This window comes from Ixodes scapularis, unplaced genomic scaffold (assembly GCF_016920785.2).
Source record: "Ixodes scapularis isolate PalLabHiFi unplaced genomic scaffold, ASM1692078v2 PGA_scaffold3__209_contigs__length_174095766, whole genome shotgun sequence".
Classification (NCBI taxonomy): domain Eukaryota; kingdom Metazoa; phylum Arthropoda; class Arachnida; order Ixodida; family Ixodidae; genus Ixodes; species Ixodes scapularis.
The window spans coordinates 43,045,855-43,117,943 of record NW_024609868.1 but is presented as its reverse complement, the minus strand read 5'-3'; the positions used below and the strand labels follow the sequence as shown (position 1 = coordinate 43,117,943).

The 72,089-nt window shown below is 45.7% G+C and overlaps 1 protein-coding gene across 2 annotated transcripts; it reads right to left on the bottom strand.

Annotated features, from left to right (window-relative positions):
- Nucleotides 1-19,056: 19,056 nt before the first annotated feature.
- On the bottom strand, nt 19,057-50,891 carry LOC115323444. Of its 2 annotated transcripts, XM_040222961.1 has the most exons (5): nt 50,855-50,891; nt 25,685-25,751; nt 25,569-25,598; nt 23,734-23,853; nt 19,057-19,489 (listed from the first exon to the last, which is right to left on the bottom strand). In XM_040222961.1, the coding sequence occupies exons 2-5, from the start codon at nt 25,722-25,724 to the stop codon at nt 19,368-19,370; spliced, it is 312 nt and encodes a 103-aa protein (XP_040078895.1). In that variant the 5' UTR covers nt 25,725-25,751; nt 50,855-50,891; the 3' UTR covers nt 19,057-19,367. The 2 variants fall into 2 exon arrangements, with proteins under 2 accessions (XP_040078895.1, XP_040078896.1); XM_040222962.1 differs by lacking the exon at nt 25,569-25,598.
- Nucleotides 50,892-72,089: the final 21,198 nt, after the last annotated feature.

The following is a 72,089-nucleotide window of genomic DNA, read 5'->3' as shown; positions in this document are numbered from 1 at the left end:
ACGTCGGTTTATTAGGGAGTTTTAGCGAGTCGTTTTCAAGCACACGGTTCCGAAATCACGAACGGTACAGCTGGTCCCTTCCGTGAAGCCGTACGTAAATTTGACATACTTTAGCGAATCGTGAAAGTGGCGCGACCGTGTAAACGATGACGATGATCGTGCTTAACGGTGGCGCCATCTTCTAGTAAACATGTGAAACATTCCGCAACGTGGCGGACACCGCGGTGGCGGACACCGTGGTGGCGGCTCGTGTTTCCGGCGAACGACTGATGTAAACATGACGGCCGACGTAACATTTGCCGGTCGGAATTTCAAGGACTGCGAAGCTAAATAGAGTAAAAAGTATCTGAACGACCGTAAAGGTATGTGGTGTGTCCCCGTCATCTTGAACTTGAACGATCCTTCACGTTGTGTGCCGTCGAACCAAATCATTTCGTCTGCTCGCGGTCGCCCCGGCAGCTAGTCTGCCCGCGGATCGCAAACATTTATTAGCATGCGCAGTTTACAGCATTCAAAATCGCTTACCATTGTGAGCAGTCCTCGAAATGATTTGGTTCAACCTCTCAAATGAAGCAGACTAACAGGACGGCAAATCGCCTTCTGCTGCTCTAAGCCTAACGCTCGGCTGGGTCGGCGAAGGCAGTCGCCGAACCGACCGCAATCGTTTTTTTCATCCGAGTCGTGAACGGTGCTGGCTGCGTTACGGTAACGACTCCAGCGGCCGGAATGGGAGAAACGAACGAGAAGAGCTTCCCGACGCCCCGAACGACTCGCGCGCGCATGCGCAGTGGCGTCGCGGATGCGTTCGAGGCGAACCGTTCGTGTGGACACGGCCTACTAAAACTCCCTAATAAAAAGAAAAAAGCCGGCAGAAAAACCAACGGCGTGGGTGACAGATACTTCAAACGACGGAAAAAATGGGCTAAGTGCAGTAGCGACTTGCTCCTCCTCCGCCATTTTGGTCTCTTGCATTACCAAGAAATCAGGATTTTTCCTTGAGCAGCAATCGCTGTAATTGATATATCGCTTTTTACGAGCGTTTAAACCGCAAACATTTAAAGATGCGACCGCAGTGCTTGGGAGGAGCGTACAAATCATGCGTGTTGCCTTCAACCTTTCGCACTTGTCTTGGAAGTCTTGGGAGCCCTTGGAAACCAGACGTCAGGCGCCTTATTTGCTGTCTCGCCGTTCCCTGCCGTCTGGAGGGGTGAGGGGCAAGATCTTGTAGCTCCCCTTTTTGTTCTCCATCCAGGGGATGGGAGCGGGCGTCATGCCCTTCATTGGTGGGGGGTTCTCGTCATCGAGGTTCTCTTCGAGGCCACGCTTTACGGACTCCGTGGTCTCGTCCATGCTCTCGAGTTGTCCGGGGGGGTGTCTTCTCGGCCTCCGGGCGGGAGGCGTCACGTGGTGCTCCTGGACGCTTAACCTGTGTCGCCGCGAGAGGGGTCGCCACGCCGCTGACGTTGCAGGAGCCGCCAGCCTTCTCCTCCTGTCCCTTTGCGATCGAGACCGCAGAGGGGCTGTTGGATTCCGCAGAGTGACAATTCGGTTCACCTGTGAGAGGAGGCTTGGCAGGCGGGCCCTGAGCGGCGTTCTCGGCTTCCTCGACGTCGATGATGTGCTGGGACAGCTCCTCCAGCGCAGCTCCGCCGGTCACGCCGGCGTAGGTCTTGACGCACGTCTTTTTCTCGTGGCCAAAGCGAGAGCACACCGAGCACTTCGGCACGCGACGGTCGCGCCTAATGTGCCCGGTGCGCTTGCATCGAAGGCAGACCGGTGCTCACCCCGGGATGACGATCAAGACGTTTGTCCCCTGAAGTCTCTGTTGGTGCGGGACGTCATCTGGCGTGAGGCCGGTCTTGAGCGTCACGCGAGCGCTCGGCTGACTTGGGGACATGGGGACAACAAATAAAATGGCTCAGCGCTCGGCTGACTTAACCGAACGCGGCGTCAGCGTTCGGCTGGAGTTCGTGTTCTCCGGTGAGGGGGAGGAGGGGTTCTTTGGTTACCATTCCGGCCTGCATGAACAATGCAGCATGCACGGGGTCCAGCTCAGCACAAAAGCCCAAGTGAGTCAAGTTCGCATCCTCTGACGACTGCATTCGGGGGAGATACGGCACTTAACGTCACTTCACTAATTGTTGCTATTTTTTCATTTCACTTTGCCCCGTGCTTTATTAAAAAAGATGACACAAACATGCCCACAAGGCCTGCTTGCATGTGCACAGGCCCTGAGTTGGGTAAACAACGAGGTGTGGGGGTGACAAACGGGTCAGAGCGCTTCGCCAATAGTGACATCGCTGAATATCACATCCTCCGGCGCACCTTAGACGCATCCATATTTGCTATACACGAACTTGGGACACGGATCTGAGTGAATGGATAACAAAGAAAACCCACATAATAGCAACGGCAGTGGTCGCACCTTCTTCAAGTAGGTGACGTGACGAGGGCCACGCATGCGACAAGAGCGAAGACAGAACTCGTAGAACATTGTTGGAATACGGGTCAGAGTTTCGACTTTGAGAATGTGTCCACTCTGGTGCTTGAACAAACGTGGGGCCCACGCAGGTTCGTGGAATCATGGTTCATCCGAAATGACTCATCGGCTTGCAACTCCAACCGCGGCCCCCTCCTCGATGTGTACACGGACTTGCTTAAATAGGAATTTGAAGTTTTTTCGCTCATTCCTGCTTATTTATTTATTTATTTAGTATACACTCAGGGCCAAAGGCTTGAAGGTTTCACGGATGATGTTTCCCGTATGGGAGACGAAACGCTTGATTAAATTGTTAATCTTGTTAAGTAAAGTCGTTGCAGCTTTTTCTTTGACATTATGATTCCCGGCTTTTGGAATATTTTTGCAAGTAGGTTGCGTTCAAAAAAGCACTCAAAGTTGAGGGACACTTTGTTGGCATTTGGAGAGGTCATCCAGCTCCTTGTTCGTTTCCTGAACTGTTTTCTGCTTATTAGTGTTCGCTTACAGTGTTCGCGAGAGCAATACGTGCCGGACTGGAACACCAAGAAAGAAAATAGCAAAAAAGAAAAAGAAAAAATCTCGACGTTTTGCTTGAGCACGGTCAAATATACAAAAAGCTAAACAAAAATGTGTACTTTTTTGTGTGTCCACTTTTCATTTTCTTCTATTTGTTATTTTCTTGACACTCAAGCCTGCATTGTTCTCGTGGGTCGTTTCCCGGTCTGCTTGCGCCTCAGGGTGGCATCTTTACTTCCGTAAAACCACACCTTTGGTTTGAGGATTTTTTGAGCAATAAATCTATAAAAACAAAAGGCGCCTTTGGGAAGGCGAGGGGCGAACCTTCATTGTACGAACTTTGGGCTGAAGTCATAGTCGGCAAAAAAGCGACATTTTCACGAGCTCAGTTAAAGTCACTGTAGCTAATCGGATCCGGAGCTAGCAACAGGATTCGGTAGCTCGAAAGAATGTTCACGTTTGCTGGTGCCACGCCCACACCACTTCATACCGAAAAGCTCGGAAAATGGCGGAATGTCAAAAATGTATTTAAGATAGTGAGTACAAGATACTCGGAATTGTAATTAAGATAGAATATTAAATACTCTCCATCAACGGTATTTGCAAGATACCAAGATACTCCAAAAGTATTTGAGATACAGTAACCTGAGTAGAGCATTTGAGATAGGCACAAGTCTGCAAGAGACACACCGCATATGCTCTGACACCAAATATACCGGACCTACATTACAAGTGCTCATGGTGGCCGGCTCATCTATGAGAGCGTCCGGTCATCGATTCATTATATGATGGGTAACTGCCCACTGTGACATGCCCGGTAACTAGAAATCCTCCAAGCTAGCGTGCACACACCTCCTATCCGGGCTGGCCAAAAAAACCTCCTCTTCCTCATCTCTAGTCAAACCCTCCCAGGAAATTGCCAACCCTTGGCACAACATGTGCTCTATCAAAGCCAAGCGCACCGCCTACCACTCCATGACCGCTAACCGGGCTATCCGTCCCTGAAATTTCCTTCCAACATTTCTCTCGTAAGGAAGCCGTCCTGACTCACAAAATTCAGACGAGGACCCTACTGACACCGCAACATTTACAGCAGTTTCGAAGAAAACGACGAGCCGGGATCATCTGCAGCGCCTGGAATCTGGAAGAATAGCAACTCTAAGGGAGACCTGCTCCATCTAATATGGTCTTGCTTCTTGTATGATGTTATAAGAAAACAGGCCTTCCACCTTATCCCAAGCACCCCAGTAGCCGTATCTCTGAACGCCTGACAATGCCCAGACACCGTCAAATCCCCGAGCATGATTTGGAGCTCCAGGGGCATTACTCAACTTCATAAAGGACCCAACGGCGCCTCCAGTGGGGGACCGACTCCCTCCGGCTACACCGAAGAGGACACGGCCTCCCTCTCCCTCATCGGTGACGGTCCCGATGCCAATGTCATATTAAGCACCTCACGGTCCGGGATGCGTGTGGGGAGAAAAAGAAGAAGACGAGTTGTGAGCAGCAGCGAGGGATAAATCCGCCGATGTTCTAGTTCCTCTTGTCTTGGCTCTTCTTTACATAGCACTCGTTAACACGACATTGTGGCAGCGGTGGGATTCGGCAAGCGGTAAATATCGTCTCCGAGGAAGCTAGAAGCCCCACAGTAGGAGGATGAGACCTTACTAAAACAGCAAAATCGTCCACCTGGCCGGCTCCATGAACGGGAACAGTGACGGCTCCGGTACTTCTGCCTCCCAGGCGAGCAGCTCCCAAACGAGCAGCGGTCCTTCTTTCTTCAACCCCTTCGCGGTCGAGCTCCCTCAAAAGTTGGATTTCAGGGATCCCCACGACTGGAAAAGATGGAGCACCCGCTGGGAAAGATACCGGATCATTTCCGGACTCCATCGACGGGACGCGGCGACACAGGTAAACACATGCCTGTACGCCATAGAGAGAGGAGCGGAAGATATTTTCATGTCACTCCATCTGTCAGAGGTAGAGCTAAATGACTACGGCGTAGTGAAGAGCAAGTTTGAACTCCACTTCATTCCGCGCGTAAACGTTATCTTTGAAAGAGCGAAATTTAACATGAGGAAGCAGGAACCAAACGAGACAATGGAGGCCTTCATCACGGCCTTGCATAGGTTAGCGGACTCCTGCGACTATGGACTACTTCGCGAGGAGCTGATCCGTGATCGCATCGTCGTAGGTCTCCAGGAGAGGAAGCTGAGCGAACAGCTGCAGCTCGACGCCAAGCTCACGCTTCAATGTGCGACAGCGTTAGCACGATCTTTCGAGACAGCGAAACGACAGCAAGCGGAGCTTCACAGCGATAAGACGGAGTCCAATGAAATCGAGGAGCTCCGAAGCAGATACCCAAAAGATAACGGCAAGAAAAAAGATGCACGCGCTCGGGGTACAGCTAATCGTCAAGGAGATTCTAACAGTGCGGCATGGAAATGCCGATGGTGTGGCAGTTTGTGCAAACATGAAAAAACACAATGCGCCGCAAGAGTCAAGAACTGCAACGCTTGCAAGAAGGTAGGACACTTTGACAGCGTATGCTTCTCCAAGCTTGTATCAGGGTCTCACAGGGCACAAGTGCCAAACCAGGTCTCAACGAAGTGTTCCTGGGTGCACTAGGGTACAGGCCGATAGCGGAGATCCGGTACATCAAGGCGAAAGTCAACGACCAGGAGATCACATTCAAGGTGGACACTGGGGCGGACGTTACCGCCATTCCTCATACCGAGTACAAGGTCGGAGAGATGGCGAAGCTAGAGCTAGCCGGAGAAGATCTTCGGGGGGCAGGAGACTCACCATTGACAACACTCGGGAAGTTCCAGGTGACGATAACTTGGAACGGCAGAACAAGGAGGGAAACTGTCTACGTATCGGAAAGACTCCGGTATCCTTTACTCGGTCCCCCGCTAATTCAAGCTCTGCAAGTGCTGCCAGCCTGAGCGAAATCAAGGCTGACAACCATCGGGACCATGATCGCATACTTACCAAGTACCCGTCTCTATTTCAGGGACTGGGGAAGATTAAGGTACAGTGCGCGACACTGTTAGCGCGAACAAGCGATAGCCAGTTTTTCCAGTTTTATTCTTTGAAACCAAGGGATGTCATCCAAGTTATTATTGCCACGTAAAAAGCTGATTTAGTTCTATAATGTAAGCGATAAAATTTCGCGCTCCCTAATGCCATCTAGAAGTAAAATACGAAAATGCGCCGATGTTGTGTTCGCGCTAACAGTGTCGCGATGTGTACTTTATATAACCTCCTTTCACCCAGATGCGAAGTCTTTCGCCATCGCGTACCCACGACGAGTGCCCATCGCACTTCTGCCCAGTGTAGAGCTGGAATTGAAAAGAATGCAAGAGATGGACGTCATCGAGAAAGTGGAACATGCCACAGTCTGGTGCTCACTCACGGTGGTGGCGAAGAAGCAAGATGGAGCTCTCCGGATCTGTGTGGAGTATACGCAGTTAAACCAACAGATTGTACGGGAACGAATCGTTATGCCGACGGTGGAGGAAAACCTAGCGTTCTTCAACCCAAACGCGCACCGGACACTATCAGCTGATGCTTCATCATATGGACTTGGAGCGGTGCTACTCCAGGAGGATGAGGACGGCATCAGGCGTCCAGTAGCGTACGCTTCGAGAGCACTCACTCTGACGGAGCAGAAGTACGCGCAAGTCGAAAAAGAAGCCTTGGCGATCGTTTGGGCTTGCGAACATCTCCGCACCTACTTGGTAGGTCAGGGGTGTCATGTCGAGACGGACCACAAGCCATTGGGACCGTTGTTGTCAACAAAACGTCTAGACGAGATGACGCCAAGATTACAGCGGTTGCAAATGCGCATTTCTTAATGCGACTTTACGATATCACGCGTCCCGGGCAAGCATATGTACACAGCAGATGTGCTGTCCAGGAAACCTCTACGAATGATGGAACACCCGTTAGACTCTGCGCAAGCGCTAGTCCGAGAGTATGAAATGCTCACGGTCGACCTACTCCCGGCGTCTGTTGCATTTTTGGACAGATTGAGGTCCGAACTAAAGAAAGACCCATGCACGGCCAAGGTAATGACGTACTGCGAAAAAGAGTGGCCGGGGAGAGAAACGCTTCCTACGGATATGAAGGGATTTGCTAGCCTTTCTGCAGAGCTGAGCACTACACAAGGACTACTATTGCGAAATGATAGCCTTGTTATTCCACGTAGCCTCTAAAAAGAAGTACTGGAGCGACTTCACTGTAGACATCAGGGGGTCGTTCGGCGCAGAGCACGAGCAAAAGATTCTGCGTGGTGGCCCGGAATCAGCAAACACATACAGGACTACGTCAGCCGGTGTAAAATATGCATTCAGCATCGACGACCAGCCACAGAGCCTCTGCTTCAGACTCCTTTACCCGGTCGCCCGTGGCAGGAACTCGGAACAGACATTTTCGAGCTCAGTGGAAAGAAGTGCATAGTAGTCATCGACTACCACTCGAAGTGCATAGAGCTGGAAGAACTTTCACGAACAAACACAGAACACATAACAAAAGTGTTCAGCCAGATATTCGCGAGACATGGATGCCCAGAAGCACTACACTCAAATAATGGCCCTCCGTTTCGATCGAACCACTTTCGGCGGTTTGCGAACAAATGGGAAGTCAAATTGGTGACTTCATGCCCTTACTACGCTCAAAGTAATGGAGAGGCTGAGCGAACTCTACAAACAGCCAAAAATCTTCTGAGCAAATCACCCAATGTAGCACAGGCTCTTCTAGAACAACTCCAGACCCAGAAGGTCTCTCTCCAGCGGAACTCCTCATGGGGAGGAAGTTACGTTCAACTGTTCCAACTGCGCCAAATATACTGACGCCTCAGTGGCACCATGTACGCAAGTATAGTCGACAGTATGGCAAACGAAAAACAAGAAAAGCCTCGCACTACAATCGACGCAATCGTACAAGAGATCGCAGTACGAGATCTTCTCACTCAGAGGCGTGGATACGCGCGAGCGCATCTTCTCAAGGAAGGATACACCACTAGTTGGGAATGCGGCGGTCATACGTAGTGGAAACAAGTCAAGGTACAGTGAGACGCACAAGCCGTCATCTGTAGCCCGTGACTGTGGAAGTGGACAACCAGACGGTCGGGCAACAGCAGCCTGCGACTTCGGATGTACGCAACCAGGCTGCCGGGCAGCAAAACACCGAAACCTCCGCAACAGTAACAAGGAGCGGCAGGGTATCACGCCCACCAGACCGCTACGGACAATAATGCTCCGAAAGGGGGAGCCAGGAAGTGTTGCCCTCCTCCTCCCCTCTTCTTTCGCCCCCGCTCCCTAATCCTTTATTCTTCCTCTAACTGAGCTCCGCAGCGCGCTCCACGCAATATAAAGTAAATTAACGTATTTTCAATTAGTCGCCTTTGGCGAACTGTCCACGGGCATGCACGCTCAATCGAGTTGGCTGTTGAAACACCCAGAAGGACTATCGGCCGTACGCACACCAACGCAGAAACATGTGAAGAACAGACCGCGAGCAGACAACATGGCTTGCGTTAAGAACGGCGGGCAGTGTTGTTTACCTCCACACGCTTTTCTACGCACGCACGCTTGAGCTCCCTCAGGTGACGCTTTCACATCTTCGCAAGCTCTAGCAAAACGCTGAGCATTTCGATACAGTATATGCTTATGCGCTGCATTTTATGTGCGCATAAGCATATACTGTACTCTCCACGTGATTTCAGGACGTCACGTGTCAAAACATAATGCACCAACAAATAGTGCAGCGGGCGTATAAGGACTTGACTACGTCGAACAACCAATGGACGGCGTAGCTGGCGCAATAAACCACCTCCTCACGGCAATATTGCATACTGACATCAGACCCAGCAGCGAGAAACATCTCTCGCATCAAGCGAAGCATCCATGTATCAACCCCCGCGCACTAGCAGTTGATTTGTAAATTTGTTATATAAGAGCATTAATCAAATGACAATGCTGTATTCAGGAGTTCCAATTATATTCAAGGGTGATTTCAATTACGCCAATAGTGTTGTACGTTACGTTCCATTTTTTTAAACTGTAACGGGAACGAGTTCCTTTCTCACAGATCGTACTTGTAACGGGAACGCGTTCCAAAAATCAAAAGGAACGAGGAACGAGCTTTCGTTCCTTTTTCTGAAGAACGTGTACAACACTGATCTGAAGCTAAGGAGTTTATTGAACTCATCTGATTTCAACTTTTCTCGACTTGTCTTCGAGCACACTAGGGTTACAAATCTTCCATCAAATATACTCGACCTCGTATTCACGCATCCGAGAGTCATATTATCGCTAACACACCTGCTATGTCTCAATGACCATGCAGTTTTTTTGTTTCTTTTTTTCCTTTTTATTAAATAGTTTATTCATAGCGCCTAAAATTCACATAAAAGATATCCGTGACTAAAGCAGAGATGACTTCACGTCAATTAACTCGAAGATGTCTGAGTTTCTTAATGATTACTTACCGGAGTTTTCAGAATGCGCTGTAGAACCTATTGGAATGCTGTTTAAAAACGTTGTTTCAGTATTGTCACGAATGACCAGGTGACGAAATAAAGAATAGCTGTGGAAACTGAAACGTTTAATGGGGCGAACTTGTACCCAAAACAAAAAGGAAACAAGAGAACAACAGAGCGTCGTGGGCGTCCAAGTCGGCGTAACAGCAGGATCGAACGCTGGGGCGAGACAGACTCCGGACCGCCACGCGGAGCACATTTTGTACCCGCGTGGGTTTCTGGAACTATCGGCGTAGAGCATTCGACGCGTAGAGCATTCGTAACTCAATCATACTAGATGGTTCTCGAACGCACGAGAATGTCGAGTTGAAAGAATTGTTAAAAAGGAGTCCGCTCACTAGAATCGAACCCGGAGCCTCCGCGTGATAGCCAAGCGCGGTAACAAATCGGCCACGCGCTATTTTTTGTTATTGAATGTGCATCTCTGGTGGCATACGTAGTTATCAAGATAGACTAAAAAGGTAAAACCACTAGGCTTCCTGGCTAATGTCAGCGCTAAAAATCTTTGATAGAGGACAAGTCCTCTAGAAGTGGCAGCCACTCAGGTTGAGGCTGTGCGCCCTGTACAGCTCTTTAAGGAAGCACATGTGTTCTACAAAATTCTTATACACCGGCCGCACATTGATATCAGCATGACGTACCGCCATACCGCATCGCCATAACTGTGCAGTCCAATGAGCATTATCATATAATAAGGTAGAGTACCTTCTTCTATAGAAGGAAGGCCTTTTTTATGGTGTTTTCAAGAACGTCCCCCCCTCCAAAAAAAAAACCCAAAAAAACTTTGCGTCCCAGCAGTCCAGGAACACATGTTCAACGGTCTCTGGATTTTCGCACAATAAGCAGTTTTCTGACCAAGCTACTGGTATGCCCTTTTCAACTAACCAAGCTTTTACAGGAAGCGATCCGCTGTGTAACTCGAAGAAAAATGGTTTCGTGCACTCTGGAATTACCAGTATCTTCACTCGTTTTAGAACATCCAGTGCCTGCGCTACAAACAGCGATGGATACAAGGGTGTGGGAAAAAGCAACTCGACCAGGTATTTTGACAACCGCTTGCGTGAAATACCAGACAAATACTTTAATGAAAACCGTGTTGACAAAAACCGATAGGCCCCACTACCTTCCTTCAAATGACCCTGGACACCAAAGCTCATTTCATCGCTCGTCGCTTCTATAAACTCGGGCAGCAGATTGCGCAGTCTTACCTGAATTACAGTACGTAAAAAAGGGTCTCTCTGGTCTCAAAGACAAAGAAACCTGTTGGCCAGGTGTCTAATAAACAAATGCGAAAGTCCCAGATCGCTGGACTTGATCCGACGAAAGAGATTTGATTGACTTGCTCCTTCCCACGCCGAACTCGAAATAAAAACAGCAAGTACTCGATGCATGCGCTGAATATTCATTCGTGAATAATGCAAAACTTCCAAGGCATACCACAGCTTGGCAGCGAAAAAAAACGTTGCACACAGTTGCACGCGAAAATATGGACAAGCACTTTCCTGCATTCCAGAGTATTTGCACGAAGAGATTCAGTTTCATCGTGCAAGTACTGGTCGCTGGTGCGGTAATAGAGACCTTTAGCAAACCGTTCCCGTGCTCCGCGTACTGCACTACCGGAGCCTTTGAAGCATGCTTTTAAGCGCGCGCTTGGGTGGTACCATGACCGCGGGGCGCGCGCTTAAAGGCATGCTTCAGAAGCTCTGGTAGTGCGGTGCGCCGAACACGGCAACGGTTTGCTAAAGGTCCCTAATGTTCGAAAGGCACTCCAAGATAACGCATCCGCCGGGAGGACCATACAATAGCGTCAAACAAAGTTGGCACGGAGGGCAAATCACCGTGCCAAGAACCGGTAACCTTATGCCAGTTTACCGCGCTACAGGTGTGCTCACAAAACCTTTTGGTTACCTTAACTGCTCTTCGAACACTTTCTTCGTCAACACAAAAAATAGTGACGTCATCTTCGTAAGACAAAATACGAACTTCGGTAGCTTGCAGGCTAAACCCACGCAGATGACTGTCACTGATAAGGCTTATAGCAAAAAGGTTCAAAAAATACAAAAAGTAACGGCGAAAGTGGACAATCCTGTCTTACTGACGAAAAAAGCATAATACGCTCACAGACACGCTTGTTAACAACAAGGCTGGTGGCACAGTCTCGATACGCCATCCGCACACCATCGCATAAAACGGAGCCCAGATTCACAAGCTTTAAGTCAGAGAAAAGAATATCTTGAGATACGCGGTCAAAATCTTTCTCCAGATTGACCTGCAACAGTGCCACCGTCAAAGTTATTGGACGACAAGAGCAAAAGAGACGGAGTTTTTCGCGATCATCACTTTTTGAAATACAAATCGTGTGCGTATACAAAAAAGATGGAGGCGAACTATTCAAATAATACGCCTTCCTGAACACTCATACAAGAAAGGTGCAATTTGGTTTTTGAAAGCCTTGTAGAGCTCTCCTCTTAAAGCATCAGGACCGGGCGATTTTCTGATTTCTAGATTTTCGATCGCCTTTTCAATTTCTCCCAACATTATTGGCTGTTCTAACCTTTCGCTCAAGTGGTCCTCTAGTTTTGGCATTAACGGCGATAATTGCGTCTAGAACCCGTCTTTATTGGGGCACGGAAACAAGGAAGCTCCTTATAGCAGTCTACGAACGCGCATTCGATTATTTCTTTATTGCTGGTTACAGTTCCGTGGTATAAAGTTTCCCTGATCTCATTCTTACTGGTGTACGTCTTTTCTACTCCGATTGCTCGTTTTGTTGAACTCTCACCAAGTGATAACCGTTTTAATCGCGCGCGTACCATGGCCCTTTTGTACCATTCCGTGTCGAGAGCCTGAAGTTTCTTTTTTAAACTGAGTATGTCATCAGCGAAAATGCCGGGCGTACGGCATTCTTCCTGCAGCAACTTTTGTAGCAGTTGGCTCTACTCTCTTGTTTCGTTTTCTTTTTTTGTGTGTTTCAATATACTGGACCGTTCAAGTGCTCTCATTTTTAAGTCTTGTTTAAAGAATTCCCATTTTTCTTTGAAGCCTCTCACTCTTCTGCTAGCCAAATCGTCGAGGCTTTCAAGAACCCCCTTTAAAAAAGGATCATCTCTTAGAAGGTTTGTATTAAATTTCCCTGAATCTTAATTAAACTTTTTAGTAGATTCTCAGGTGAACTGAGCATAAAAAAAACAAGGCAGCTGGTCACTGAAAGGAACATGATCTACAGAATAAAACTTAAAGGCGCTGATGATTTCTAGAGAGACGTATGCTCTGTCCAAGTGCGCTTGACTCACTCCTTGGAAGTGAGTGAACTGTAAGCAGCTCGCACTTGAAGCACAGTGGGCGACGTCTTCTAATTCGCCTAGCTGGACCAATTCGCTTAAGAAGGCTGCGCTAGCATCCCCGTACCATGCGCTGTTTGATCGGTCACCTGGAGCGCAAACGCGATTGAAATCACACAGATAAACGAAAAGACGGTCCGTCGTAACATACTGGCTAATGTTAAAAAAAAAAAATACTAATCTATCTTCTACTTTATTCGGAGCGTAACTTCACCATACGTTAAAATTGTAACTTGAAAACAAGAAATCACACACTAAAGACCTATTGCTTTATTACCCAAGCATCAAGGAGAATGCAGAAATATGTGCTCCACGCGCCACACGCTCACGCCTTCACTGTATCAAAAACTCGAAGTAAATAGCCAAAATAAAGCATTGACGAACACGCAAGCAAGATGCCATTTGTTTTAGGTATTTGCTTTGGAAAGTTACTACTGGTAGCGCCAGCGCGTGGGGCGCGTGGAACACTAATCCCAGCATTCTCCATGATGCTTGAGTAATATAGAAATAAGTCCATTACTTGTTCTAGAGTTCCGATGGATTTTCGGAGAAGCAAAAGGCAGCCCCCCGAAGTTCCAACAGCGTGACTGACACACAGGTCGTACCTCGACTTGAATAGGTGGACCCCACTCTCTACTGGGTGAAATAAGGAGACGGTAGGCTCTTTACATCGACCGGAAAATTCGGTTTCTTAACCTATCGCGCTACGACCTTGTGCAGCGTTGCCCACAGATGGTGGATTTTTTTTTTAAATTTGCAAAGAGCGAACTTACCTGAGGAAAAAGTAAAGAAAGAAAAAGGCTTAGCTCCTATGGAAACTCAGCGACGCCACTGGTCTTCAAACAACACGGCGCCGTTTCGCACTGGGCACAAGAGATGGCGCAACGAACGAGCATACGGGGCATACGGCGCCGAGAGCCAGCGTCTTTAGCAGACAATCTTTTCGACTCAAAAGCGACGCGCGTTCCGCAGGCGGCGACAGTCGCAGAAACAAAAACAGGCGCGGTAACAACGAGGAACTGCAGTTCCTTGTCTGCTAAATACGCCGGCTCTCGGCGCCGTATGCTCGTTCGTTGGCGGCGTTCGTTGCGCCATCTCTTGTGTCCCGTGCGAAACGGCGCCGTGTTGTTTGAAGACCGGTGGCGTCGCTGAGTTTCCATAGGAGCTAAGCCTTTTTCTTTCTTTACTTCTTCCTCAGATAAGTTCGCTCTTTGCAAATTTTACAAAAAAAAAATGCACCATCTGTGGGCAACGCTGCACAAAGTCGTAGCGCGATAGGTTAAGAAACCGAATTTTCCGGTCGATTTAAAGAGCCTACCGTCTCCTTGTTTCACCCTGTAGTTTTGACTCTTGCACCGGATCAATATCGAAATCTTTTTCAACGAAAAGGCGGTTCAGCTGACAATGCTTGCGCCTTGCGTTTAAACCTTGTACGCTCAGAGTGCCGACACGCAAGGACCTTTCGAGGATCATAAGAAATTAGAGGGAGGCCAGACGAAAGCTACCGGGCTTCCTCACTTCTCACTTCCTCGGCTCGTGTTTCCGAGTTGGAGGCACAAACTGAGGCTTGTGCCGTCCTATTTTCTCTTTTTCACCGTGCCATTCCCGTTCGAAGCGCATCGGCAGAGACAGTGTCGTCCAGGCGACGCTTTTTCCCCGTAGTGTCGACTTTCATGCTCTTGGGGACCTTTTCTTGCTTGGAGACTGCAGGATCTCGGCGCTTATCCGTTCCCTCGGGGTCCCTTGGAGTGCCCCTTAGTGTCGTGGGATCTTGGATCCGCTCGGGAGTAGCCTTTGGGGACGGTTGTGCAGGAGACGCTTCCGGCAGCGCCTTGCTTAAAATCCCGTTGTCGATAGCTGCCTGGCTGGGCTCTAGCCGCACTGGCGGTGTCACCGGTGCTCCGGCTCGGTTCATCTCGTCTTCGTCTAATATCAACTCGGACATTTCCGGCCCGGTGTCGCTGCCAGTGACGCGAGCGTACATCTTGACACAGTCCCTTTTTTCGTGCCCGAAACCTTGGCACTCAGAGCATTAGGGCACCCTACAGTCGCTCCGAAAGTGACCCGTGCGCCGCAACGGAGGCAGATGGGCGAGCGCCCGGGGACCACCACCGGAACTGAGCCGCCAGAGAAACGGAGCTGGTGAAGCAACTTTTCCAGCCATTGGCGGAGGGTCAAGGCGACAGTCAGCGTCGTAGATTCAACGCCGACGAGCCCGTCAAGCTTTCGAACCTCCCGGACGACGTCCCTCAACCCGTCGAACGGCTCGAAGGCGCGACAGACGGTGTAAGGGTACGTCGAAGGTAACCCAGGGAAGTTTCACCTTGATATCCCGCCGGTATATGGGCCGATCACTAGGCGGCTCCGACTTTTGACCGGAAGTTCACTCGAATGAAGCAGCTTCCTCTTGACCTCCGAAATATTCATCTTGGCGAGCCAGACATGACCCATCTGATACACCCCCAGACCGGTCAAGTCTTGCAGCACCCCACCTGGGTTAAAGGAGTCACGAAATCTTTTGCCTTGTAAGGCCGTGCACCGGTGTCACAATGCAGCACCTACGCTGTTCTTCATTATTTCCCCTGTTGAAAGCGTCGCCAAAACAAAAGAGTCATCCCGGGCGGCATTGCCCTTATCCGAATTACCCCGGCCAAGGCCGGTTGTTATCGCCGCTCCTGACGAGCGATCCATCGCACGCCCGCTCTGCTTGGCAGCCGGAAGTGGACCCCATCGGCCACGCGCTCGCTGGGCAACACGCGCGGCAATATTAATTGAAAAATACATTCCATCAAGGAAGAAACGATGCAACAGAAACTCACGCTAACGCTAATCTGAGGCGTCTGCTAACTAAAAAAAAGTAATTTTCGCAGCTGCCAAACGATCATCCACTCATGCACGATGGACAGCGTACCAAACTGCAGATCTGAAATACACAGGAGGTCTTACGGAAACTAAGTCACATTTTATAATCATGCACTAAATAGCATGTTAGCAACTAATCGTAAAAAATTGTGGAATGTCGTTAATTTCAAAGATCAGTCTAACATTGGTCTTCAGTCATCTCATGGCATAGATATTCCAGCAACTGAAAGTGCAATTGTATTATATTATGTTTTTATTATGTCGTGTACAACCCCTAATGTTAACCAAGTACCGGTATTGTCGTTTCCTGCTTTTTTGTCTATGAGCTCAGTAGCAGTTGCCGTGATTGGTGTGGCTGGCATTATTAAAAAATATCAAGCTTTCATCATGCGCTCGAATAGATGGGATGCATAGTAAGTTTTTTTTAAAAATTGTAGTATGCATTGTTCAATAATTCTCTCAAAACTCTATATGTAGTCTTTTATTTATTGCGCAGTCCTAAGTGATTGGGTGGTTTGGAAGGGGGCCCTTTACACAAATCTGGAAAAAAACAAAACCCATCTAAATATCGACCAACATCTTTAACAAGTCTGCCATGTAAAATATTAGTACACGTCATTTATTCGCAGTTTTGTAAATTATCTTGAACCTAACGACTCCACAAGTCCACAACGAGGCTTTAAAACCATTTAATGTGAGACGCAGTTACCCCTTCACGCATGATCTCCACCATTTTCTTGCTAATAATTATGAAACTGATCTTGTATGTTACGATTTTTCAAAAGCCTTTTACGAAGTTTTCCATAAGTTCCTTCTTCATAAATGACAATCACGTAGCATTGATTTCTGTATTATAAATTGGATTCATGCCTTTTTAACTAACCAACTACATTTCGTTACTGCTAAGAATATGAATTATTGTACTGTTCCAGTCACCTCACGTGCCCCACAGGGCTCAGCGCTTGGACGCTCTTCTTTCATATTTACATGAATGACTTGGTGCAGAACTTTTTTTTTTATGTTAGCCTCTCCGCTGACGATTGCGTAATATACCGGAATACGAAAGACATATCTGAGACTATTCTGCTACAATCTGACCTTAATAATATATCACTGTGGAGTAACCAGTGGTTAACAAAACCAAACACTGACAAATGTAAATTGCTGAAAGTGTCACGCGCTCAAACGGTGTATCATACTATCATCTTGTCAGTAATCCTCTCGCTTCAAAGTCTGTTTACAAATATCTTGGTGTTCATTTAACGTGTAACCTTTCTTGGAAGGTGCATATTAAATACATATCTAACAGTGCCAACCGTATGCTAGGACATTTAAAAATAAATTTCCTTCTGCTTCTATCTTCCGTTAAAGTTTACAAAACCATAATCAGTCCAAAATTAGAATATGCTGCTGCTGTGTGGGACCCCTCACACTCTTCACTAATTGTTCTTATTGAATTCATTATAAACCCCTCAGCTTGTTTCATATCGACTATTATTGCACTGCCAGCGTTTCTGCCATGAAAAAACACTTTAGGTTTGCCGTTACTAATTCACCGCAGAAAAATCACTCGTTTGTGTCTTTTTCATAAAATATATAATCAAAATATCACCGTTCGTTATAAACTAATTACTCCACCACTCTACATACCGGCTAACATAGATCATGTCCATGAGGTTGGTATTCCAAATTGTAGGACTTCACAATTTCAAGAGTATTTCGTGCCTCAAACATCGATAGACTGGAACTACCTTCCCACCTTCATGCCAACATCACTGATATTGTTTTGTTTAAACGTGCTATTATTAATATATGCACTTTAAGGTTAATATTTTACAGCTCTCTCCCATCTTTGATGTAATTACCTTGAGGGTATTTGAAACAAATAAATAAATAAAAATAATATAAATAAACACAGCGTAACAAATCATAACGCACACAAAATGCACCCACGGCACAGCTTATAGTGGTCCCCCGGTCATAGTGGTCCAATGGTTTATCAGATTAATAAAGAATGGGCCTGTTTTGTTTTTTTACTTTGAACGGTATTATTAGACTTTATTGCTGGATTCGACGCCAGTTGTTGACAAATTTGAAGCAAAATGGCAGGCACCTAATACCAAACTACGATCAAAAGCCCATAGAAAAAAGGATGCCTCCTCTTTTTGCTTTAGGGCACAGTATATCAGGCTTTTACATCATTAAACGATATATCTTTCAATGACAGAAATAGAAAAATAACTAATGTAGCAGCAGCACATATATGCACCAAGAGTTTGTTCCGCGATTTTCGTTATAACAATTTTACAGTGCTGATCTTCGCTGCGTTACTATCGAGGATATGGCGATTTTAGCCAGGAAGGAGCTGCGAATTTGTTTTTCTGAACTTGGGTATGTCACTTTTACTTGAGACAGTAAAAAATGACATACAGGGCGAATCTCATTCTTTAACAATGACTATAATTATCACGCGTACCACAAGTAAAACATACTGCTCGCCACAACAAAGATTCTGATGGTGTTTGTTGATGACGCTCAAGGCCGCTGGTGTTAGCACTGTGACAAAATTTACAGGCAAAACAAACATTTGTGTAGCAGGGACCCAGGTGTAAAAATTCTCCGTAGATCGGAGGAACTCAAATAGCAATTTTTTAAGATAAGCTCTTAAAGTTTTAGAATGAACTTTCAGCTTCTGAACTAGAACAATCTTCGGATTTTCCGAATGTTTGCCACTTGAACTTTGATGGTATAGGAAACCGTCGAACACGAACTTTCTAAAACTTCGAAGCTGCCTGCTTCGCGTATTTGTACGTCTGAGGGATTCGAAAGTTAAAACATTTCGAACTGGAACCTTTTCTTTTTGGTGACAATTCCAGATATTTTCAGGTTCTGTCGTACTGGGTACGGGCTTCCAGCACGAAAGTTCCAAGATAAACGCAATGCCACGTGACGGGAGTATAGCAACCGGCGCAGCAGTGACAACCAATTCCGACATATGGCCTTAACTTGCAACCAACGAACAACTGAGTGGCCAGATGCTCTCATCACACTGGTGTAAGCATGGGGTGGAGAGCGGGTAACCGCCCAAAAAGTGCCAAAACATGGCGTGAAACGGCCCAGTTCTTCAACGAGTAGTGGAGCCTCCTGGTTATTACTGGACGCCCATAGACAGTTCCACTAAAGAGCTTCTAGGAGGCGCCAATTTGGGAGATCGTGAGTAGGGCGCGTGTCTTGCATCGTGTGCATATTCTAAATATTTAACCACCTTGAAACGAAGAATAATCGCAAGAAACTGATTTCGTGAAGAATTGTACGTTTTATTCATTTTCTTTTTCATTACAGGCCACGCCTGCATGAAGACTTTGAGGGGCTACATGCAATAATGGTACGAAGTTGACTCGAGCCGGTTTTTATATTTTGGACCCCGCAGGTACAGATTGTAGTTGCGCAACTTTATTTTTGTCGACGTAATGTTTTAGGTAATCCCTCCCGTCAAGCTGAATAAAATGATAAACTTCGACCAGCACTGCAGGAAAAGATGGGGTCCCCTCCTGTATGGGGAAAGCACTCTTGCAGTTGTACTAATATTGCACATTGCCCGTCAATTGTTGATGAGATATCACTATTCAAAGCATCTACAGAATTGGTTCTTGTAGCCGCCGCATCTGTAGCGTTTGCTAACTTCGTTTTTGGAGCACACATATTGGCATCCCTGGGGATTATTCGGGCAACCCACATGGATACCTAGAAAGTGAGAGATCAGCATCAGTACTTACATCTTGTATACCTTCTTACAGATAAATCATGACACTTTCCAATTTCAGAATATGAGTGCATTGAAAAGGCAGTAACCGGCTAACACTTCAGGACCATTAAAAAAACCGAAATAAGCCTTTTCAGAAATTATTTTTGAAGACTTCTACTCAGCTTAAAGAAAACAAAATGCGGCGAGTCCCGATCGCCTGATTGTTGTTTCCCGTTTAACGAAATTGCGTATTTCCTGCGAAGCATCAAGCGGCGACATAAGAAGACACGCCCTGTGTTTCTTAATTAAAGACTAGAAAATCTATATATGGTTTGCCATAATTAAACTCACACGGAACAGAAGCGTTAAATATACACTTCACATTACACTCTGAAATAAAATAGATTGTGAGTTTACTTTTATGCAAAACACAAGGAAGGCCCATCACGGCAAATATTAAAGGATATATGAGTGAATGACGGACGCCGAGAAGGTTATTGGCATACAAAGAACGCATGTCCGCAGGGACCATGGGCAGATCGAACGCCGTGTCCATCGCCCCTGCACAAATTGCCTTCTCTCTGTAAACTAATAGCATTCCGAGTAACGCCGTACGCTCGAAGGCCTGTATCGTTCTACGTCATTGGCGGTCTCCGTGTTCTGCACGAGAGTAAACTCAAAGACGGCATTTCGCATATTGCTATAGGCACTGAGAGGTTAAGACACGCCGGATGTCGTTGATTATGTTGACGCTCAGTGCTTCCTGTTTTGTTTTCTGACGTGATTATCGGCCAGTGCCGTAGTTTGATTGGCTGTGAAGAGATGATAAGATGGTGGGAACTCCCCAAGCCCGGCGTTTCTGAAGCGTCAGTGGCTGGAGTATAGAATTCAGTTTCCAACGAGAAATCCATTTTGGAAAATAAACGTCCCTAACAAATCGGTGCCTTCAATTCTGTCTCGGTCTGTCCCTCAAATATGAAAGCTTGATCGCAGAAAGAGTGAGGGAGAGGAGGAGACGGGAGTGCGAGGGGACATCAGAATGCAGAGCTCTGATTGGAACGATTAGTGGGTAGACCTGAAGCTAGCTGCCTCTGTCTCCAGTGCACTCGTCGAATGCGTTAGGAGGCGGAACGCCGGCGTCCGTCGTTTGGATCTCGCTTTCGAACTCGTTCGACGAGTGCATTGGAGACAAAGGCAGCTTGTGTTAGGCCTACCTATTAATGATTCCAACCAGAGCTCGGCGTGCTGACGTCCCCACACGCTCTCGTCGCCTCCTCTCCCTCAGATTCGCGGAGCATTGATTCCATAGCTTTTGAAGTGAAACGAGAGCGTGAATAGGCAGATTTAACTGCTTTATTGTCTCTCTTCCAAGCGCGAAACCTTAAAAAAAAAAAAAATTAATGCATGCATAATGTCGAAAACTAAGTTATGTGCATGGGTCTGCTGTATAAACCACCAAATTATCCACTCGGTAAAGAAAAAAAACTTTAAACCTTAACGCCCTCTGAAAAACTTTATGCCAAGAATTACTACGGTTTGCGCGTATAAAAAAAAAATGGAGCACCTTCAACGTGCATGGTTTACGGTAGAAATACAAACAAAAATTATAATTAGATTTACGTCGCTCCTACACACGCGGAACCTACGTGCTTCCTTGATTAACAGCCAAGGTATATAGCTGTACGGTGCCTGTTCCTTGAGCATTCAACGACCATAGGGTGTCCTCGAACAGTGTTTTCACTTTTAAACACCGCACCTAGCACAACGTGGTCAACTCTACGTTTGTCGAATCTGCCAAAAGCCTCCCAGTCGCCTTCAAGTCTAGATTATCTACACACGTGGACTGAGCTTCCGCAGAGCGACGATGACCCTAGAGACTAAAGCCTAGAAGACATATGCCATCGAATCTTGAGGGGCATCACCAAGGGCCGATTTGTAATAATTTATTTCCTTTTAAACATTGCCTGTTTTGCGTTTAGAGTGCCACAATTGGGGTGCATGGTGAGCGAAGACCTTCGCGGCAGGATTAAAAGGGGTGTGTAACAATTTTCGAACTTCTGGTTGATAGGTGTGGGACTTAGTCCCTACCACCTGTCAAATATTTTAAAAAAAGATAGTTTTTTGATGCCTGCTATAGTTTGTTTTTATTTCAAAATAACAGTAGATTGAATAATGTGGCCGAGGCAGCCCACTCCGACCAGTTTTAACTTGTACACCGCCTTCCAGGTAATGTGGCTGTCAGGCGGTTGTGAAGTCCAATGAAGAGGAAAGTTTCCGGTCACGCTGAGAGCTTCTCCGGTTTCGCTGCAGGGAGTCTAAACTCTCTTCCCTTCCTTCTTTTTCATCCTCCAATGACCAAGATGGCGTATTGAAGTGATGGGTTGAGCGAGATCGAGCGTGAGACACACGTTTATAGCGAGTTCCCTGGACTCGTTCCCTACTCGGGCAACCCGACGAAACGGGAGCGAGGCGACAATGAGCGGGACAACTCCTTGAGAGGCAACCGAAACTATGAAACCACCTCGAGTCTCAAACGGACATCTTTCAATATCTTCCAAGCATCGCGAAGCACACTTCTTGCGCGAAAGTAGCTGAGATTGCCTTCGAAATAATCTGAGCATGACGCAGAGCACTACTATAGTCGGTTGCAAGCTAAGAAAAAACCGGAAATGCCTCTCAGAGGAAAATGTAATCCTACGCCGAGAAACGCCAGCCAACTGTTTTCATGACGTCACGATTCTGTGGACCAATCGCGATCCTTTTGAAAAAAAAAAGCTCAACATGGCTGCTGGCCTTAGCAACGCGATGCTATAGTTTCTCGTGACAATTATTCTGCTTTTTTGCACCGTGTTTTACGTGCCCGAGGTTACGCCACGAAATCTTGATGGTATCGGCTTGCGTTTGCAGCAGTTTTTGCGCGACAACGTGAGAATCCAGCGACGCTATCGCCAACCAAAATTTCGAAGCGGGCGCGAGGCTTAGCACTGCTGAGAGGTATGTTAGACGGTATGTTAGACAGTATCTTGGACAGAAAATAAATTGGGAAGACGGTACATTAGACATGAATTTCTTTCTTTCTTTACTAAACAGCTATTTCGTTGACAAAAACGTATTCTAACTTATTTAAATGTCCTGAATGAATTAAATAAATATTGTAGTAGTTTAAGACAGGTTTCCTGGAGGAAGAAAAAGCAACGTTGCTAGCGAACTACTTTCTCGACGGCGGAGGCACTTCAGATGGGCGCAATGCGCTTGTGGGTGGAGCTAAAAGATTGTCCTTAGGTTGCATCCGACTATAGTCCGGTGTCCATTGTTCCGATCCCCACTCCGCTCAGATCGGAGAAGTTGATCACGGAGTGCAATGTGATACCCGTTGATTCTTCCCCGATCCTGTAGGTGAAGGCTGCCCGAAGAACGTTTCGGACACAAAGCAACAACGTGCACCCGCTAGGCCTATATTGGCGACGTGCACTGCGGTGGAACGCAGTCAATCTAAAGACTAGAAAACGAAAGCAACAGAAGTGCAGGCATCTCCTTTGCTTGTTTCACACGCCAGGCACAGCCGCGGAGCAGAGATGGTTTTTTTGACCTGCGATGGATGACGCCTCACAAACTACGGGTAGTAAAATTGTGTGGATGATACGACACTTTCGACACATTTGTTTATGTCGACATGACAAGATTACTAACAATTAGTCTGATGTTAAGAAGGTGATTGCACAACTTGACATTGTATTACACGATACCCATTTGACTTCACGCCAACGTCACGCCAAAGTCACGCCGGTCGCTCCCTCTAGGTTCGATGACCGTGTGACTGCAGGCCGGAAAAACACAGTTTTAATATTTTCAAGTAGTTAGTGGAATAGCCATATTTCGGGGGAAGTAAAGTGTTTTATTTAACCTTGGAATACAGGTTAAAAATTATAGGCCCCGAATTCTTGATACGTTAATACCGTTGCATGGTCCCTTTAACTTCGGTTTTGATTTCCCATCCGGTCGATTTTCTACGTGAACGCTCGCTGTAATGGCTTGCACTGGTGTAATCGTTACTTCGTGAGGTGCGCCTGTATCCCACTGACACAGAGATTGCTCCGCGGCTTTTGTGGGTGCACGTTGACTTTTATGGCACACATTTTAAACTCACACACTATACATGCCCACTGTAATCTCTCTAATTAGTTATCTAGCAAAGAATCTGTAGGAATATTTGTTTTTGCGAGTAATTGAAATTTGTATTTACATGTGCATGTGTCATCGTCGCAAACGCCTTTATCGCTCGAATTGCCAACTTGAAGGCAGGACAGATGACAAGTAAGAGGATCTCCCGGGCAACCGGCAACCCCAAGCTGTTTGCTCCGCCCTGCAGAAGATCAATTTCAGTGATTGTCTTTAAAGGCGAAAGCCTTATATGCCACAGTACGCGAAAAAGTGTCGGTGTTGTGCCCAAAAGATGGGCATAAAAGTATGTCATAGAGCACGCGCCGCTCAAGGTCTAAACGGACGCGCCTCAGAAATAAAACACAAAGAAAAGCACAGCAACGCGGTTGCTTCGTCACGGAAGCTGTGAAGACGGCGGGGGCGGCGCGCCTGCGTGGTGGCGGAGCTTGATGTCGCCTACCGAAACATAAAATAAAGCGAAAACATTTCACCCGCGGGTGTTAAATGCTTTCGCATTCCTACATTTAAGTAGTTTAAGTGTCTTCAGCGTGTTATGTAGTGGCATCTGTGAGGAGGTAGCACCTCTACCCAGAAGTTTTTTTTTTTTTTATCATACGTACAAGGCGCTTGACCATTATATCTCTGATTTGTTTTTTTGTTTCCTGTTGAGGGATGTCAATTATTTGGCGGCTGACTTTTCCAGGTGCTTATGAGGCTTAGATAAGAAAAGATGAAAAGTGTCATTAAAGTTGAGTTAGAGGTGAACTCTAAAGTATTTTTGTCCCGTGAATCCGAATATCACATTCGTCCTTCCCGAAGATATAACTAAACGCAGATAACACGCAAGACATCCAACTAGTTGTTACGTCATACGAGAACACTGCGGCCACCAAGCGCGTGTCGCTCGTGTGGGCAGCGCCAAGTATATTTCCCCGCACTGGCAGCTGTCGTGACGTCTTTTTTGTTCCTCTTGTGAAGAGCAAGAGTGCGCGTGCATCGCTTTATAGGCGCTCAAGTTGCGCAAAACCGGAGATTCTGAAAACCCTTAATAGGACGTCACACTCCGGGAAGGACACTCGGACTTTAAAAATGATTTTCTGCAGCTTCCGTGCACACAATTGTAACATAATCTCGATATTCGTGATCCTGGAGGCCAAATGAAGACAATTTAAGGTTTCTCCTGAAACACAGAACAAATTGGCGTTTTAAGTGTTCAGTTTATAGGTAATGACGAAATTACAGTAATGACGACGGTTACAAATAGAGGCTAAGACGATTTAAACACTTTCTGAATGCTAGCGGGCTTTGAGATATTCATGAATCACTTTTTGTGTTTTTGGTAAATGATTTTAGGACTGGGCACAAAAATTATGGTCTCTAATAGCTTTTGGAAAAGTATAGTTCGAAGACTTTTGTTGAATTGCCTGTTTTGTAATGTGCTTTTAATGTGGCCTTCCGGGTGTATACCCTTTTGAAACTATTGCAATAAGCTCTAGAGCAGGGGCGGCCAAGCTGCGGCTCTTCACGTGTTACCCCCCCCCCCCCTCTTCCACTTCCTCGCCTCCCTCCCGGTCATAGGAATACTTCCCCAAGTAGAGGAATGGAACGCGTTTTGATATCGAAAGACAGCTTGCGGTTTGTTAGTCTTGTGCAACTGCTACCTTACGTACAGTTGGACCGCTTTTGCCTCGGACAAATTAGAAGTAGTCCGAGATTTTTTTTAGCCCTAAACAAAAGTTTGCCCCCCCCCCCCCCCCCCCCCCCCGCCGCTCTTAGAAGTTTCGTGGTTCTGTTTGCGGCTCTTAGGCCGGGTCAGCCTGGCCACTCCTGGTCTAGCGAGTCCTAAAATGTAAAAGCAAAATCATAGCAACAAATAAAAAAAAATATAAATATTAACTTCAAAACTTTAACACTCACAAGATTGACTGGAGCAGTAGCTTACAAATCCTGCAATATTTGAAGTAGTGCATTTTTATGTCATTTTCAAGTGGCAGTGTTTTTTATTATCATTGCAAAGTTTGTGTGCAACTTACCACTGACGAGAACCAACATTGCGAGTACAGATGCCTTCATGGTGAATCAGGAAGTACAATAATCTGACTGCAATTGGAAACAGGACGAGTTGATTTTGTATGTCTCTAAACTATCGTTGTTAAAGTTAAAATTGCAAAAGATGCAAAAATCGCTCATTACACTCCTCCGCAGTATATATTTATTTCCGGGTACCTCGCAGCGCCCCATACGTTAATGCAGGGGGAGGATGAATAGAGCCTCCCAAAATCGTCACATAATTTTCATATACATAAGATAAAGCACGAATTAGCAAAAACACATTGCGCCAGCCGTGCTAATTCACCGCAAGGTAAAAACACAGACACACAAAACGCAAGTTGTTTATCGGTTCAAGCTTCAGAAAAAGTTATCCTATGGACAATGGGGCCGAATCTATCAACCACCTCCCTTTCATCACCCGCCCTTTGCGCGTGGGGAGAGAGCCTAGATTGTAGAGAGTGTCCATCACAAATCATTGAAAGCAATTTAATGGCGGACGCCTCCTGCGGAGGGCGGTCGAAAGCTGAGCATGCGCAAAAGTTATATAAAAAAAAAAAAAAAAAAACTGGTTCCTGCGCATGCGCGGGCACCCACTAATCTAATGGGTAAACACGCCTGTTTCTAAACGATGAGTTTGGTGCGAGGGAGTCGAATTTTAATTAATGATGGGTTGTCAATAATTTATTCGCGCTTCGTCTCGTCAAACACAAAGTTTGAGCCGAAAGTTCGCTGAGCACGCCGTTTGAATTTGAGCGGAAAAAGCGGGGCGTCATTGTCGTAAGAATCCAGTCGGCGCGCTTCGTAAACTTCGGCTAGGGCTCCTGATAAACAAAGATTCCAGAATTACACCGCGTTTGCTCTTCCTATAGAAAAATTTTAATAGAGAATATACGAACAAAGAAATAATAATAATCATAAGGCCTGGGTTTATGCTGGGTGTAAATTACGGAGGAATAACACGAAGCTAGCTCACAAACGTTTATATTTTTCTCAACTACTTAACACACAACATAGTGTGGGAGAGTAATGTGCCAACCCCGCGGCCTCTTTTTTTTTTTTTCCCCTGCGGTGGTGAATATATATATATATATATATATTTTTTAATCTAAAGAAGATGATGAGATATACATCCCTAAAGCCGGGGTGACACCACTTGTTCATCATACAAAAGCCTCCTGCATACAGATTCGAACACGAGTCACAGCAAGATTCGTGCTTCGAATGCCGCATGGCAATGAGTTCAAGGAGATAACTTGGCACGCGGCATTCGAAGCACGGATATTGCCGTGACTCGTGTCTGCAGTCTGTTTTTGGTATCATGTATGAGCAGTGACCCAGGCTTAAAAGGTTCGGGTATTAAATAATATCTTCTCGGAAACAAACAGACAACCACTGAGGAGAACAGGGATTAAAAAACACGTAGTAACAAAATGGTTACCTAAAATTGACTAGTTATTGAAAGCTGGGTGAGCGTCATTAAAACTACCTATATAAAGTCAATTTTAGGACGGCTTGGAGCACTTGGAAGGAGCGGGGCTGCTCTAAAGGTACCATACGTGCAGCAGGCGCAAGGACAGATACGCAAAATCGTTATCCGCGCTTTCACATCGCCGGCCTTCCGGGGTTTTTTTTTTTTATACTAATAAGTATGTTTTTCGCAACCCCTGACGTCCGCCGCTGACAGCGCGTAATCTCGAAAAATTGTATACAGCGCAACTGTATTCCTATACCAGCCAAGGAAATTTTTGTGTCGTCTTTGTAAAGCAAAGAACTCCCCGCGAACAACTGAAGGCATAACAGCATATCTCCTTTTGAAATCATGGCGTACAGCATACTGCTCAGTATCCGTTTCAATAAATAAAACCACTAAACAAGCATCAAAATCACATGATGCATGATCAGGCACCTGTGGCCAGTAGGGACATCCTTCCATGCGTTCCGGTAAAGAACTGTAAAGATTAGGTTTGCAGCGGCTTCGAAAGGGGTTGACGTCATTCGAAGCTCCCATGTGAAGTGCGAACCGCATATTGGATGATCACGGCGCCTGCTGCCGCGGCGACGGCAGCTTAGACGTGGGGAGGGACGTCACCAGCCTTTCATATATAAAAGAAGAACCATCCTATACCCCGTGCGACCTTACGTCCGGACGCAGCGAATGCTGCGAGCTATCTTAACTGTTATGTTCAACGTTATATATGCCAGAAAATACATAGAAAAAGGGCGCGGTGCGTCTGGCTCCGGGCCGCTCCAAGCCTCAAGTGTTCGGTGTTCTCACAAGCGCCAATCCCCCGAGGAGCACGTTCTGCGAAGCCAGCAGATGTTATTTTTGCATCATAGGATGAAAACAACCTTGAACGCAACCCGAGCTGCACCAGCTGTGTGTGCGCTCGTCCGTTCTCCGCGTTCTCGTTCTTTGGATGCGTGTTGGCATAAGCCCTAAAACACGGTGTACCCTAAACACAGGCACATCACTCATAGAAAATGAGGATGAACCTCGGCCACCCGGAGATGTACTCATCTTGGCACGCAACTCGGTTCCGCAACCGTCATTGCAGCGAATCGCAGAACTTACTCAACAGGACCCAGTGCTGTCGCAGATATACAAGGCTGTCCAACAAGGTACACTCCATAAGTTAAAAAGGGATAAATTTATCCCCTACTCTAGGATATTCACGGAATTATCAACAAACAGGGTTGCCTAATTCGTGGTTCTAGGGTCATCATCCCCAGAGCAGCACAACCAGACACTTTGACGCTTGCGCATGCCGGCCACAGAGGCCTTGTTGCTATGAAAGCATGCGCTCGCGGGTACTTCTGGTGGCCCGGACTGGACAAAGACCTCGAATACACGGCAAACACGTGCACCCTATGTCAACAACACCAGCGAGCACCACCCAGCGCAACTTCTCCGGAGTGGCATCGAGCAACAGGACCCTGGGAAGTACTTCACCTGGACTTCGCTGGACCACTCGAAGGAAGGATGTTGTTGATTGTGGTTGACTCCTACAGCGAGTGGCTCGAAGTACGCCAAATGACGAACATACAGTCGTCGTCATTAATTCAAGAACTGCGAAATATCTATGCAACCTTTGGAGTGCCACAGAAGGTCGTAACGGACAACGCGACTTCTTTCGTTTCTCAGGAAACTCAGCAGCTCTTTAAGAACAACGGGATTAAACACGTCACCAGCGCCCCGAACCATCCAGGTAGGAACGGTCAAGCATAGAGGATGGTGGACGAGACGAAACAAGCACTGACCAAAAATCAGGCTGAAACGCTGCAATGCAGGCTGTCACGGTTCCTGCTAAAGCAGCATACCACGGACAGTTCAGTAACGAACAAGACCCCAGCAATGTTGATGTTTTGCCGTGAACTGCAGACCGCCATAACTCGCTTGAAGCCAAGTGACCAGCAAGGTGAAAAGCTTAAGGAACATTCGGAGAGTTCACGAGGCATTGCAATTGACCGTACTGTCTTCGTGAGAAACTTTTCAGGGAAACCATCCTGGATACCTGGAATCGTTACAGAAAGGCTTGGTAATCGTTCATGGCTTGTAAAGACGAACGGCGGAATACTGAGGCGCCACACTGACTACATGCGAAAAAGTGAAGCGGCGATACCCGAAGAGGATTGCTGCCTGCCGTCTACATCCGCAGAATCTTTGGTCATTCCAATGACAGACGAGACAACACAACCCTGCACCAGCAGTACAGCAACTGACGACAACACAGCAGGGCCACCTGCGACACGTTTGACACCCAGACCGCAACGACACACGCGACCCCCGGATCGGTATGGAGCAGCACAACCCGAGAAGCCGTCTAAAGAAGAGGCAAGGTGTTGTGTCTGTGAGTGATGTACCTGTGTTGAGGGCTTATGCCAACGCGCATCCCAAGAACGAAAACGCGGAGAACGGACGAGAGCGCTCACAGCTGGTGCAGCTCGGGTTACGTTCAAGATTGTTTTCTCCCTATGATGCAAAAAGAACATCCGCTGGCTTCGGAGAACATGCTCCTTGAGGGATCGGCGCTCGTGAGAGCACTGAACACTTGAGGTTTGGAGCGGCCCGGAGCCAGACGCATGGGGCGCCCTTTTTCTATGTATTTTCTGACAAATATAATATTGCGCGAATTTATGTATGTTCACCGACAACGTAGCGTTGAACATAACATAAACCAATCCCGTTCTGTGGACGTGGCCAGTGATACGATTTCCGAGCGTCGTTGTGCCATCTCTCGTAAGGTCACGTGAAACTTACACGGCCTCCGATGGCTCGTAACATCCGCTGCCCTTAAACGTAAGATGAAACGCAGTATAGCAACCGATTTCATTGTTGCTGCAGCACCGCGATGAATACGCCACGCAGAGTTAGGACTCCCGAGGAGCAGCGTGAATACTAGGAGCGTCAAAGGGAAAGAAACGGCAATACGACCAGCAGCGGCGGGCTGCGACCGGCGGCGGCATTTCGTATAGTGCAGTAGGCAATCGTTGCAGGTGGAACTACAGCTTCGCTGACCAACCACCTTCACAGCGTGGATTGGAGCCCCAACTTCTTTTCCTGTTTTTTCCCGGGTCACCTTAAGTGTGGGAAATTTTGAAAGTTTTGACTGCGGCTATATGCTCGGTTCCGTCTGATAGGCTGCCATTAAAAGTACTCTGTCGAAGCTCAGTTGTCTGAGGCGCCAGCTTGGGGCCCGTAACGTTTTGTGTACTCGTAATCACTACTTTGTATTAATAAAAAAAATATACGCCGCTGTTCTGTTTCTCACTAGCAGTGTCTTGAAGTGCACGTGTTTATTCTACATGAGCGTCGGTGTTTTCGTGGCCTATGTTTTGAGACCAGATATAACGGAATAACGCTACTAATAGAATAACAACACATAACTATTGGCGAGGAGATGGAACTACAGAGGGCGCTCTGACCCGTCTGTTGTCCCCACACTTTGGCGTTTACCCAACACAAGGTGTGTGGACTGACCCACAGACCTTGGGGCGTGTTCACGTCATAATGTTTACGTTATCTTCTTCAGTAGAGCGCAAAGCACAGTGAACGTACAAATACTAACAATAAACGATGTAACGTTTATTGTTAGTGCCGCATCTCTCCCGAAAGCAGTCGTCGGAGAATGTGAGCTTAACGTGCCGGACATTTGCACCGTATATGCGGCGTTATTAATGCAGGCCGGAGTGGTAACGAAAGAGCCCCTTCTCCCCCTCAATCTAAAGTCCCTTGATGCTTCCTTTAACAAGTAAAAACAACCAAAACAAATGACAAAGCACAGTCCGCTGGAACGAAATGGCGTCAACGAGTTCAATCTTCTGCTGTGCGCCGCCATTCGCTTTCTAAAACCTGCACCATCACGCAGTTGGCGCTCCAAAGAATGTGGCTACTTGTAGTAAGCTATTAGGAAGTTTTCGTAGACGGTTTTCGCCGTCCCGCAGCGCTCTCCGCAACCCGCTAGGATACCCGGAACTCTCTTGTGAAGGCCATCGACGCGCAGGTGCAGAAGCGACTTCTTCGTTGAGGATGGCATAGCGGAGGGGGAACGCGGTGTACGCAAACTCCCTATTAGGGAGTTGTAGCAGATTGTTTTTCTCCTTCGTATCGATATACGGAAAGAAAACGCCGCAGCTGCGCATGCGTGCCGCCAGCCTTGTCTGCATAGTTCAAGGTCTCGTGGTGGACTACGGAGCGCTATGCGCGTGCTTAGCGGGCTGCGGAAACGGTCTACTAAAACTGCCTGTTATCTAGGAAGTTTACCTCGGGACGACGGTCCAGCCCAGGGGTGGCCAGGCTGGCCTGGCCTCAGAGCCGCAAACAAAACCACGGAACTTCTAACAGCCGCGGGGGGAAGGGGGGGGGGGGGGGGGGGGCAAACTTAACTTTTGTTCAGAGTCTGACTGTACGTATTTGGCACAAGGCTGTGCGACTGTACGTATGGGAGTACAAGGCTGTCAAACTGCAAGCTGCAGTGTGCTGTATTCTGAAATCCTTTCTTTTTTTTTTCTTTTTTTTTTTGGGGGGGGGGGGGGGGACGCGGAAAGGGGCGAAGGGAGGGGGGGTGTTCCCTTACAAGGGATCCGCGAGCAGCACTTGGACCAGCAAAGAGCCGCAGTTTGGTCACCCATGGTGCAGCCGAACGCCGACCCAGCATTCGGTTGCGTCAGCCGAGCGCTGAGTCATTCTTATTTGTTGTCCCCATCCGTGTAGATCTAAAATTAACCGCTTGGGGCGCCACCAGTCTGACCTCCTCCCCAATAGGAAAGAAATATGCATACTTCGGTTTATCGGGACAGCGTCTGTTAATGTAGAGTTATAGTAGATCTTTCCGATGACGGTACCAGATACTCCGCCGACGATTTTGCGCATCCATGGTATCTTTATCGGGTATCGTTATCGGAGGTACCGGATGGATCCACCAAATTTGTTTATGAAAAAAAAAAAAATACTGCTACCAAACGCAGTACGGAAAGGGTTATTAATCTTCTGAAAATACTATGCAATATATCTTAGAGCATTTTCCAAGATACCGGCAGTGTTGTACACCGAGATGAAACTAGAGTTCCGAGCACATCGCAAACTTTGGATCAATTCCCGGAAAAGGTGTTTCATTTCTTTCTTGAAGCTTCAGCTAGACGAGCTTTCTTAACGCGACAGCGTTAAGAAGCTCGTGCCGCAGAGAAGCCGGCGTCAATGGCGTGACGCGAAAATTCTGTTTGGTCCACAGGGTCATAGAACATGACTTCGCATGGGAATTTCAAACAACCCACAACGCTCACGTGAAGTCACGCTGGAATGAAAGTGATTAAAACATTGTATGCGATGCGAATTAAAGGTCGCCGCAAGGCGCAAGTGTCATATAGTTTCTCTTTATAAAGTAAGTTATAATTCTTGAAGGAAAATTCGAAGAACTGTAGATGGGATTCCAACCCACGACCATACGGTTTCGAGCCAGACACGCTACCGTAGTACCGACTAGGCCACGGAAGTACGCTTGTAGCGTTTCGCTCTTAGACACGAAGCTTAAAAAGCCCCTCAAAAGAAAAAAAAAATGTTTTTTTTAACAGTCTGGTTGGGTCACGCGTGTCAAAAAATAAATTTTACGCGAAAAAAAAAAGTACATTTTTTTAGAGCAATATTGACTGCGCCAGACGCAATTTAGTCGGTAGTCAACTCCTTTCCACTTGTTTTGTCTCTCGGCATTTCGGGCGCGTGGAGGAGGGGTACGCCCCGTCAGTGATGTACGGAACGGCGTTCCAAGGAACGGCGTTCCAAGGAACGGCGTTCCTGGAACGCGTTCCTTTTAGAAGGAACGAAGGAACGCCACCGTTTCATTTTGCATCGGTGGAACTGGAACGGGACGCGTTACATTTTTACTAGAACGGAAAAAGGAACGGCGTTCCTTTTTCATCCAGTGGGGTAATCTTTATTTTATTTAAAAAAAGGTAAAATTTAAAAGTATAAAAAAGAATATTTTTACGAAGAGCAAGATTTCATTAAATGTTTGGTTACCTATCTTCGGGTTTCTTTTATGTAGTCCTCGCTTGGTAACTGTCGGGTGCAGAATGGCTAGCGGACATTGACTGTTTTCCAGTGCCCGAGTTTGCGGTATAAAAAGCAAAACGTTTAGTCGAAGGAAGAAAAAAACACAGAAAGAGGGACGTTTCAAACTTGGCTACTTTCTTTGCTTCCACGAATCCTCATACACCCAGAAATCTAAGGCCGACTACAGCCATCACCGAACTTACACAAAGAGAACTACAGTTACAACAAAAGTACAGGTGATCATGCATCGAACGCACCCTTGGATCCCGACCAAGATAACCAAAAAGTAACCTTTATTTCTTTTCCCTTTGTTCCCCACCTTCAAACTGGACAACGAATCCAACCTTCACGAAGAAGGACTCGTAGTTTTCAAGACTGACCTTCCAAAAGCCCTACCCTCTACTTCACTTGCTCGTCTTGCGGACAGCAGCAGCATTGAGGAGAAACTGTGGTCCAGTTCGAGCAAGGGACTTTGTTAGATTGAAACCTGTGAGATTGTAGTAAAATGCTTGTGCAAAATCAAATAACAATACATTTGGCTCGTCTGAATTGCCCACCACAATCATGAATATAAATAAAAGCTGAGATTTTTAAAGGTGAACTTATATCAACAAATGAAACCAGCTTGTTTTCCTCTCCTGGTGCCCTTCCATCCCGGCATTCAAATTTGTATGTGGCCATTAATGGGATAGATCTCAAAACAAAAGACTAACTTTGCTTGATATAACTAAATATGCTAATCAGCAAAATACAAATGTAACGTATATGTAACGATACGTTCCATTTTTTTTTGACGGTAACGGGAACGAGTTCCTTTCTCACAGATGGAACTTGTAATGGGAACGCGTTCCAATAATCAGAAGGAACGAGAAACGAGCTTTCGTTCCTTTTTTTTTTTTTTTTTTTTTGAGGAACGTGCACAACACTGCTCCCCGCCTCTTCGTAGTGGATCGGCTTGGCTGCTTGCCTGGTTTGGCTGCGCCCCGTACACTCTAAAAAAAAGGGTATCACCTTACATCCTTTTGTCCCATATAATACACCCCAAAACTTCATTTCGACGTACAGCGCCCTACAGTCGAACAGACGGCACCAAATTTTACCAGGGGCTTGATAACGGTGCGATATAACTTATTAAATTGTTGAAGTACGTATCAAAGACCAAAGAAAGAAAACACGGAGCTTTTGCATTACGGCGAAGAAAACTCAGATAATCTTTTCTGTAGTCAATAATACGTACATCAGCTATCTTTATAAGTTGTACCACACGGCTATCAAGCTCCTCGTAAACTTTGGGGCCGCCTGTTCGATTATGGGGCGCTGTACGTCGAATTGAAGTTTTGGGGTGTACTATATGGGACAAGGGGTGTAATATTACACCTTTTTTTCTGAGAGTGTACGGGAGCTATTGCTACTTCCTGGCCGTGTTCCAAAATTTACTCGATCTTACTCCAGGGTGAGGGTTTTGTACCCTTGGCGTTCTAAAACGTAACCGCGTCCAGCTTTTTCAATCTGTGCTGTCACGTGATACGATCCGCCGGAGTAACTCGGACCAATTGGGTAAGATTTGGAACACAGCCCCTGCATGTGTCTGCCGGTCGCACGTCGTACCTTGCACGTACCTTGGTCGTACACACAGTACATAGTCGTCGCTAACGTTGGTCGTCGCGATGGACCCCGACCTGAAGCGTCGGTTGCTTCAACTCTGCCAGCAGCTGGGCCTTCGCCCGTACGAGGACATGCCTCGCCAGCCGGAAGGCGTCCGCTCCGATCGCCGCGAGACAACCGCTCGCGAGGAGGCACCTACTTCGCCGCGGAAGGCGGCGAAGCGGGTGCCTCGACGAGTTGGTCTGAGCAGCACGACCCTTCAAGCCGCCGCGAGGACACGCAGTGGTAACCGATTTTTTTTATTAAACGTTGAGTGCGGTGCCGCGTGCCTTCACTATACTCTGTTTCATACTTAGCGTGCAACGCTGTCAAAGCTTTTGGCGCGAGCATGGGGCTTGATCTTTTTGATCATTTGCACGCGTTCTCGCGGAAACAAAACCATAGATGAAGCCACGCGCTCGCGCCAGTAGCTTTGACAGCGTTGCACGCTAAGTGTGAAACGGAGTATAAACGCTTTACAAAAACAACATCTCAAAAAAAAAATTGTCCCTGGCGCGCGCCAGCAAAGAAACAAAAGATGGGGTCAACCGGACACACGAATCACGCAAAGAGCAGAAAAACAAAAAAACCTGTCACCCCGCGTGACTTCCTAAGTACTTACGGTGACTAACTAGAACACAAGCAACAAGCCCTCTTCAGGAGGTCTTCACATATAAACGCGATAAAACTATAAAACCACCCGAGGTACACGAGGTACGCGAGACGCGTAATAGGACGGCGACCATGACAGAAAAAGATGGCGAAGCATTTGTTTGTCGTGGAATCCGAATGGAAGTTACGATTTTGTAAAATGTTTGTAAACAATTATGACGTTCATTCAATGGATTATTCCTTAAACCTACACATATGTAATTCAAAAGGCGATTTCAAGAGATCACGAAGATTTTATAACCAACACTTAAGCTGTCACTCATTCTAATGGCTCATGAGAAGCTGATTTGAATGACCATCGTTGCCAATGAGACGCCGAGCTGAATGACATGGAATTTACGTGCAAAATTTCAAATAAATCTCTCGCCGTCAATATTGCTCTAAATTTTTTTTTTTCCGCGTAAAATTCATTTTTTGACACAAGTGTCCCAACCAGACTGTTTAAAAAAAAAAAACAGCTTTTTTTTTTCTTTTCAGGGGCCCTTTAAGGGTCCTCCAAGGATTTCTTTTTTTCTGTTTCGCAGTAGCAAAACCTTTTGAGCGATACTTTCACCTTTCATTTTCCCCAGCATTATTATTTATATTAGCGGAAAACAAACAGCGCAAGGACAAGGACAGAGTAGAAGGCGGTAGACACACACAGCGCTGTGTGTGTCTACCGCCTTCTACTCTGTCCTTGTCCTTGCGCTGTTTGTTTTCCGCTAATATGAATGACCAACTAGCCCAATCGTCAACACTATTATTTAGCTTTTTCTTTCAGCTCAGAAAATATAGGCTAACGGAAACCTCAACTATAATCTAGAGTCACCCTGCTTTTACTCCGGGTCAGAAGTAAGTTGTAACCGACGAATTGTAGAATTGATAGGTGTCTATCGTCCACTGCGCAGGTATCTAGAGTGCCGACAAAGTCACAGGTGCGTGAGCGGCCGTGGCTCAGAAGAATGCTTTGTTTGGATAGTGGCCTCACGCATAGAGGGCACTATCCAAAGGCATGCGCTCGCGCCCATGCCTTTGTCAGCAACAATCCTGTGTTTTGTGCTCCGCAAACGATACTTCAACAATACACCTCAGCGAACACGTTCGGCCGGGCTCACCCATTTACAAAAGCACAACAATAATTTAGAACCACCCTGAACTTACCTCTAGTCAAAGGTATAACAGACAAATAGTAGAACAGACTGAAGTATATTGTCTGGTGAAAATAAGAAATAGAAAGAAGCGAACCTGTGCGCTGTGCTATAGACGTACAATACTTCAACGATACACCTTAGTGAACGTAGACGCTCTGCCGGCTTTACCCCATTTGCGAAAGAGTCAGAACCGAATGCTATATATATATGAACTCTGACCACTTGTAAAGAATGAAAGGCCGATATGTTCGGCATGGCTCTCAGTGTTTCTGACAAGGCTCTCAATCATTCATACTTTAGAACTCGCGCGCGGGAGCAATCTCAAACTCCAAACCGCAACTTGGTGCGTCTGGCGCCTTTGAACTAAGTCGGCTGATGCGTGTGCATGAACACACGCATTAGCATTTGCTCGTCTGTATATCTTTGAGCGTATGTATGTCTATCGTTTATAGTTATGAATGGCCGAGGAAGCATACACCTCAAGGTAACTAGTTTATGCGTGACGATGGATGGCTGTCGGTTTAGTTAGGGGAAAACGAACACAGTTATAGGTTGTACTAAAAAGAAGGGACCTGTCACGGACAACGACAAATCACTGTCGCCTGTCGCCTGTCGTTTTGAACATAGGAGTAGCTGCAAGATGACAGTTACACCGAATTTACCTTCGGCGCCTGCCCTCAGGACAGGCGCTCGCTCTTTGAGCATCGCAGCAATCGGCGTTTAACGAAGCTCGATTGAGGTACCCGTAATTTTTGAAGTTGTTACAATCGACGTTCGATTCATACCTGTGATCCGGCGGAAGAGAACTCAAGCATTAATGTCTCTGTCAAAAACGTTCCGACCGGTGTGCAGCGAGTTTCTCAGAACTGCCGTCATCTAACGCTACCACAGGTGCGCTATCCACCTCTTCGAACTCTGAGTTCTCTGAAGTCGTCCGACCGGTAGACTCGTGGTGTAGTTTTCACCCGCCCGAACGCTGGAAGGGGTTGCGGTAGGGTTACCCGAGCTACCGGGTCACGGCGAGAGGACGATGAGAGCTGCCGGATGTTTGCGAGACAGTGCCTGAGATCGCCTTACGTCTTTGCGCGACAATATGATGGTACGTAGGACAGAAGGGTCGCAACAACCACACTCCACGGGGATTGGTTGCCTTCGGACGATATAAATGTCCCTACCTCGGGATTTAGGGAAAATCGGAAATATTAAAAAGCGCTGATAAACGTTACGACCCGGCTCTCGTCTCTCTACTCTCGGCCAGCTTACTTGTATATATTATGTAAATAAATGAGAGTTGGACGGGATCGACCCCCGCCTTTGACACTCCTGCCCTGGGCCCAGTTCGACTCCAGTTCATTCAGCCTGGGAACCCCTAGCGAAGTTCGCGACAAAGCGTTCACCGACAAATTGGGTCGCTGTCTTGCGGAATTGGAAGCCGACGTTGCGCGTTTTCGCATCTCTCTGCGGTAGAACTTTATTAATTAAGAACTCTTCAAGCATCGATTGCTATCAGGGATTCTTTGACGGAGGAAGAAGATAATCAAAGTGCACAGAGATTGTGCAAGTCAAAGGATCCAAGACAGTGGCGTATACCCAGAAAATATTTTATTTTCGGGGGGTCCTTCAAGGTACTCGCGCGATATCAAATAAAGAAAGAAATATATCTATGCACGATTTATTAAGACAAACACTCGCATTTACTTTAAACAATGATCCCTAAATAGCAAAATGCACAGGAAACTTTAGGACTCAATTGCAAGGGAACATTTTTAAGACGTGACTAATAAAAAAAATTTCAGCCTTTCCACTCTAGTGAAGAAGGAAGACGTACCAGCGAAGCTGTACTATGGTGGGAATGAAGTATTTATAAATGTAAGGATTAAGGTGCGATTGGGTAATTGGTTATTTGAACATTTAAAGGATGAGACATACACTCTAAACGACTTAATTTTCGCGAGGGCCTATTTTTGCGAACTTTGCGATTCGGGTACAATTCGCGAAAAATAGGTCCCACCAACAATTCCGGTAAAATGTAAACACATTGGAATCTTTATTGAGATCCCACCGCGTCGCGAAAGTTAGTACTCACGAATTATTCTAAAACTTCTGCTTTGACCTCAATCGCGAAATATTGAGCCCGCGAAAAATAGGTCGTTTACAGTATATAACTATCCGGGGTTGTTGTTTATTTCGAAACCACAGTGATCATGGCCTTGTGATCGCTGTGGTACACCGCCATAGGGTGGACGCTGACGGCAGGCACGTTCTTCGTGAAGACGAGGTCTATACACGTCCAATGCCTGGTTGAGGGCACCGTAGGTTCGTTTACACACGCAAGCCCGAAGCGCTCGAGCAGCGCTCGTCCGGTGTGCTTCTTCTACTTCCTCCTCTGTTTTGCGCGCTGTTTCCTGCGATGAATTCCCACCAACTGGCCCAGCTATCCATTCTTCTATGATAGCTTAAAGGCGGCCGCCATCTATGAGCGACAGCGGCAACCAGACTGGTTGCCTTGTTGCCCTCGTCGCTCATAGATGGCGGTGGCTGTCCAGAGTTTTCTGTAGTTTTGTGTCGACATTTGTTTGGTACCCGGCCACGAAACTGGGGAAATTAGCCCTCAAAAGCTTCACTGTAGAAACAGAAAAGGTTACGATGGACAAAGCTTTAGACCCATGTTACGGATAAAAAAAACACGAAGCGGGATGGCCAAGAAAACATGATTTTCGTTTAAGGCTCGTCAAATTATGAGGCGCTGGAGAAATGCAGCCTTCTGCGTTAAGTCCTTATTTCGAACTCTTTTAGTTCGCCTTCCGCCCATTGAAAAGCATGCGGGAAGGGCCTTAGAACGCACTTGGTATCGCTGAGCCGCAGCGCACTTCCGCAACATAAAGTCCGTCTGCTTTCCTCGCTGTCACCATGGCAACGAACGCCGAATGAGTAGAAGCACACACGGTACCGCCGCGTGAAGACAGCAACAGCTAACGCCATTTTACGAACGGCTGACGCCTTTCGTAAAATAGCATCAGCTGTTACTTTCATCTTTGGAGCAGAGTGAAAAAGGCTTCTTTCGACCGTCTTTGTTATTAGAAACGCAGACATGTTTTGGACAGCATCAAGTGTGACTCTTGAAATGAGGGAAGCGGAAAGTCTTGGTTTCAGAAAAACCCCGTTTGTTTTATATAATTTTACCCTCTGTTTAAATGTGTTTTTTTCTCCACTGTGGTTATGCATCTGTGTTTTGTACCACCCTACAAAAGTCCTCCAATGAGGATTAGCAGTATTGATAAATATGAGTGGTTGTGAGGCTCAGGACTCGTTTGTTAACCCTTGCAATAAACTTATTTCGTCAAAATTGGAAGTAATTTTTGGGAGAAGCCCGAAATGTTATCTAAACATAAAGCCGTCAAAGTTGGATGTGTTTTCGTTCGAGCCAACTATTGCAAAGAAAGTCAATCTTGAGGAGGGAGTAGCGTTTATAGATGCTGCTTTTAGCAAAAGAGAAAAAGGGATGAAAAACTGGTATCCAAATAAAAAGTGAAATTTTCGTGAAATCAGTGGGGTCAAAAAGACTAAGAAACGAAATCAGTGAAGTTTTTGCAAGCAGACAAATCCGGGAAGCTTGCCATACTTACCAGGTCGGTCTTCCAAATGAATACAGACGCAACAATTAATTCGCTTTTTTTCTGAAGGAAATGAAACATTAAAACAACTAGGACAAGGTCCTTAAAGGACCCCTAAAAAGAAAAAAAAATGTTTTTTTTTTATTAGTCTAGTTGGAACATGCGTGTAAAAAAAAAATTACGCGAAAGAAAAAAAAGAATAGAGCAATATTGACGGCGCGAGACGCGATTCAGTCGGCAGTCACCTCCTTTCCACATGTTTTCTCTCTCGGAATTTCGGGCGCGTGGAGGAAAGGTGGGTCTGCTTCGCCTTCATGACCTAGATGGTCATTCCGGAATGAGCCGTGACGTCATAGACATTGCGCGGAGAATTTCAAATAAATCTCTCGCCATAAATATTGCTCTACTAGCCTCGTCAGGTAGCTTCGGCAACCTTTTGCTCCTCCCTCCCCGGCATTTTATATGTCAAATAAACTTCAATTCAACTTTTTTCTTTCGCATAAATTTTATTTTTCGACATCCGTGTCCAAACCAGACTGTCTAAAAAAAAAAACTTTTTTTTTTTTTTTTTTTTTTAGGATCTCTTTTAAAGGGCCCCTGAAAAAAAAAAGTATTTTTAAGCAGTCTGGTTGGGACTAGGGTACCTAGTTGGGGGGGACACGCGTGTCAAGAAATGAGAATAGTGCGAAGAAAAAAAATTAGAGCAATATTGACGACGAGACTTTTTTTTTATTCTGGGCGCGAAGTCGATGACGTCATGGGTTACTCCGGAAAGACCATCTCGGTCGTGAAGGCGAAGCCGATCCACCTCTGCTCCATGTCTTTATTTCACAGGGTAGATACTAATGAAACCATTTGCACAGCCGTAGACAAAAGCAATCAGACCAAATTGAAATAACCGAGTTCTTTGTCGCAAATATTATCTTACAAGGTACTCACAATGCCGCTGGGTAAATTCCTAGATGTACAAAAGTTCAACTAATAAAACCTACCGGGTGCACCACACGGACAGACACACACACTGTCGGTAGCACGTTTAGCAAAAAACACGAACGCGCAACCAACATCCACCACTGTTGGAAAATCCTGATCACAGTCACGGTGTCGTCCCTGATTCCATCACAGAGGCACCTCCGGCGTCTTTTTCGCCCACTGGATGCTTCTGAAGCTGGACGCGCAAAGAGGCGTAAGAAGCAGGTCACTGAAAGACGACTTCTTTTTATCTGCACAGCCAGCTGCTCTGGAAGATACGGGTCGCACAGGTGGAACGGCAAACCTACACTGAGCATCCGTTCGTTGCCGTGCGTTCAATTTGCGCTCATTGACAAAAAAAAAAAAAAAATCTGACTTAAAAACACAACAAAAAAAAGCAAAGAGCTTTTTTATATTTTCCCCACGCACCCAACTCGAGGTAGAAAGGGTCGGTGGCGACGTGTCCATGCTAAATTACCAAGGCTAGCCTAGCATTTAGAGTGCTCCAACTCTGTCAAGACAGATGAGCGCCTTTCGGCGCGTTGCGCTTTGACAGAGTTGGAGCACTGCGGATTCTATAGACTAGCCTTGACTATGAAGCACGGACGCGCCTCAGTGTTGTTAACGTTCCTCAAAACAAGGAACGAAAGATCGTTCCTCGTTCCTTCTCATTTTTGGAACGCGTTCCAGTTACAAGTTCCATATGGGAAAAAGGAACTCGTTCCCGGTTAAAAAAATGGAACGTATCGTTACATATATGTTACATTCGCATTTCGCTGATTAATATTGTAGCGGTGCTGCTGTGGCGCGTGCTAGAACCCACGGAGGACGACGACGAAGCGCGTGCAGACGGCGCGTGACACACTTCTAATCTGGTCTGATTTGGCTATGGACGTCCTCTTGTTAATTAAAAACGTAACATTTGGTGTCAGAAGTGGGATTTCTGGCATGGCGCCTCAAGTTACCCGGAAAGCCTCCTCTCGGGAAGAACATCCTCTGCAATGTGGTCAGCGTTGGCGTCTCATGGAACCAATGGATGGCGGCTGGATTTCCTGACGCCGCAAATCTTCATGCCGGAACCGCCACGAAGAAGTTACCACTTCGCCACGTTGCCCACGACTATTCTGTGGCCGTGCAATGAAGATCCTGCGTTGGCCTATGTCCACATTTGCATTCGTAAGCTTTAAAGCCTCGAGGCGCGTAGGTGCGCGCCGGACTTGAATGTTTTTCTGACTGCCGTTCTGGACATTCGGCGGATGAGGTCATGAGCAGCAACGTTAACATAACGTTCCATCTCCTCCTGGACTTTGGCCTTACCGGCACATTTCATTTTCGGTGTAGGTTTTCAAAATGCGCAATTGCGCTGTGATGCTTTCCACCGATATGATTTGTGCCGGCATCGGAGTTCTGATCAGACGTGTCACCAGGTGTGACGAAAACAGGAGCTAGCGGCGGCCAAGTGAGAAGTCTCGAGCCATCAACTTCAAAAAGCGCCAATGTGCTGGATTTTGGTGTTGCGGAGGAACTCTCGCAGAAGAGCATCGGCAACGACACCTGCAAAAAGAACTGTTTATCTTTAATGGAACGTGGCGAGGTTGTTTAGCAAAATGAACCAATCTAGGAAGAACCATCACTAAAAAAATCAGAGGGGAAATAGTGTAACGGTGCTGCTGAGGCGCGTGCTAGAACCCACGGAGGACGACGACGAAGCGCGTGCAGACGGCGCGTGGCACACTTCTAATCTGGTCTGATTTGGCTATGGACGTCCTCTTGTAAATTGAAAACGTAACAATATATTTAGTCAAATCAAGAAAGGTTTTTCTCCTTCTTTTTAATATACCCCATCAAATGGGAACATACGAATTTGAATGGCGTGACGGAAGGGCACCAGGAGAAGGAAACAAGCGGAAGCAGGGTTTCATTCATATTCACCTTTTAAAATCTCAGCTTTTAACCATATTTATGTTTGTGGTGGGCAAATGAGACAAGCCAATTGAACTGTTACCCCACATTGCACAAGCGTTTTACATCAACTTCACAGGTTTTAATCTAACGAAGTCCCTTGTTCGAACTTAACGGTAGTTGCTTCTTGATGTTGCTGTCCTCAAGATGAGCAAGTAAGACGAGGGTAAGGCTTTTGGGAGGTCAGTCTACAAGCCATTTACAAGGTTGGATTCGTTTTTCAGTTTGAAGGGGGAAGACAAGGGGAGAATGAATAAAGGTTAATGTTTGTGCATCTTTTAAGTGACCAATGTTTTCGATACAAGGGTGTGTTCAATGTCTTGTAACCTGCTCCTTTGTTGTAACAGTAGGCCTCTTTATTGAAGTTCAGTGATGGCTGTAACTGGCCTTAGATTTCTGGGTGTATAAGGATTCGTGGAAGGAAAGAAAGTCGCTGAGTTTGAAACGTCCCTCTTGCTTTATCTTTTCATTCGACTACAAGTTTTGCTTTTTGTACCGCAGTTTCGGGCACTGAAAAAAGAATCGATGTCCTCTAGCTCTCCTGCACCCGACTGTTACTAAGTGAGGACCACAGAAATTGAACCCTAAGATAAGCAACCAAAACTTAAGGTCCTGCTCTTCGTAAAGTATTGTTTTTGTACGTTTAGAATTTCCCTCTTAGAAATGAGATGAAAATTACCCCACTAGATGAAAAAAAGGAACGCCGTTCTTTTTTTTTTGTTCCAGTAAAAATTTAAAGAGTTCCCGTTCCAGTTCCACTGATGCAAAATGGAACAGCGGCGTTCCTTCGTTTGCCCTAAAAAGAACGCGTTCCAGGAGCGCCGTTCCTTGCAACGCCGTTTCGTACAACACTGACGCGCCCCCACGCACCCTCTCTCCGGGGTATATCATGATCTCGGAGTGTCATGCTGCCGGATGTCGCGAACCTGGCTGTCGGTCGTAGAAATGCTGGTGAAAAGCTCCAACGAACCCGAGTGTCGCTGTCGTCGCGGCGTCCCGAACTCCTGGCTGCCGAAACTTCCTTGGACTGTCACATTGGAGAGCAATCTGCAGAAGAACATGCGTCTGCCACATACCGCTGCTGGGACGCTACCAGGATCGCGACTGGCGACAGCATTAATTTATGCGCCTATTATCGTGGGACCACTTTTTTGGACGCGATAAGCACAGGAGTTGGAGACGCGTTCTAGGCACCATAATTACACACCGAGTCCCCGGTTCGTCTCGGCTTTAATCGTTCCCCTCGCGGAGGCTTCCCGTGAAGTTCGGTAAACGGGGAAACGAGTGACAGCTGCTAAAACTTCCAGCAAAGCCGTGTCGTCATTTAAACGAAAGTGGCTGCCGGTAAAACTTCCTGCGACATCTGGTAAACGAGAGTGGCTACTGGTGAACCTTCCAACAAAATCTGGTAACCGAGAGTGGTTGCCGGCAAAACTTCCAGCAAAGACTGGTAAACTACGATGGTTTCCGATGAAAACGGGTAAAACTTCATCAATACTCACCAGATGTCACGAGAGGGAATGTTCAGCTCCCTATTTTGATACTAAGGACCTATATTATTTTTTTGGAGTAAAATAGACTGATTAGCAGGGTGAAGAAGAATGCGATAGAATCTAATCTGGTTCAGTTTCAGTACCAAGCCGGAATTGCGCTGGAGATTTCTCGTCATTCTTGATTATTATCTTCAGTCCACAGTTGTGGATTATGAAGGGGAAAAGTTTGCGCAGAAGGAAGGAAAGGGATTGGGTCCTCGGTTTAGCGGAGGTTTGTCTCAACTCGTTGGATTCTGTTGTGTTTGATTGAATTCAAGTTTCTGAAGCGGACATATGCATTTTACAAAAATGATATGTGGACGATATTTTTGTTTGAGCTTTCCAGGATATGTCGAACGGCCTCGAGCAAGTGATGAAATCAGCAGCGCCTAAACTACGCTTCACTGTGGAGAAACCGGAGAATGGAGTAATACAATTCTTGGACCTGCGAATTCACAATGAGGAAGGTCTAGGCTGCGAGTACGACAAAGAAAACCCCAAACCGATACTGTCAAAAATGAGCTGCCATTCAAAAACGGTGAAACCAAGAGTTGTAATTTTTTTCAACAGAAATCCTCCAGACCGTTCGTGCATACTTTTATATCAACCTCGTTGGAAGGTAAATGGAAGAGACTAGGCGAGGCAAGGTATGAAGATCAGTCCATCAAAAGGCAAAAGGAGTTATCAGGTCGAGCATTGGCAAATGCATTTAATAATTATTTTGTTAACCTCGTTAAAGAAAGTCCCGAGTCAGATGCGTGCAAGTACATAAATTTTCAAAGCGACGCATCAATGCTTCTTACGCCTATCATTGATACAGATGTCATAGCTGTCTTTAATGCCCTTAAAAATAGTAAAAGTTGTGATTCTGATGGATTACGATTCACGCCAGTGAAGCATGTTATTGATCTCATTTCTCTTGCTTAACGCACATCTTTAATCTATGCTTGCTATCCGGGGTATTTCCCAGTCAAATGCGATTGGCTAAGGTAAGAGTCATATATAAAAAGGGTGATAAAAATGACATAGGTAATTACCGACCCGTTTCAATCCTACCGGTATTTCTATGGGTCTAGAAAAAATTATGCACCTTAGAATGGCAACATTGGCGGATAAACAGAACATAATAGGTTCATGTCAATTTTGTTTCCGTAAACATAGCTCAACCGAACTCGCTCTTTTAGCCCAAAAAGAACATATACTTAAACGTTTTGAGGATAAAAAGCTTACTCTTGGCATATACATTAACTTCACTACAGATTTTGACCACCTGGATGATAATTTGCTAATTGGGAAATTAAATTAGTATGGATTTCGTGGCCAAGTGTCACTTCTTTTAAATTCCTATTTGTCTTCCCACAGACAATATGTAGATATAAATGGTCAGTCATCTGAAATAAAACCGATTAAGTCTGGCGTTCCCCATGGAAGTATTTTGGGGCCTTTATTATTCAATATCTATATAAATGACATAGTAAACGTAAGTTCCTCGAACGACGTTTCATCGACACGCGATGTTTCATCGGCAGATTGTTTCATCGTCAAACCGTTCCATCGATAGTGCAGATTAACTTTTTTTTCTGTAATAAGCTGCATGACACTGTCGCCGCCAAGCGGCGTTTACGGTTCGGTCAGGTGGGTTAACATTTTTGGCATGAGCCGCCGCAGATTGTCATCGCCAAACGGCGAGAACGAAGCGAAGGAGGGGGGGGAGTTGACGTGCACCCCAATGATATACGCGTGACGAATTGACCCTACAGCGTGCGATTCGCGTAACGAGTGTCGATGAAACGACCTTGTCGACGAAACGTGTGTCCATGAAGCGTGTGCCCATGATAAGTTATCCACGAAATGTAATTATACGAAACAAGTTTCGACTAAATGGTAGGACTCCTGTTGCGATCTCGGATTTCCATGGAATTTCGCATTATTTGAAGACGTATGCTAAGCAGTTTGGAGTGGAAGCTGTTTTAGTTCCGATTTCAGGGCGAGTAGACCAACTTCTTTTAAAACGGGAGTGCAATAGTATAGGAAAGCTGACCGTGAAATATCGATCCCTTGCCAGAATAGGGTAGTGCATGACATTCCGATGCCACGTGGTTTTGCATATGTAGGGCAAACATCGACGTGTGTCAATGATAGATTAACGGAACACAAGAGCAGCGTAAGGATTAATGCAACCGATTCGGAAATAGCAAAGCACATAAATGGATGTAATAATGGCGCTGCTTTGTGGTCAGTGATGGAAATAATACAGAGAGAAATGAATGACAGTCAAAGGCTGGTAAGAGAAACCGTTCGAATAAAACTAATTGTTAACTGTATTAGTCAGGCATCGTTGCAGCTGGGGAACAATGGGAAATCATTTTTGAAACTGTAAACAATTTTGTATGTGTCTGTCCGGCCGAAGTAGTACAAAGTGGGCTCTAAAATGGGGGCCGACGGGGGTCAAACGTGGGCAGGCCACGTGAGTCCCACGTCGGTTTCGCAACTCGGGCCCAAGTCAGCCCTCGTTGGGCAGCCCACCTCGGCTTCCCTCTGTGAGGCCTTGAGGGGGCCCACTGGGGCAGCCCACATGGGTTGCCCTCGCGGTTCCCACGGAGAGCCTACGTGCGGGCTATATACAGGGTGTCACAAAAGAAAATTTACACGGTCTTTTTTACCGCAAAAATAAACTAGGCATCGCCGAACACTCATTCTCCACCCAAAGGTAGAGCTAGAGGTCACAACCTGATGCCAAAGTTTCAGCCCGATCCGATAACTTAATCAAAAGTTATAAGTGATTTTCTGAAAATTTCAATGGGAAAATGGCGGCCGACGGAGTTTTCAAACACACGGGGCTCTATGGCACCAGAAACCGAAAACGGGCGAAAATGGGCCCCATTTTCCCATTGAAATTTTCAGAAAATCACTTATAACTTTCGATTAAGGTAACGGATCAGGCTGAAACTTTGGCACCTGGTTGTGACCTCTAGCTCTACCTTTGGGCGGAGAATGAGATTTCGGCGATGCCTAGTTTATTTTTGCGGTAAAAAAGACAGTGTAAATTTTCTTTTGTGACACCCTGTATATACACCTCCACACATGGTCGAACCCACTCTAGTGTTCCCAATATATCATTAATTTTGTTTTTCACTAAAAGTATCTCGATACATTTCAGATTATTTTTCCGAAAAATAATTAAGGTATCGTTACAGTTACTATAATAACGTATCGAGTTACAGTTAAAGTATCCAAAAAAAGTAACGAGTTACTGTATCGCGATACTATATAGCCAAGACCGTTCCTCGCAGATACAGGCCAAATGTGGCAAGGCTCTGTTTCTCACAATGAAAGACAAAAAGGTAAGCGTCCTGAATAGGCAAATAAAGTAAAAATTTCAAGAAAGCTAGTTCCCCATAAGGAAGGAATGGGCTCTTTGTGTTACCTTCCTTGGTGGATATCGTTACCAACACGCTCGTTTTCTACTTGATTCGAGAAAGGACGGCGCACTCCGAACGTACAATGCAGGTGGAGAATCGAGCTGATTAGATTTTTACAGCCCAGGAGGGTGGCAGAAATTTCTGACTAAAAGGGGTCGCGAGAGTCGCAATATGGCGCCGGCAGGAAAGCTTTTTTTGGATCGCTCCAGCGCTGGCTTTCGACAGTGGGCGCGTTAAGACCGTACGCCGAAGCGCGAGAGTTTGGTACTTTTTTAATAATTTCACAAACGGACAAGGGCACCGCCGGAGATTGACACTTGAACGCGTTAATTCTTCGTGCACCGAGTATTTCTCGGAGCGCGAGTGACATCTCCGCGCTCCGACGCGTCACGTCCACAAACAAGATGGCTGCGCTCAGAGATACGTTGTCGAGACGAGGGCGCAGTGGACCGCTGCCCCTTTTGAGTTGACTAGTGTTTTTATCCAGCAGGTTTAAAATTACAGGAATATCCATTGGTGAATTTTTCGGGAATGCGTTAGCTTGAACCTTGGAAACGCCACAAGTCTCTCTTTGGAAAACGCAAACGATGACCCCTTCACTTTTTTTTTTTTTGCTATCTCTTTCGCTTTACCTACTTCTTGCTGCCTCTTTTTGGCCTCGTCACGCGGTCAGCATCAGCGTTTCCTTAAGGGGGACTTCTATGGCATTTCCGAAAGGTCATATGTAACGCATTCCCCAGAAATGCACCAATAGATCTTTCTGTATTTTTCCCCTTTCTTGTACTCTGCCTGCCAGAGTACGTCGACGCCCTTGGATATGGTCATTCATATCACTTGTGGAAAGAACCACATCCATACCACACGTGGAAGGAACGGCGTCCATATCACTCGTAGAGTGAACCGCATCCATCGTTTTAACTACACACATACTCATCACAGCCCACGCACCGCTACTACGGAAACCCAGGGGCAGAACAACCGGCGACATCAGAGCGACAACTGAGCTCGCCCGCATTCCATTACGACGGTGCGCAACACCTCCTAGATAACAAAGCCGTAGTTCTGCTGGATGAGATGGCATCAAAGAAAACCAATCCTGGGCACAAGTATAACACGACGATTGCGTCAACGTTCGGCTCAAACTTGACTTGAAGCCGAGCGTTGACGCAGCACTCGTTTCGAATCTGTGTCCAGCGTTGGCCTTCTCTGAGTAAGCGATCTCACTCACCACTATGGCCTTATTATCTAGGAGGTGTCGCGCGGCGCGTCCTCCTCTCTGGCTCACCGCCAGCTGTTCGCGTAACTTTGCCAAAAACGAAAGGGCTCGTTTTGACGAAAACCCAGCTGCGGTGTCTGTCAGTTTGTCAGCGCCGCAGAAAGAGGGAAAGGTTAATTGACCCGCGCTTACGTCATCTTCTCGGGCCAATGGGATCGTCGCACGCGACAACCCACAAACGAGAGACACCACTGGGTTTCCGTCAAAACGAGCATTATAATGCCAACGCATTAAAACGATTTGATTTGAAAGTCAAGACAGAAATTAGCATTCAGAAAAAGGTTTGCTCGTGCATCTCGTCTGAAAACGAAGTCATCTATCGAACGCTAGCGTGACGATAGCACAGCGTCAGAATAGTTGTCAAGATAAGAAGACATTCGGACATCTTTTTGTACAAGAGACAGGAGTCCGAGGAGCACGTGTTCTGGGACTGTTGGTGTGATATATATCCTGTTCTGGGATGTGCTCCAACTCACCCTTAAAAAAGACCTACCTCTCACGGCTCGTGGAATATATTTCTTGTCTGTGGAGGGGACGTCTTTTCCCTATGACCTTGCGTTTTTTACTGGGTCTGCATGCTATTTGGAAATGTGGGCCGGCAGTTCGTCATGCGGATCTGGATGCCCGCCACGTACGGTATTATTTCATTGAAACTGTGAGCTTGATTGCAGCTGTGTTACAGAAAATATCCCCAGAACTGGAGTGGTTGTCGGCCTTTGTGATGCTGTCGACGATCAGAGAATTTTAACAATTCGCATCGCCTCTCAAAACCTTGCACGCGGCGTTTTATCGTCGTCTTCATTAACCTCGAATTTGCTCAATATAATATTTCACATGCTCAACTGAAATGTATCGCGCAGTATCGTGTATTTTGGTTTTTAGTTTACTGTCAAAATATAGAAACGAGAAAAAAAAAAAAGTTCGGTGCATAGGTGTACCATGCTACATAAATATCTGTAGAACAATGTGTTAGTGGCAAAAGTCACTGTATTCTGAGGAAATAGCGCCACTGCATTTTCTGCCTGCTAGCCGGACAAAGAGATACAGACGACAGAAACCTCGCAAGGTGACTGACTGCTCGGTGTAATTTGCCATGGCAATCGCCATTTCGGCCCCTTCATTATTTCGAAACTTACAGGTCATCGAAGTATTATTCTTCAATGCCTCCAAGCACCGACACCGCATGTGGTGGCGGTACTAAGATGTACGGTTGTTTCGCCGATGTGTGGTTAGCAAAATTTCGGTAGAGAAGAAACGTCTTTATAAAGCTACCCATCACCATCGAATTTGGATTGGCTCACCAAGAACGGAGAGGTCAAGGAAAAATTGCTCATTTTATGAGCCAAAATGGCGGCCATACGGGGAGCGTGGCACTACTTACCGAGGATCCAGTGATTTTAGGTGGAACAAGAAATTACAGGGGGGGGGGGGGGGGGGGGGCTAACGGTTTGCCAAGTGGTCGAGAGAGTCGCGTGAACTGTCCGTGTCGCAGAGCACGCGAGCTGGGCCGCTGTCCAGAGCTATAAGCGAACATTGTGGAATCACGGCTGCCCGTGCGGCGTCCATCGCCGTTTCAATCAGACAGGAACGCGTCGCGTCGAAGCGAGCAAACGGGCAAGACAGCAGATAAGGACGCGCGTGCGCACTGCGCGGTTCTCGGCGGTGTTATCTGTGTGACGTCGCTTCCGATACCACGTATTCGTGACATCGACCTCCCAGCTTTCCACCTCCATCCAAGTGCGAAAAAAGACGTAATTATAAGTCCAGAAAAAATTAGTGTCTGCGTGACTCTATGGGTAGCGTGTCTGGCTCGCAACCGCAGGGTTGTGATGTCGATCCCGCTCCGCCGCAAATTCTTCGAATTTTTTTTAATTTTAAGTCAAGCGAATTAAGGCCCATTCACACACTTGAGACTTCTTAGAACAGAGTGCCTTAACCCTCTTAAAATGTCTTACGACGGGAGGGCAGACTGGCACCACCTATCCGGTAGCAGTGGAACACTTGGCGGTCCCGTATATTTCGTATTTCTTTCGCGCATCATTCTTTCTTACTTGGCTTGAAAAACTTATGTCAATATTATAAACGAATATTTCTCATAAGTAATACGTACATTTAACCTCGCAAATGCCGCCAAACCTTCGCTGTAGTGAAATTCAGTTCCGGGTCACCGCATAGATGGCGCAAGTGTGTCAGTGTGTTGTTCTCTTGTCGAAAGAGATTTTTAGAGGTTTTGATGCTCTTTGTTCTAAAAAGCCGCAAGTGCGTGAACGGGCTTCTACTTATCGACCAATCAGGATTTTATTGTCCCGACGACGCCGGCGCCAGCTTTTCCGCACAACGAGCTTCTTGAAGCTCTCGCTTTAGCAAGCGAATCACACCACCGCACGCAGTGAATTCCTCGCGGCGGAGTAAAGGCTGGACTCTTTGGAGCGAAAAAAGTGACGAATTTCGCCCGGCGTCGTTTGCTCTGCTCGTAGAGTCAGAAGAGTGGCTGTTGCGCCACGCGCAAAGCGAACGCGCCACCGGGCGAAGTTCGTGGGTTCTTCGACGAATATTGCACAGCGCTGCACTGCCACGTGGAGCTTAGCGAGCACGATCAGGGGATGGCGGCACTCCCTAAAGCCTAATACCCCATTCACACGGTCAGCATAAATTAACATAGGTCCCTTTGCTATCGGCGAATCAGCCCGTGCTCTTGGGTCGCGGGCACACGCCACGCGTTGAAGATCGTTAATTGATTGGCTGCAGAGAATAAAGGTCCCTTAGCTAACGGTACCTTTACGGTCGTGTGAATGTGGTATAAAACAAATGTTTAGATGACCAATTTCTGATTTCACCGGATCGCAAACTTCCTCGATTTATTTCGCAACCGGAATGCATCGAGGAATTCTATTGATCGATGTAAATTCACAGATACATTTTACGCTGCAACGCGGTACTGCAATTTTGTATTTATCCTTCAATTTAATTTCTGGGACGCTTGAAAGTTGAAACTAAAAAGATGGGCTTTTTTCTCCGAATTCTAGGCCCAGTAAAAGAGTAATGGGCGCGAAATCGAAACTTGTGTTTCCGCGAAGCCGTTAAAATTTTATTATCTTTTGAAAGCAACCACTCCGACGCCAAAAGGTTCAGTAGTTGCTGAAAATAAAGGCGCCTTCCTCACATATAGCGGGGCTATCCGAATTAGGCTATGAGCAGTTACAGCTGAGGTAATTTAAATACCGAAAGCAAAATAATGTGCCACCACTAGGTTGTTGTTTACTCATGCAAACTAGTAAACACAAATTAATAACTAACATCCAGCAAGAATTAATAAATGCTTTTAATAGAAATCACAACATTGCACAAGTAGATTGAGAATATTCGTATTTAACATACTGATAACTTTGAACACAATTAAGTACACATTGTCGTAGTAACAAGAATACAGGAGGCTTCTGACACCGACAGCGATTTATGTCAGGATTTATAATACATAACATTTTAAAAAGCACAGAATCGGTAGACTAGAACGTTCCAGGTTTAATTGGTATAGACCTTTTTCACGGCAAACGCCACCAGGCGGTGCTTCAGTCTTTGACGTTCCAGGTAACTTTCGGTTGATAAAAAGAATGAACAATGCCCATCCTAACACCGCTGCTTGAAATGTCGATGAAACGTTTAATCACCGATTCTCCAGGTAAACGCCAAAAGAACGAAAAAGCGCGAGATCTGTTTATTTTCTTTTTTTTTCGAATGTTTTTTTATACCAAATTGTCTTCTCTAAGGCGTTAAATTGTACAGCCGACGGGCCTAGTTAAGTTTCCAACTTTGCTGACCGTTCAGCATTTATCCCGTCTAGCACCAGTTGCATACACAAGCTCGACAGGCTTGCAAAGACGCAGCTACCGGAAATTGCCTGGGACGCAAACGGCGGTTCATGTTTGTAATCAGTAAAAAGGTCTATACGCGGCGCAACGAAAAATACAAACGTGATAAACAATTAATATACAATAACATGGTACGCAATAAGTGCTTAAAAATGTAATTCTTTCAGAAAGAGATCTTCACCGGGCGGTTATTTTAGGTAAAATAATTTATGTGAACAACGATAAATGTAAAGCCAGACCGTTCTCAAACAGTTCTACTCGACAAGGAAGTGCCGAGGAAACCGAACAGCATTTAGGGAGAAGTTTGCAATATTATTTAATGTAGAATCAAACTACACTCAAGGCGGTGCACGATTGCTTAATAATAATTCACACTTGAATGAACTCCCTGCCGACGCTCACTTCATACTTGCACGAAGGGGTTGCGTTCGCTCGATACGAAAACAGTGCACACCTTAAAATTATAGTGCAACGATTTTAATGTTAACCATCTCGCTTTGTGTATTTTATATTGTTTAGCTAGGCACAAGTGACAAAAAATGCGCCACCTATCCCCCAGAAAATGGATATTCCGCTGCGTAATCTCAAATGAACAATCGAATTATTTGCCCATCTGCAACCGTGGGTGGCGGCTGCGGGAACTACGGTGAAACGTCTTCTGGGGGACACGCGGAAGTCAGCAAAACTTGTCCCTTCCTGTGCTGCACTCGCCGTCAGCCCTTTTGCGAACTGTCTTTTTGTGCAGGTTGCTCGACGCGACCTTCGGCGAAGCCAATCCTTCTAAGGTCGACAATCACGGAAGAGGCGTGTAGGGGATCTAAGGGAGAACGCAACTGAAAATCAGAGGGTCTCCCAGAGCCCGTCACAAAGAAAGATCACGTGAGAGTTGAGAGGCACTTTGTGCTTCGATCTGTTTCTTTTTTTTTAATAAAAGCTAGCGCGCGGAAGAAAACACGGGTTCCGTTCTTCGTTTCATAAATGACACAGTTAATTGGCCAAAGTTCGAAATTCATTGCACAGCCCCTTTAAATATAGACTACTTCTTCACGAGACTGGCGATGATGCGCCCTTGTATCTCAAGAAAGCGCGCCTTGATACTCCACAGTTTCTTGTTTTTTTTTAGCTACTTTAAATAACTATAGTTTCTGACTCCTCGGCATTTATCCTTTCCGCTATGCTATTTAGTTTTGCAAAATTTAAAAATTTTATTGTGAAATAGGCAAATGAAAATGATGCACATACCAACATTAAAATATACTCACACTTTTCAGTGTCGTGACGTCAGTGGCAGGCAGGCTTGCCATTCGAGCAAGCACTCTACAAAATAGAATATGCCAATCATTTGTTCCGTGCTGGAGCGCGGATACTGGAGCGAGATTCTAAATCATATATTTGACACCATGAAACTGCTTCGAATCAGTTGGGAACAAATTCTACAGTCCCCTGCCTTCCAATAACGTCACTTTTTCGTTGTTGCCAGTAGAGACTTTCAGTTTGAAAAACATATGGTGAGGACCAAATTTGTAAATTCAATAACTTCGCGAAAAAAACAATATTCGGACCTAATATTCTAGATACTATTTTAGGCATGTTTGTTGGTGAGTTAAACAAAATTTCAAGCAAATTGCAGACAACGAAAAAAAACCTGTAGAGTACCCCTTGAAGCGCTTGCCCAGCGCGCGGAAGGAGTCGAAGCGAAACAAGCAAGACCCGTGTGCCACACGAGCGCAAGAACTATATCTGAGTGCAAGAAGTGCAACACGAGTGCAAGAAGGCAAGAACTACATCTGAGTGAGCGTGGGAGTTCATGAGTTCGATGAGGGGCATGAGTTTGTGGGCTCGGTAAGTTCATGAGCTCGGTGAGGGCCGTGAGTTTGTAAGTTCGGTGAGTTAATGAGTTCGGCGAGTGGCGTGAGTTCGTGAGCTCAACGAGAGGCGTGAGTTCGTCGAGTCCAGAGAATTCGTGAGTGAGGACCGGAAGTTGAGTGCCGCGGCGAGGGTGAGGGTGAGTGCGTTCTTAACTTTTTTTTATTAATATTTTGAACTGACTGTGTGTGAGTTCATCCAAAAATGCCTACCTCTGCCGTTGAGTAATCGCGAAGACCACTTCGAGCAAGAAGGAAAGAACGGCTATAGCGATACCGAAGCCGTATATTACAATGGGGTCATTCATTTGAGTGTTTATAGAGGGTCGAGCGGGTCTATCGGTGCGATTATAGGAGTGTTGTCTTATCAGCCGCCTTTCTTCGAAGTAATTCGCTCCGGTTTCTATCAATCTGAGCACGAGATGCCTTAGTCCCTGATTGAAAGGAAAGGCTTTTGCTGTCACGGTGGCGCCGACGTAAGTTCTGAAACAATCTTCTGCTGGTGCCAGATTATATTTAGGAGGTATTGGACGGTAAGCGGGGTCATTTTCCCTCAACAAAATATGCGTGCCTTTCGACGCCAAAGTGAGGCAAGACGTGTGGTCTTGCAAGCAGTCGTCACAGTTTTCGAGTATCTTCCTCAACCGGAGAAGAATCCCAGTCGCATTAGCGAGTATCATTTGGGCAGGACCATGTTTCACAACGCAGGGTAGAATTTTTCCGGCCTCCATTATCTTGTCTACGTCCTCAACTGTGGCGAGCTTTCTGTGAAGCCTCGGGGCGACCGCCTCTGAAGTAAACGCCGATTGTAGATAAATAGAAAACGAGATTATTCCGATCATCCAAAATGAACACAATATGCGGACGACAGGTTCAGAGGAAGCCGGCAAAGCGTAACCTTTGCCAATAATATTAGCGACGAGAAAAAATGCTATACTCGAAATGTTCGTTCGCCTCTTCATAAGCCGTCCCTGCACGATGTACAGCGCCATTACCATGGCAACAATTAGGCCCAAGGCGAGCAGGAGACTTCTTGGTATTGCCATGGATTCCATCACACGCGGAGAGAGCACTACGCCTTTCTGTGAAAAGAAGGTGAAGACCGTAAAGCTGTTCACCGCACCAAGATAAACAAGCTTGCTTTCTATTTCTGCTACAAGTGCACGCGCAAGCCAAATGTCATACATTTTTTCTCGAACCGCAAAATACATGTTAATATAGTCCGTTCCCATCTCTACGTATTTATGTAATAGCAGTGTCGCGTTGCACGCACGCAAACCCGACACCAGGGCGAGAGACTCACTATAATCTGTATAAAAAAATGTTATCCCTATCTGAATGAGTTCAAAATCAACAGCTAGATTCAATGTCCTTCCATTAAAAACTTCCCAATGTGGTTTTCGGCTGGGGGCAGACACGTGATTCGCCGATAGAGTCATCCTCTGGGAGCAGTTGTGATAGCCATCCAGGGGAGCGTCCATTCCCGATTGCTTCAAAGCAACCGCGATGCACGAAACATTGGGATAGTCCTGATACGGCAGTTCCTCCTCGTCTCCTAGGACAAAAACCACACGTACAAGAGCGAGTGAAGCGATGTGCTCGCGAAGATGCTCGAAAAGCCGTCTTCTTTCGCACTCCGACGAATGCGGGACAACTACGGTCATTTTGCTGTTCTCCTCCGTCTGGTGCTGCAGTTCTCGTAGTTCTGGCTTGCCGAAGGAAGTCCATACCTTAACAGAGTGCCGAAGATTCCTGAGCCACGGCGGATATTCAACAGATAAATCTGGTAGCCACAAGATAGCAACACCTCGGTTTTCAAAGATATCAGCATCGATAAATTCATTGCTGAGAAACGAAAACGAACTTGGCTCCGCTGCTTGGCAAACAAGGATCACTGTGAAAGACAAGACGGCAAAAGCCTTCATGCTGCCGCAATGTAATGACAAGTGAGAAGAGTGTCTGGGGTTCTTTTTAGCGTTTTTGTTTTGCCACTAAAAGAGAAATTTACACATAGAAAACAATATATGTTGTTTTCTTGGTTTTGTTTTGTAACGTATTCTTGCTTGATACAACTCGCTATTTTGGGGCCACAAGCATAGTGTCGTGGGAGTTCTAGCCGTAAAGTATTACATAAAAAAAATCTCTTTGAAAACCATCCTTCAAACACACTTATCCAATCAGTTTAGTTTCTTCCTTCTGTGATCCATTGACGTCTTGGATGACCACGGTGAACAATCTTGCTGACCTCTTTTCCCAGACTTTCCGGTTCAGAATTCCTGCAAAAAAGTTCATTCGTAGTTTAACCGGTACGAACGATAAGCAGTTCTTTTCCAGCAGCAATCAAGTTTGAAAATTGCAAGGTCATTGAGAGATTGTAATAACCTCACCAGGAAGAAGCCTCTGGACCTTCACGCCTGGGCGTGTCACTCGAAAAAGACCACCTACCGCTCCGTTAAAGTTCAGAAACGTGAGTGCCGTGTTTGCCATTATAGCGCCGGGTAATGGGGCAATGGATATTTTAAAATCAATAAAATTGTAGGCCAAAGAAGACACAAGATATGGTGGTGTCGTCGTTGTCCTACATGCTCATTCTTACTTAAGTAATGACCCCTAGCAACACGCCCTATGTCCATTAAAAGCAATCTCAAAACTTCATTCCCGTGCAAACCAATCGAGGCGTCGTGATGATGTTTGCGCCAAACAAGCAAGAGCAGTATCAGTGAATACGACCGACGCACGTAATAGACCGACTTGAATGTTGCTCTGACAGACACAAAGGAGTTACACTTTTTTTTTTTTTTAGTTTTGATTAGCGTTTTCAGGGGGAAACGGGATGAAAGAGCATTTCCTTAAAAACTTGTATGCACGGCAACTCATTGCACGCAATAAAAATGAAGAGCCTAGATTTAATAGAGGGGGAAACTGAAACCTTGGGAGAGTGTTTGCAATTTCATGGTGGACACCTTCAACGCGGATTGGTTTCAAGTCCTCATGCGCTGCTTTGGCGCGTTGCGAGGAGGAAAGCGGCCCGAGAGGCGGAGACGCTTGTAGCCGATCAGCGCTTTCGTGCCTTCCTCGCAGCTCGCATTGCAAATGCGCTACATAGACCACGTGATCCTGATTGAGCGGTTGGAAGCCCTCGAGTTTAAGTACACCGAATAAAAACGTTCATGTTAAAAGAAATAAAAATTAAAATTGTCCTTAGCTGTTGATGAAACTCGAGTCAGTGACACGCCACGTCCTATTGATTGACGCCGACCACGCTGGTACCTGGCAACGGCAAGATTCTTTTGGGTCCTTTTTTAGAGTGTTTTTAATTGACCTTCGAAAAACGCCATAGCGTTATCGGACCCCGTTCACATCGTCTTCTCATTAGGGAGTTTTCGTAGAACGCGTTTCCCCCTCCGCTGAGCCCTCTGTAATGAGGAAGTTACTACTACGCCTGCGCGCCGATAGCCTTGACTGTACAGTTCCGGTTATCCTAGCGGGTTGCAGAAGGAGTTGCGGGACGGCGAAAATTATCTACGAAAACTCCCTATTTTCTTCTCATGCTCTTCCTGCCAGTGAGCAGGAAGTGCGGCGGACACGCAAGCGTGCTTTGCGCGTCTGCGTGCCTTGCGTGGCCCAGTCAGTGGCGGTAACCAGACGAAAGCTCACCGGACAAAAGCTCACCGGACAAAAGCTCACCAAACAGAAGCTCACCGGACAAAAGTTCACCCGTTTTTTTCACACACCCGCACAAAAGCTCACCTAATTTTTTTTACTTTGTTTTTGCTACCCGGGTGAGACACGGTCCCGCATAAAGTGCGGACGCGATCGAAATTGCACAATTTTTAGGAGAACTGGTACCACCCTATCCCATGCAAAAGTGTCGACAGATAAGCCATGACAGGCAGAGGAGCAACGAGATGGGACCAAAAAAGCGAAGTCACCCTTCGGTGAGCGCGCTTTTTCATTGGGCCTTTGTCAAGCTAGACGTACTTATAATGGTTAGGCACAATGTTTCTTCGTTACTACTGCATGGGTTTTCTTGGGGTTCAGGATAATGTTTGAAGTGAATGGGCTAAGAAAATTAAATTGCTTCCGTCATTTTACGTCGTAAATGTATTTGAAATCAATTATTATCTCAGTGTGATGCGAAAGGGAAACTGAAGCAAAACTGCAATATGCAAACCATTGAGTTGCGAATCGGACCTTTTGGACAAGTACGAGGTAGATGACCAATTTAGAACTGTGCGGGATTTCGGATAGGCTGGTGTTGATTCCACCACAGCTTGCGTTCGAAGGACTAACCTACATCATGGAAAAGTCTGCCTGTGACATCGGCGACCTGCTGGACTACTTGATTGCTCGTATGTCAAGGGCAGCTTCCGTTATGCTTCTGCTCCTTCTGCGCAGTGTTGCCGAATCGTGGGAAATTTCCCATATTGTGGGAAAAAGCATGACAGCTAGGAAAAAAGGGAAACCAGAATTGAAACGCTTGTAAAACGTGGGAAATTCTTTTTTTAATACGCAACTAAACCAAAATTTCGTAATTTTCTTATCTACATCGAACAAGAGAAAGGAAGTGGCACTAGCTAGCAAAGCAGTTTGCTGTTTTGAAGAGCCAACCTAATTCATCACGACTTACATCATGTGCGTGCTGCAAGCCTGCCGGTACAGTACTGCCGGTTCGCGCGCTTTTCTCACCGCTAGCTACGGACACTATAATCCTCTGTCAGTGCGATAGATCATGAATTGCACAGTGGGTTTTTCACATCACTTTCCCTATCCCATCACGAAAACCCTTTTTCCCTTTCACATCACGAAAACGAGCAGGCGATTTCACTTTAGTTTAGTCAATGGCCCGCTTGCCTCTATTCAGTTCCCCTGGTTCATTCAACCAATGTATTCGCGTCTCCAGCTCGACGCTCGCCCTCCCACGGCGGAAACGGGAAGCGCTCTAGTGAGGGTCCCCCCGATTCTCCTGCTCAGCGGGCACGGCGGAACTGCTCGAGATCATGGCTCGCGAAATGTCCTTTACGAATGCAAATAACACTCTTCAGTGTCCCAACGTAGTGCTGCGGCTGGTATGGGGTTGTACCTTACTGGAGGGTTTTAGTATTGCGCATAGAAGCAAACGCAAGCCGTGTGCGTTTGCGTTAGAGTTGCAAGTCCCGCGTTGTGCGTGCGCCTCGTTGGTATGCGCCATCCAAGAGCGCAATTTTGGGCTCCGCGCGCGCGCAGTGTGGAACACGCAAAGCTAACAGAAACACAAAGCAGTTGCGTTCGCTCGTATACGCATTACTAAAACTCACTACTGTTTCACCGGCTTCCAACGCCATCGAAACGTGCTGCAGTAATCAGTCGTGCAAGCAAGTAGGTGTTCCTTCGAACTGGAAAGGCTGAGACTGGAAAAACCGACGGAGCGTAAAAATGAAAGTAACTAAATGTTATAAAAAAATTAATAATTCTTTTCTAAAATCTTGTGGGCATTTGGTCTGGAAGGATATTGGCGGCGACTTACGTTTTGTTGATTGTAAAAAGTGGCGACTTTGATACAAAAAATATACTTTAACCACAATTAATGAAATTTTACATGGATTTCTCACTTCAGCTAGAATGTTTTCATTGACTTCAGACTAGCTTTATTTTATTAATTGATAATTAAAATTTTGCAATTGGCACCAGTGTTGATAATTAGCACACTTTCGGTTGTCATATTTGTTCGCGCGTTTGAAATTAGATCATAAGCAACGCTTGAAAAATTACGTATTACAATAGCCGAATTTTAATATTATTATTAATACCAATCGCGGCAATGTATGCCCCCAATTAACGCAAAGATTACGAAAATACGCCATTTGACCGTATTAGTCTATAGAGAAAGGTATGATTTTGTTTTCTTTTTAGCATATGAAGAACTCTGACATCGTTATCAAGATAAACAAACAGTCAAACACTGGATGTAATATAAAGTCCTATGCGTCACGCGTTGCTATAAAAAAAAAACACACGCACACACTTCAGTTGTCTGACTCGGATTCCGTCTTTGGGTTGTTGCAGTGAGAACAGCGTTTATTAATTAACACGTTTTGTGGACATTTGTAAAAATTGGCATTGTTCTCTTATTCCTGTTCAACCAATTAATTATCTAAATACCCGAAAACCCATCAAAAGGCCCGCAGTTTAAAATTAAATCCAAAAAAGGGGTTAGTTTCGGTTTCGCTCCAGAATTAAAACGCCCATCCTTGCGTAAATATTAAGCTAAACACCGTTCTTGCTTTCAGGGTAAAGAGGTGACCTGCGCCCATAACACCCTAGCTTCCTCGTATCACCAGAAATAATTTGTGTCGCTCAGTAAAGCCAGTACTCTAGACAGGCTCAACAGCGGCACGCATCTCCGACCCTCACTATAACCGCCATTTTGGAAAATGAGTGGCGCCACCTATAGTTAGTTGGAGTCGCGAAAAAAAGGAGAGGGGAGACCACTTTGCCGAATGACAACTACATTTCGTAATTTACGCAATGCAAACTTCTGCATAACAAAAACATAAGGGAGGTGTTGGTGCATTTAAATATACTTGGCGTCATGCGTATTTTAAAAACGACTTCTGTCACTAAAATGGTGTTGTGGGAAAAAAAGGGAATTTTCGCCGCTTGGCGAGGGAAAAACCGAAGTGGCAGTGCGACAACACTGCTTCTGCGTCGGCACCCAGAGCGAATTCTCCCCTTTGCCTGACCTTGCGCCGACGACGACCGGAGTTTCCCCCGGAGCGGTGGAATATGTACGACGCCACTCTTCAAGATAAAGACCGGACGCGCAACACCTACGAAGCATGGAATAACGGGTTCCAGAAGCTCGTCGGCCACGCCCATCCAAGCGTCTGGAACTGAAGCTGATTGAAGGCCTACAGAAAAGTGAGGCACTCGTTGCCACGGCACTGACACAAGCCCGGAGAGGTGAGCCCCTAGAGAACCGGGTGCGAAAAACAACTCTGCGCCGGCCGCCTGAAAAAAATATTTGCGAAAAGTTCCAGGTACATCGAGATGTGCCAAGACTGCTGGAGCTAGTGGCAGACTTCATTCGCTTCTAACCAATCGATAAATAAACTTGTTTCTACTCTAATCAAGAAACCATGCGCCTGTCAGATTTAATTTATCGTTGCATTTTAGTGTCGCACGCATGCACCTAAGTTGTCCGCACTCGTGGTAAGGCCATCATTAAATTTTTTTCCAAGTGAGATTTTTTTTTTTTTTAAACGACACCTGATTACTATAGTAGCACAAGATACCATTTCTCCCAAATCGTACATTTACGTCAGTTCCAATGTATGATATAATATCAGCGTCCAGTGTAGCCGAAGTATTTATACTTTTTACGAATATTAAATATAAACAAGGGTTACTTACCTGACTGTCAGAGGAATAAAGAGATATGGGCACCCTGCGTCCGCTAGGAGCCTCTACCGATCGCCCTGCAAAACAGCGCCGCGCGCGGCAACTTTCCAGTCAATGTAGGGAGAGCGGTAGAGATCCGCCGCCGCTCCCGCTGCTCCCGCGCTTCCTCCAATGTGGTCGCCCAGGCGGGCATGTCGACCTTGCAACACCCACCGGTGTACCACTGCAGTTTGGCATTGACTGCCGAGGTCGCTTCCCGAAGAGTATGCGCAACGTCGCCACGAGAGGCGCGCGTATCGGCCACCGAGTTAGATCTGCAGGGTGTGAATTAAATGTTTCTTTTAAAACTTCTGCCAACCATATTCATATTGTAAGCATGCAAACAGCTTAACACGTTTTCAAAAAAAAAAAAGTCTTAGAATAAGAGCCATTTACCCTGGGTCAAAATCTAAAATGTTATTAGATTATGAATATATAGATATAACTGAATACCTTTCTGATGTGTCAGTGGTGTAACGTTCCTTATATGTGCTCTTTTTCATTATATCTCGATGAAAAATATCTTGGTGTGGAAAATATAAATTCGAACTGTGCATTTTTTATAAAATATAAAATTGCCGGAGCTGTCAGTCGTGCAACGGTTAGTTGTATAACTGCTATTCGTATGGCGGTCGTATGACGGTAAATCGCGTGACGATCTGTCGTGCCGCGACTAAACCGCAGCACGGGTCAGTCGCATCCACTAAAACATTTTATCTTTCATTGGTATGCAGTATATTATCATGCTACTTCATGGCCAATTAGATTTTTGAATGACGGACAGGAAATGCACGGCCCAATACCCTTCATGCCGCCTGCATCCACATCTTGGTGCTCGGCTGTGTTCTCTATGGAACTAACAAATTAATTATCTATTGCACAACATTGGATAGTAAACTAAAGTGAATGTCGACAATTTACCTTTTCATGAACTTACATGTTTAATCTTCCGGAGAGTGACCTTTCATACATATTCTATACTCGTTGTTGATATGATCATATTGCGAGGGATAATCAGCGAAAAATTATGACACTTACCAAAAGATGTTCCAAGAAAGATGGCCAACTGTTTTACGAACGTTATTTTTGTTTTAAAGTTTTATTATTTGCCGATGTAATATTATTGCGAGTGATAACCTGCGCAAATTTAAAAGAAGCTACCAGACGACACCGAAAGGAAGTCAACAGTACTTAAAACTTTATCTTTCTTTTAGACACATATATTTATTCGTTGATGCTGGAATATTATGGCGAGCTAAAATGAGCAAACAATTATAAAACCTATCACAACTTCTCAAAGAGATGGCCAAACTTATTCAGAAGAATATTTTTTCTACACATATTTCTTCTCGTCGCTAATGTAAACTTCTTGCGAGAAATAATCGCCGAAAAACGTTAAAACCTAACAAAAGACGTGCAGAAAGATGGGCGACAGTATCCACAAATTATTTTGGAACATATATTTGTTTTATTTGTTTTGGTGCAATGTTATTGCGAAATCGGTGAAAAATTATCAAAGCTATCAAAAGACATTTGCAAAGATGTCAAACAGTATTTAGAACGTTATTTTTACACAAATGTTTCATTTATTTTTCATGTAAGATTATTGCGGATGATAATTAGCAAAAATGGTCAAAGCTGCCAAAAGACGAAATAAAAGATTGCCAAAAGCATTCATATATAGTTATTTTTAGACATATATTTTTATTTTATGTACTATTATTATTGCGAGTGATGATCAGTGAAAATTATCAAAGCTACCCAAATAGGTACTGATAGATGGACAAGAGCTCTCAGAAGGTTATTATTGTTTTACACACTTTTAATCCTTGCCGATGTAATATTATTGCGAGTGAGGATACGCGAAAAATGCTAAAAGGTTTGAAAAGGCGCACCGAAAGATGGCCAATAGTACCCAGAATGCTATTTTTTACATACATTTTTTACATAATGTTATTGAGAGTGATAATGAAAAAAATGACTAAAGCTGATAAATGACGAATTTAAAGATGGCAAATAATATTCGCAACGTTAATTTTATACGCATTTTTTTGTTTTTGGTGTATTTTTATGGCGAGTGATAACAAAGGAAACAAATCCGAGCGTCAATTAAGATTCAGAGTATAATTCTCGTCAACAATTAATAGTGTGCCTGAAATATTCGCAATTTTGATCCACCCAAATTTGGCATAGTTACTCACAACACAGTTTTTTTCTCTTTTGAGATGGCTACTCAACAAAACTTTAATGAAGAAAATCCCAACATTTCTGATTCAAAGATGGAGTACTTATGATTGTGTTTTCACCATCGCCAAAGATTTGTCGTGGGGTCTCAGACCACCCTTCAATATCGGCGGGGGCACGAGACCACCCCCTTAAGACCTCCTGCTCTTAAGCACTGCCAAAAGACTTATAATACAGAAAATAATCATTATAAATGTTACTAATACCATAAATATTTTTTGTTCCTTGTGATCTTCTCCTCTCTTAACCCCAGGAAAGTTATCTCTTCCGCGCATACACGGCGGTGGCATTGTTGATAGCCATGAGGTGATTTTCAGTATGCGAGGATATTTAAATGAGGCCCAAAGATTAGACACGAGCACAGCGTCAGCACTTGACTTAGGCTCGTTACAATCAAAGCCTCGGCTGACATTCGGGTAGTGGCTCGGGTTCAATCGCTGCAATGACGGAAATTTCCAAATCCAAACAGTGTGTGGGTCTTAACACGTGCACTGTGCTTTGCCAACCCCAGCGTAGGGCAAAGTGGGCGGGGGGGGGGGGGGGGGGGGTGTATGGATAGAAATTGGCGCCGTATAATCGGCCTCAGGTTACGGCCATGCTCAAAATTTACTCGATCTTACTCCGGGGTAAGGTTTTTGTACCCTTGCGTTCGAAAACCTACCCGCGTCAAGCGTTGCGCAATTCGTGTTGTCACGTGACACGACCCGCCGGATTAACTCAGATATATTTGGCTAAGATTTAGAACACAGCCTATGAGGCCGCTTGTTCTGGCCTTGAGTTAAAGGTGTAAAGCCTGTTCATTTTTCTATAATTTCTTCCACGACTGCCATTTCGTGGGGAAAAAAATTAACACGTGTTTTGTAAGTTATGAACTTTGGGGATTCATTTAACGAGTGGTAGCATAAGACAGAAGAGGAGACCTTATAGATATTGTGAGAGCGTCTTATCTCCAGTAGAAGGGTGGTGAGCTGGGCTAGTTGGTACGATGACATTTGGAACATTACAGCACACAAAAGACGAGGACAAAGGAAAGGAACACACAATACACAACTTTATATTCGGAGTGGCTTTCATGGAACGTAATTATTTTTGTAGACCGAAATCATGTTTGTGTAGCCTACCTTTTATGCAGCGTTTACTCTGCCCTTCAAGGTATGTCTGCGTCTCGCTCTCGTATCCGAGTCTTTATGATGCTTTCTTCTTTTTTAGTGTCTTATATTTCAGTTGCGAGTCACCGCTTGTGTGTCTTGTGTGTTATTTTCTTTTGTCCTCATCCTGTATGCGCTGTTACGTTCCAAATTTTATCTCCAATCGTCCAGTCGCTCCTCAATCGCTTTCTTTTAATTTCAGGTCTGCGAATGGGCGTTCGGGATCAGCACGTTTGACATCTGCGTGTGGCTTTGGAGCAGTTTTGTACAATATACTGCACAATAGTGCTTACCAAAAGTTAATAAATTCGTGCTTCAGAGCGTATTTAGAGTACTAGTCAGGTTACTTTCCCTGCAAAATATATTCAGTACAGCACAAATTACTTAGAGGTCAAATTCAATTACTTTCCCATATACTTTTTTATTGCATCATTTCTATTGACTACTATATGTTATCATATGCAGTCGCCATACAAGAGTAGCTTTTTGCAGGTACATACACTGCGATTGTTTTTTTAAGAGAAAGGCGCAAAAAGAGGAAATGGTTTACATTTTCAGCAGCACCATATCGATTCCTGCGGGTACACAAGGGGACCAGAGTTGTTCACCAGAAAGGGAGTTACGCAAGCGGCTTTAATATCACCAACCCTTTTAACATGGTGATGCGTGGTCTTCCAGTCAGACTCAGACGTGTTACGGGCCTTAGATTTCCTATATATGCCGACGACATCACATTATGAACAAAGAGAGGAGCACTGGCTAATCAGGAGCAGACCATGCAGCAAGGGACAGAAGAAGTCCACGAGTTTCTCCAGAATGTCGGTATGCCAGCGTTGCCTGAAAGGAATCTATTCAACGTCGTGGCCAAGCCGACGGACCATTGGAAATGCGTTGCAGACGAAGTAGACCTACACATTCATAGACAAAAAATAACGAGAGAAAATAATAATAAAAAAAGATACTGGGCGTGACGTTAGAAGAAACCGCCCGCAGTACAAAATGGTTACCACCTCTGGACAAATTATGGGGCAGACTCAAAAGCTCGTCCGAAAGACGACATCCAAGTCCTGGGTAGCCGATGAAGACACCATCAGGATTTTGACAAACGTGCTGCTAACGGCCATGGCGCTATATTGCTGTAACTGGCTCAACCTAACCAACATGCAATGGACGCGAATAGAAAGACTAATTCACCGCACCATGAGACTTCTCACAAGACTCTACATTTATACCGCCATAGAAGACCTAAAGAAGAATGCAGGAATGAACCAGATCCAAGATCGGGCAAAGGTGCAGAGCATTGCGCACTTTAAAATTCTCGAGGGAACGATCCGCGGCAGAATGGTACTTGAAATCATGGGCTACAAGGCAAAGAAAAGACTTCCGTTTGTAAACCCAGCAGCACCGTCGCAAGACACACACATAGGTGATCATCGTCACCTGCCCAGGGCGCATAACCCAAGGACACAGAGCATTGGTGGCAAAACAACATGCAACATTTTGCGAAGAACACGCGCACAAAGAGGGAAAAAGGTACAGAAACGTATCAAGAGACAAATGACCACGGCCAAGGCTTGGATCGACCACAAGACGAGGAGAGAAAGAACCACGAGGCTACCTGAAGACTCGTCCTTGCGTGAAGCACATCTGAGAACAATCCCTGAAACGACCATCAATATACCGAAAAACACGGAAGGGCTGAGGAGAGCGAGTATTTTCACTGACTCACTAAAGACACTCTAAGAATGTCGAGACAGCAAAATCAAGAGCAGAATGGCGAAGAGAATTAAAGCGATTGTTACAGAGCTACAAGCGAAGGGCATCGTGCTGACATTAGAGTGGATTCAGGGCCGTGCACACATTCCCGAGAACGAATGGGCTCGCCGGGTAAGAGCGGAGGCAGCCAGCAGCAACAGCTACTCGACAGGCTCAACCACTCGGGAGGCGAGGGAACGCAAGACACTGTGGAGAAGTCTGAGCTAGCAGGACAAACCAGAGAGGCTTGTCCTGCTAGGCTATTCGTACCGACGGGGAAAGACCCACTACCAAATGAATACCTAAGAGGGAAAGCGACAATATTTCTCAAAATCAGAACAGTCATGGCTCTACTACTGGCAGCCTTTTGTCTACTGACGCCGGCCGGCGAAACTGGCCAATTCGGTCAACTGACTGAAGAGGGCACTACCTGAAAGGCCTGCAGAGAAAATAAGGTGGCAGATGTCAAGCACTTACTGTAAGAATGCAAACGACTGGAACACCACAGAAATACGGCGTGGGAAAAATTACCGGCTCAGAAACAACCAAGGAGGCTTAGCTACTGTACTCACCCCAGACGCCAGGACAGCACCGAAAAGGCGATCATGAACTCCTTGGTTGAATCGATCAGGGAATCCGGGACTCATAAATTCATCTAATAGCACCATAGTCATCTACATCCTCTCCTTACAACATATCCCGCCCCCCCCCCCCCCTTTTTTTTAGTCTCAGAGCACAGCACTTATAGACAGGAATCCTAAGTGTCATTGATATTAAACCCATGTCCCGTTCTCTCTTTCTCTCTGGCTCTGTCTCTCACTTCATGCTCCTGTCTTGGGGCGCTTTTGTCAAAAAGAACGATGCACCAACTAGCTCACTCGTTAATATCTGTTTACACAAAGTTATTTTTATTCGTTACCGTTGTGATTTCATTGAGAGCAATGAAGATGAAAAAATTGCAAGGCTAAAAATTGATGATCGAAACAAATTTTTAGAAACCGCAGGGGTGATTATCTATGATTACATGAAAGGATAGAGCCTTGATGACTGTGACGGAAACAGGACTTCTTTCATTGAGCAACAACATAGAATGACGGAAATTATAAAACTTCCCATTAATGATTCAACTTTCGAGATAAGGAAAGCAGAAAATTGTTAAAGGAAATGAAAATTTACAATAAATTTAAAAGTTTAAAAAGCCCTGGCGGCACGACAAGGTATCAATAATCTGGTTATCTTTGGTGTTAGGAATTCGACCTCTGTCATTTTCAATAATGATGAAGGTGCAGAAATATTGTTGTTTACAGTCCCAAAAAGGGAAGCTGCCATACTTTTCTCGCATCCGACGATCGAATTAAAGCGAAAGCCACGGGCCGCCAGGTGCAATCATGTTCCACGGTAAATTATGATATGCTTAGCTTTGATTAGGGGTAGGAGTGGACGAATAATGCTCCCAACCGAAAAGCGCTGCATCATTTCTATAACTTCGACACTGCAAATCGCCTGTACGTCGTGGCTTCTTTTTTTTTTTTTTTTTTTTTTTGCGATGTAAAATTGTTGAGTCACTCACGGCTATTCGAATCGAACCACTGTCCGCCCGCCCTTTTCTGTGATCCGAGACGCGGGCATTGATACGTGCTTCGAAGCGCAATAGCGCACAATTTCTAAGTGGTTCGTGATTGGATCTCGCAGTACGTAATTTTGCATTGAGTGCCTCGTAGGGTGAGACGAAGTATATAAAGTTACAAGTTTAAAAAGCACTAGCGTCACGGCGAGATGTCAGTAATGCAGTCATCTCTGGTGTTGGGAATTTGACGTTAGTCTTTGTCAGTGATACTGAAGGTTCAGAAATGTCCTTGGTGACAGCCCCCATGGCAAAGGATTAAAAAATGTGTCTCCCAAAGCTGTTGTTGTGCCCGCCCTGTCTTCTAGAACCCGAGAAAAATTACAGGAGGGCACTTAAGACTGCTTACGTGTAGGAAGGCGAAAGCCAAGTACGGCGTCTACGATGACTTGTAGGACGACGTCGAGGACGACGTCAAGGAAGGCGTCCAGAACTATGTCGTGGACGACCGCACACGCGATACAGGGCACAGCAAACATGAATACAACAGCACACCCAATAACTACTACTGAGCTCTGTGTTTCTGCCTTTTGTACAGACATGTACAAATTACTCAAAAAAGGTAGTTAAGTTAAGTTACTGAGTATCGACGCCAAAAGTAATTGGAGTAGAGTAGAAATTACGCATTCGTAATGGTAATTGAGTAAACTACTAACTACTCTAAAAAGTAGCGAGTTACTTTGAAGTTACTTTCGAAGTTACTTTTTTATATTTTTGTGGTAGCAAAATGAACAGCAGTTTTGATCAATGAAAAACCCTGCGAGACTAAAATAAATGCAGTCTATTTATAGCTTGCGTTTTCGCCAAAATAGTTTATTCGCTCGCAGAAGCAACTGACTTTCAAAGTTCTTGATGGGAGAGTTTTTCCCTTTTCCTTTTAAAGACGTCCCCAGCCGAGGTAAATAGACGTTCCACCGTGGCACTGAATATAACGGCAACGTTGAATTTCAGAAACAGGCTGTGCAGGGTCGGGTAAGCGAGTGTCGGCATCTTAGGTGCCCATGACGAAATATGTGAGGTTTGCCTCGGGTAGAGGGTCCTTTATAACAAACTTTCCTCCTTTTTTTTTTTTTTCGTCAAGTTGAGATTGTTGTGACTGGCCCCTCTTTATTCCGACGTCGTTCTGAGAGTACGCTGAGCGAGTGCACCAGACCGTCGATGGTTCAAGTCTCGCGACACGACGATGAGATCATCCGGACGACTGCGCGTCCCGTTGTAGTGCTAGTGCTACGCTACTGAAAAAAGAAATGTTTTGGTTTAACAGAAGATGAACCGAAGTATACTTCGCCGCTGACGCCGAGTCCAACAAAAGGATCTCCCAAGGGTAACTCCCAATCCTCGCCGGCGACTACAATATTCTGACGCGCCTGACACGCCTGACAAGTCAATCGTTTTTAACAAAGAGGAGGTCTCCCAGGCATGGATGGTCGGAAGGACACGAAGGATTACGTGAACAAGCATCGTCACTCGTATACGGTTACAGCTGGAAGAGGGAACGTGCTCCCATGAACGGATTATCCGTGCCAGGGTTTGTGCGCGGGGGAGTCCGGCTTTGCAAAGGCGTATACGCTGACGACAAGGTGACCATGGGAACAGGCGCCCAGCTGCGAGGTCATTCCAGTGGCGCCTCCCGTGGAACCTACCGTTTGAGTCAGAATTCTCTAAAGACAGACTACAACTCTCGGAGTGTCCTCGTCTTTCACGGTTGCAGCTGGAAACGCGGCGCCTGCGTGCATTACCGGATTAGGTCAATACCCGACCAAGGCTTGTTAAGCATTTCTTCCTGCGTTCTTGCGTGCCGGTGTTATGTTTTGGCTGCTCGTCGCCACCTTGACCCAAGGACGCCTTCCCGAACAAGGGGGCCCCTTGTTAGAGAATGCCACTTCATCTGCCGGCGTCTTATTCATTTCTGCGCTCAAACTTTCGTGATGGGCAAAATTAGCACTATATAATTTCGTAAGTAGTTAGTAATTTGGGTAGAAGTTACCTGAAAAAAGTAGATTAAACTACTAATTACCCAAATCAAGTTGTAATTGAAAGTTACCAAGTTACTCGAAAAAGTAGTTAAACTACAGTAGTTTGAGTAGAGTAGTTGAACTACGTCCAAGTCTGCTTTTGTACAGGTCGTTTTCTAAGTACGGAGTTTTTCGGTGACCACCTAAGCAATAAATGATATTCTCAGCATGTTGGATTTTTTTTTTTTTCAGTAATGTCATACCTCTGAGACTTTTTTTTAACAGTTCAGGGGATGAATCTCTTAATAAAAAGTAAACGTTCGTGCCGTAATTATTTGAAAGCCAATAAATCAAGCCGCTCCACTGTGGTTGCAAGCCAAGTGTTTGCTTGCCCGCGAGGCAGGTCGTAAACAGAAGAAAATTGTGACTTTATTTCTGCTATGTTTATTGGACAGATTCATATCAGTTGGCCTATGTTGCATAGCAGTTCTTATATGTCGCATATAAGTTTTTAAGTGTTTCATATCAGTTTCATAAATCGCACATCAGTTTTTTTTGGATATTTCATATCAGTTCATATATAGATTCATATAATTTTTTTCAGTAGGGGACCTCAAGGACGACGTCGAGATTGGCGACTAGGGCGACCTCTAGGACTACCTCAAGGACGACGCCTAGAGGACAACGTGCAGGACGACTTCTATGACGACCTCAAGGACGACGCCAAGGACGGCGTC

Excerpts from the sequence above, each read along its gene's own strand:
- LOC115323444 (XM_040222961.1), bottom strand. The coding sequence starts at position 25,724 with ATGAAGGCATCTGTACTCGCAATGTTGGTTCTCGTCAGTG. Across the intron at positions 25,599-25,684 it reads AATGTTGGTTCTCGTCAGTG|GATTTGTAAGCTACTGCTCC; the intron begins GTAAGTTGCACA and ends CAAATATTGCAG. Across the intron at positions 23,854-25,568 it reads CTACTGCTCCAGTCAATCTT|GGCGGAGCAAACAGCTTGGG; the intron begins GTGAGTGTTAAA and ends GATCTTCTGCAG.